Here is a 72,089-nt window from a genome sequence, read left to right as displayed (position 1 = left end):
CTCCTCTCAGACTGGGGGTGCCCTCATGGTAGGTGGTATCTTCTATTTTATCTTTTGCTCTCAATCAAAAGACGTTTATTTCTTTACACATCCTGTGAGCTCTATGAAAGCAGGGACCTCTACTTATATGTAAAAGTATCTGGGGACACTTATATAAAAAAAGGTCAAAATTTATGGAGTACTTACAGAATGCCAGGCATAGTGCTAAATGCTTTACATGTTATTAACGCCTTCCATCCTACAACAGGCCTGTAAGGTAAGTATCACCATCATGCCCATTTCACAGACAGGAAAACTGAGGGCCTGGGAGGTTCATTAACTTGTCCGAAGTCACACAAATAGTAAGTGGCAGAGTCAAGATCCAGACATAGGCAGTCTGACTGCAAAGTCCATGCTCTACCCCTGAACCCTTGTGAATAGACTTGCTTTACTGTTCACTGAGCCCAGCTTCCCTGTGTGATCTGGAGGGGCAGCACTGGATTAGCAACAACTCCCTGGTGCTTCCAAGGAAAGGAAAGTGCAAGTGGGGGGAAAGTGCAATGAGAGAAGCCACAGATTGGTACCTGATGTCTTCATAGGGAAAGATGGAGGCTGGGAGGAGTACACAGGTCCCAGTCAAGGTTGGGAAAGAGTAGAGGAAGTAGAGCCACGGAGGTTGACGGGTGGGAGGGTTGCTGGGGACAGTATGAGCACCAGGCTGGGGAGGCAGCTAGCACCTAGAACCAGGCCTCCCCCATCCCTTTCCCTTCTCTGTCCCTGTCTGGTCACTGTCAGCACTTGAATCCAGCCCTTCACTTCCAGCCCCCCGGCTCCTGCCCTCCGCCACCCTTCAGTACCCTTGCTTGGATCTCTGCAGCCTTTCTCGCCTGCTCCTCATCCCAGGCACTCCTTCCCCCACCTTCCTCTACCGGCCACCAGTTAGCGTTCTACAACTTAGATTTGACTGCTTCATTCCTATGCTCCAAAACCTTTCATGGCTCCCGTGACCCAGGGATTACAGCCAAGACCCCCAGCCTGCTCTCAAGCCCCAACAGGTTTGGATCCCAGCCTGACTTTCTGTCCTTGCCTCTCTCACCTTTGTCTGTTCCAGATTGGTCAGTTCTCGGTACCCTTTCTTACCTGTACCTGTGACACTCAGAGTGCCCTCTAGGAAGGTCGTCTCATCCTTTTTTCTGTAGGCTCAGCTCAAGTCTTTACCTCTCAGGAACACTCCCTGACCACTCCTCCCAGACAGTATATGTCTTAGCTCGAGCTGCCATAATAAAATACCATAGACTGGGTGGCTTAAACAACAGAAATTTATTTGTCACAGTTCTGGGAAGTCCAAGGTCAAGGCACTGTCTGATTTGGTTTCGCGGTGAGGTCCTGATTCCTGGCTTGCAGATGGCTGCCTTCTCCCTGTGTCACACAGCAGAGAGAGAGGGAGGGAGAACCCTCGTCTTTCTCTTCCCACAAGGGCACTAATTCCATCCTGGGGCCCCACCCTCATGGTCTTATGACACCTAATCACCTCCCAAAGGCCCCGCTTCCGAGTCAGATCACATTGGGGGTTAGGGCCTCCACGTATGAATTTTGAGGGGTCGCAAACAGTCAGCCCATAACAGCAAGTCTGTTACGATTCTCACGTTCAGATTCTCATGCTGTCTAACTGTTTCAGGTTATTTTCTCGATTCGACTGTAAGCTCCTTGGAAACTGGTGCATTGACAGCCCCACAGAGGGGGTGTCATCAGTGAGATCTCCGCAGGGACAGGAGGGGACCCAGGTACGGCTAGAATCTGTGGAAGGATAGAGCCGGAGTCCTGGCACACAGGGGCCGTCCTCCCTGCTTTTCAGGACCCTGTGGGAGAAAGAATTCTTTGTCCTCCCATCCTCCCTTCAGTCGACTGACTTAGAGCCTAGTAACGAGCAGTAATGGTCATAAATACAATAACTCACATTTACTGAGGACTTATCCTATGTCACCTCTATTCTAGGCACTTGACCTGTGGCAGCACATGTCTACCTCAGAACAGTCCTATGTAGAGGGTACTATTTTTACCTCCACTTGTGGATGTGGAAACCAGAGCAGTTCAGTGACATTCCCACGGTCACAGGCCTCATAAGTGGCGGAGTCACGACTCAGTCTCGTATGTGCAGGGCTTGTACTGTGCGATCCTGTTGGGAAGTAATCCTTTACTCCTCAGAGCATGACGCCGCCGCTAAAGGGACCTCATTTGCTGCACATGCCAACACTAAGCAGAGGTCCCCCCAACCCCCACAAACAGAAGCCTAGATCCAGTCCCCGCTGGCTGCTGCGCACGGCTTATATGTTCTTGGGCAAGTTAGTTCATCTGTAAAATGGGAGGACGAACATTTGTCGAGTTCTTATTGTGTGCCACCTTTAATTTAAACCTCACCACAGACTTTTGAGATTGGCATTATTTCCTCCAGTGAACAGCTGAGGAAGTGGAGGCACAGAAGGGTGAAGCAAATTCCCCGAATGCCACACTGAAACAAGCTGAACTTGAACTGTCTCGTTCCGGAGTTAATACTTTTTTCCGTTTCTCCTCCTTCCTCAAAGTGTGATGCAGAAAGCCTCCGTTCCGAGGATGTTAATAAGTGTTACGTGGGAAGAAAAGATTCTGTGATCATCTCTGTTTAGGGAAGGCCGTTTTTCAAAAAGTTAAATAGGTTCTTTGCCGCAGGACTTCTCAGAGCCTTTATTATGCTGGTGTGCATAGGGTAGTTCCAAGAGAAGAACAGGGTTAATATGAACTTCTTTGCTGTGGAAAAGTTTGTGGATGAGAATCTGAAAGGAGTGTTCCTTGGAACTCACTTGGGGAAAAGCTGTACTTCCCTGATAACCACAATTGTGACCACAGCAGAATAACAGTAACACGGTGAAAGGGATCATTGCTATCATGGTAGCTTTGTCTCAATTACAAGGATAATTTTCTGTCTGTGAGTTTGGGGAGCTTTTTTAGAAAATCGCCCTTCCCATTCTCCCCTGATTTAAGAATCCCAATCCCTTGCTTGAGTGCAGGGCAGTGCCAGCCTGTGGGGGCTCACTGTTCCTTGGGACTGGAGCTCCTCTTTTCTCACCTCCAAGCCTTTGCCTCAGCCATGCCCCTCAGTGGCCCTCCCCTTCCTCCCCTTCCCTGCCTTGTTCCTGAAGAAAATGAGAGAGGCTTGGAAAGGGGAAGTGTTGTATCCAGGGCGTGTGGTGAGACGGGGACCCTGTATCTCTTCCGAAGCTCACCTCCCCAGGACATACTTCTTCTGAGAAGCTGTCCCCAGAAGGACTCATCCTGGGGCCAAATACGGGCTAGTCGGGGACTCTGTCAGCCCTACAGTACCTCGTTTATATTATCCTGTGCAAACCCAAGGAAGGGCTGTCCTTCGTGTACCGTATTTATGTTTTTAAAAGTTTTATTGAGGTATAGTTTATATAACATAAAATTCATCCATTATCATATTCGATTTTAAATTGTTTATTATAATTTTTTTTTTTTTACATAAAGAGTACACATCATTACAGAGTGGTATGTTTTTACAAAGTAAAAACACCTGTCATCGGTACCCAGCTCAGCAACAGAACCTCCCTGGCATATGCTCCCAGTCACACCCAAGTTTAAAAACTCTCCTGACTTCTAACCCCACAGGGATTAAAACTAACTTGCCAACCTTTCCCTTTCCCTTTGTTCTTTCTTTTCCCCTCCCTCCCTCCCTCCCTTCCTCCCTCTTCCTCCTCTCTCTCCCTCTACTCCTTCCGCTATCCCCTTACTTCCTCCTTCCTTTCCCACTGATTCTACTTCCAAGTAGTTTATTTGAGGTTTATAGTAAGAGGCACAGCAAGAGCAAGTGTAAAAGCCTTCAGCACAGCTTCCTAGGAGGCAGTGCAAGGTGGGGGTCAGGAGCTGAAAGATGTGAATCCCTGACTGCCCACTGCCAGCTGTGAGACCTGGGCCTTGTGACTGAACTGCTCTGTGCCTCAGTTTCCTGATCTATGAAATGGGAATAATAACATGACTGACTGCAAAGGGTGTTGGGAAGACTAAATAAGGTATTTTTACCTTCTGCCTGCATTGCTCCCTGTGCACCTATGCTCGGAAGCATTGGTCGAGGTCTGCCAAATAACTCCATTTCTTAGAAGATGAGACTTGTGGATGGAGATGAGATGAGAATCACTGCCATTTATTGAGTACCTACTACGCGTTAGAGCTTGACCTCTCATCCACATGGCAATCCTGTGAGGAGAGATTATTATTTCCATTTTAAAGATGAAGAAATAAGCCCAGAAAGGCAAATCCTGAAGACATAGGTTGGTAGGTATTAGAGCTGGAGCTTGAACCCATGAAGTTTGGCTGGAGGGCCCACACTCGTAACCACGGGGCCAAGCTTATATTAATGTCTCCCGGGCCACGGCCTTTCAATGCCCCCTAAGGTCTGGCTGTCACTGTAAGCCGAGTACTGTCCCCTGCCATGGACGTCCTCAGCCATGGTCCTGTCCTCCCAAGAATGGGTCAATCACAGGGCTGCCCCCCTTGATGAGCTGGGGACATCGTCCCGGGGAAGGAGTGGGACCTGGGGAGGGGGTGCGTTGTGCAGGGCAGAGCATCCAGGGGACTGCCTGGCGGTAGAGTGTTTAGACTGCCCTGGGTGTGGGCGATGCCTTGAAGCACGATCTTCAGCCTGGGAAGACCCAGAGCCCTGGGCAGGGGGTGGCTCTGTGGGGTGGCCATAGCCTTCCACTGCAAGGCATTTAAGAACAGCAGCCTGTACCCTACAGGATTTCCTCACGGTCCTGTCCTGCCAGCAGGCTTCCTGGATTGGAGGCTGCAGAGCAGGACCAGGCAGGTGAGTCAGGGAATGCTGGTGACCCCTTCAGCTGGGGCAGGACTGAGCTGGTATGACTTGTCCCCCACCCTTGCTGAGTGCTCAGTAAATGGTGGGTTATAGACCGGGAATTCCTGCTGTGTCCTCTCCAACAGAGGGAGGGCTCACCAGCAGCGGCTCTGACCTTCCCATTAGACTGGCACTCTAGGCTAGTCTGGGGCCCTGAGGCCTCCATCTTTCCCATCTTCCAGAGTCGTCTCTTGGTGTGGCCTCAGATGGAGGGCAATTCTTGCATCCTCACCTGGGGCTTCACCTAGCCCCTCACTTCTAAGTGGGTTTGGCGGAAGTGCTGACATCACCTGCCCTCTCGCTGGCCCTCTACTGTCCCTGCCCTGACCTCTGGGTTCCCTGGGGACCTCTGTATCCATCTTACCCCAAACTCGGGAGATTCTGACAAATTTCCTTTCATTGCTTCCAGCCATGTTATTTAAAGTAATTAACCTTAATTTATAAATTTTTATATCAAACTGCCTTTTAACTTTTAGAACTGGCAGGAGCAGCCTTATCCCTGAGCTCCTAATAGTTCTCCATTTAATCAAAATTCATCCATCAGGTTCCAGTGTTAAATCATCTTTTAATTGGGAGTTACATTCTGGTTAATAGTTTTATAATTCGCCTCCTCTAATAGTTTTTACCACAGGGATCTCTACTCCATTTTTCCTCACTCTATTATTGTGGTTCTGCGGGGACGGCTTAGCTGGGCCCCGCCTCTCTGGCCTCTGCTGGTCGCCTCTTTTGTTCTTGGTGGTCTCATTAATTCCCTAGAAGAGTTCTCTTTCCTCCTCATTACTAGGGCAGAACTACGCTCTTCGTGAGGTGCAGCCCTCTCATTTTCACAGCCTTCAGAGCTTCTCTCCAAAGAGAAAGCCAGAGAAACAGGAAGGGAGACGGAGACAGAGCGACGGAAAGAAACACAGTGAGAGAATATAGAGAGGAAGGAGGGCTCTGGAGGCCGTCAGGTCAGGCCCACAGCAGAGGGGCATTTAACTGGGAGAGAGACGCAGAGGAGTTTGGAGATGGATGTGGCTCCACCACCCCTTAGCCTAGCCCCTCCTGCCTAGGAATTGATGATGTAGGAAGGGAAGTGGTCCCATCTGAGTCCCCAGCATGGGGGACTCAGCCCAGCATGGGGCTGGGGACTTCCTAAAGGTTGGCAGAAAAGTCCAGGGCCACTCCCCATCCACTCTGAGCTGCTCTGCACTCCATCAAAATATACACAGAGGAGCCACAGGGACTCCTGACAGGCAAGAGGGAGAGGGCGCGGAGACCACAGGATCAGGATGGAGAGAGAGACCCAAGAGAGACAGGGAGAAGGGGAAGAGTCAAGAGCAAGACAAGAAAAGAGAAAGAAGAGAAAAAGGGGAGAGAAAGGGAAAAAAGGGAAGGAAGACAGAGAAGGGGAGAAGATGGATTGGGGTCCTCTTGTCAGGGAGCCCTGGTCTGTGAGCAGACAAGCCTTGTGGGCACAGACACCTACACGTGTGCACACGTGTGCTCCCACAAACCTGGACACAGAACAGATTTGAACCCAGACCTAGCAGCAGCTAGTACAGGGGTGATGCTGGGCTGGGGGCCAGGCCTGGAGTCTGTGGGTAGGGGTCTTTGAGAAGGCCTCCAGGGGAGGTGGGCTGCAAGGGGTGATGGAGGGCCCATGGAGGGATGGAAGCTGGATACCCAGGGCCTGGCCTGAGGCTGCAGATGGGGGCTTCCCTGGGAAATAGGGACTTGGGGTCTGGCTGAACCCTGAAGTCATGTCCAACTGAGTCTCCCTCATCAACCCCCTCCAGTCTCTGACTTTCCGTTTGAATGGGTCTCAGCCCTACCTGCGCGTGAAGCCATCTGGGGAGTGTTTACAATCCCAGTGCCCTGGCCCCAGGTCACACACTCTAGTGGGTTTAAAAATATCCACAAATTCCTTGATACTTCTCCCTTCTGAATATGGAATCAAATTCCCTTCCCCTAGAATGTGGCTTCTTCTAACAAACAAACAAAAGCAGAAATGACAGTGTGTGATTTAGAAGGTGAGGGCAGAAAAGGCACTGGGCTTCTTTGCACTCTTTTGGATCACTCAGGAAGAGCCAACTGCCATGTCACAAGGACACTTAAGCAGCCCTATGGAGAGGCCCATGTGGCAAGGAACTGAAGCCTGCTGCTGACAGCCAGCGAGGACCTGAGACGTCCTGCCAACAGCCAGGTGAGTGAATCATCTTGGAAGCGGATCCTACAGCCCCAATCAAGCCTTCCGATGACTGCAGCTGCGGCGGCCTGCTGAGCTATAGCATCGTTAGACATCCTGAGACAGGACTGCCTGGCTCACTGCTCCTGGATTCCTGACCCTCGGAAACCATGTAAGAAGTGTCTTTCGGTGCTGCATGTTTCAGGGGTAATTTGTTACGCAGCAATGGTAACACATTCATTTCATCAGCATCCTCGGGGATGGGGCGGGACACAGGTGTGTTTAAAAGCTCCCTGGGTAACACCAGGGAGCATCCAGGGTTGAGAACTACTGCCCTAGGCCTGTGTGTGCTCGTGAGAGTACGTGTGCCTGTGTACCTGGCTGTGTGCACATGCCATGTGCAGGGGGGTGAAGGAGGCGCTGTGTCACGTGCGTTTGCCAGGACGCATAAGTATCAGCACCCCCTGGCGTATGTCCCTCTCAGGGTGAGTCAGTGCGTTTGCCCCAGGTCCCTGTGTCAGGGCCTGGTTCAGGAAGGGCTGGGGCATGGAAAGAGCCTTGGAACTTTCTTGTGGGTAGACCACTTCCCCTCAGGGAGCCCTCTCTCAGCCTCGGTTTCCCACTTGTGAAATGGGGACATGCAGATCATCTTTCTGCCCAGTCCTTTGTGGAGGCATTAATTGAGCTGGCTGCAGGCCTCCTGGCCTGGGTTTGGCAATATTCTGGTAGCACCAGGACCTTGTTGTGATGGCTCTTCGGTGTAATGACATCTGACCTTCAGTCGTGCAGATGTGAAAGCCATCGAACGTGTGGCCCCTCTATAAGACCTGACCTGAAGGAGGGTCTGCCCCAGGGGACATCCCCAGGGTGGGGGGAAGGGAACAGTAGTAGTCATGGCTGGGTTAGGGTTTGGGATTTGAGGCCATTAGTCTTGCCCTCCTAAATGCCCGTGGCTCAGATTGGCAGGACAAGGAGTTGGTCTTCATGTGCCAGAGAGTGAAGATGTCACTTCTGAAGTGGGAAGCAGAATAGTTTCCTTTTAACTGAGGTAGGCTGATGGTTCTAGCTGAGTCTAGACCCTTCCCATCTGCATGTCTTTGGCTGGGCACTTATCCTTGCCAGGCCTCAGTTTCTTATCTATGAAGTGGAGGAGCCAACGATCTTTTACCTTGTACATGTGACATACTGTGTCTTCCCCCCGGAGCGCCTGGCAGGCCGCTGGGGTAGCCTGGGAGGTTGGGAAAGGGGGAAATCTGGGCTGGGGAAGCCCCCTGGGCCTCCAGTAACCTGCAGACAGAACTGATTCCCAGGCCTGGCTCTTACTTGCTGTGTGACCTTAGGCAAGCCTCTGCCCCTCTCTGGGCTTTGATCATCATCTGTCGGTAATAATGCCTGCCTCCTGGGGGGTATGGAGAAGATGGAATAAGATGCTGCACGGGGCCTGCCCTGCACAGTGCCTGGCATCCAATAAAGGGCAAACTCGCTTGTTACAAGACCCAGCCAAGTCTTTTCCAGGGTAATTGGAACACACTCAACTGGTTTCTTTTCTGTGGAAAATGGCTTCGCATTTCCATGGGGAGGAAGGAGAACAGGGGGAGGAAGAAGAGGAAAGCAGCACTTGTTGTGAGCCCATCACGTGCCCTAGGAGCACTGTGCTCAGTCTGCCAGCCCACGAAGGCATCTACACCTCACGACAATAAGGATGATTGATCCCATTTCACAAACAAAGAAACTGAGGCTCAGGAAGGTTAAGGAACTCTATTGCTCAGTGTCACACAGCAAGTGGTACAGCACCAGGGCTGGATCCCAGGTCCAGTGACTGCAAAGCCTGGGCTTTCCTGTTGGTGCTTGAGGGCTGGGAGGGGTCCAGTCCGTGGGCCCCACCTGTTCCCAGTGGGGCCATTGACCTCATTTCTTTTTTTTTTTTTTTTAAGTTTTTTTTTATTGGGGAAGGAGAACAGGACTTTATTGGGGAACAGTGTGTACTTCCAGGACATTTTTCAAGTCAAGTTGTTGTCCTTTCAGTCTTAGTTGTGGAAGGTACAGTTCAACTCCAGGTCCAGTTGTCGTTGCTAGTTGCAGGGGGAGCTGCCCACCATCCCTTGTGGGAGCCGAGGAATCGAACCGGCAACCTTGTGGTTGAGAGGACGCGCTCCAACCAACTGAGCCATCCAGGAGGCAGCTCAGCTCAAGGTGCCGTGTTCAATCTTAGTTGCAGGGGGCGCTGCCCACCATCCCTTCCGGGACTCGAGGAATTGAACCGGCAACCTTGTGGTTGAGAGCCCACTGGCCCATGTAGGAATCAAACCGGCAACCTTTGGAGTTAGGAGCATGGAGCTCTGAGCCACCCGGCCGGCTCTGACCTCATTTTTTGCTCCCTCCAGCAACTGTCACCAGGTTAGGGGTGGGTGGGTAGGTAGAAATAATGGTGGAAGGGTCAGTGAGAGATGCCCAGGACTGCCCTGAAGCTTGAAGGATTTAGGTTAGATTTGTAGAGGGGTGCAGCTCCTGCACGCCCAGGGTGGCAGATGCAGGGGGCCTGTGGGGACTTCTTTCCTGGGAGGTCAGGGGCTTCAAGGAGTGCAGGCTCCCCTCTCACACAGTCAGTCTGAGCTTGAGAAGGGCGAGAGTTGGTCCTTTGAGGAGGCAGGGAGATTGTTGGGTTAACCTGTGCAGGGACCCACCAGCATAGGTTATTTGGATGGATGGTCCAACTCTGATTTCCTGGTGCATCTAGTAGGTCAAGTTCACAGGCTGCGGATATCAGAGCTTATATTCCAACCTCCAGCACTTGTGAGCAGAGTGATGCTTAGGACAAGCCACCTAACTCCCTGAACCTCAGTTTCTTTATCTGTAAAATGGAGAGAACACTTGTGTCAGAGGTGGTACGAGCATTAAATGAGATAAACCGTTTATAGCATTTAAGCAAGTGCGTGGCACATTGAAATCACCCAGTATATGGTGACGACTGTTAGGAATTGTCCGAGAAGGCAGGAGGAGTTGGTGATTTCCTGTGTCTGGGGTCCTGCCTGGGTAGTGCTGAATGGTCTGCCTTTCCCTTTCTGTGAGATCTTGGAAAAAATCCACCAAACTTCTCTGAGTCTCAGCTTCTTGAAGTCTCTGCTCTTCTGTGGGGACAGAGACCTCAATAGCTAGAAATGTGTAGCAGATGCTCTGAGCGTAAGTAGACAGCCCACCTTTCACCCTCACGGGGCCCCAAAATAATCTTTTTTCTCACTCCTCCATAATAAATTAAAAAAACATTTGTTGAACCCCTCTTTTTGCCAGGCTCTGTGCCCATGACCCAAAAGTTACCAGGAGCACGTGTTGGGTGCCGGCTCTGTGTTCGAAACACCACACGGCCAACTGTAACCTGCATAACTCCTGAGAGAGGGTGACAATCACTCCTGCTGTGCAGGTGAGGGTGATGCAGCTTTGAGACCTTAGGTAACTTGTCGAAGGTCACACAGGAAGACAGTCATCTGGCTGCAGTTCGAATCTACTACTTTCTTCTTCCAAAGCCCCATCTCTCATTCCCTCCATCCTGTCATTTCCTGTTGAATCCACAGGGTGCTCCTGGGAGTTTAGGATTACCGTTTCTACAGATGAGCAACAGAGAATTCTAGAGGTTAAATACTTTGTCCAATGTTCTCCCAATGCCAAATCTGCCTCCCAACTCAGGTTCCTCTGACCCCGGACCCCTGCCCCAGTGACCTCTCATCCCAGTGGGACACAGAGTCCTTTTGGTCCTAGTCTCTATTTCTATGTTTTCTTTGTGACCCTCTGTGAACCTCTGATCTCCAGTGACTCTGCCAGTTGGGGAGCTTTGTAAGGTTGTCCTGGGAAGAGTCCTTGCTTGGGCCACAATCCTGGGGACTGAGCTGTGTGCAATGACACCTGAGGACTGTCAGAGAAGGAGTCACAGCCCCCACAGTACATAATCCAACCCTGGTCTTTTCCTTTGACACGGAAACTTTCAATGAACCCACTTCACAGGTGACATCAGTGACGCTCAAAGAGCCTGATTTGGACCCTGTCGTCAGGGAGTCGTAGCAGCCAAGACTCTGCTGCTGTGGCCTGATGGGCCTGGCTGGCTCTGGCCTCTGACAGGATGACAGGCAAGTGCAGGGACAGAGAAAGGAGGGGGGAGGAAGCAAAGCTCAATGCAGAGCTGGCCCCTTGCAGGTGAGGAGCCCCTGTGTGTTCACGGGGGTCTGAAGAAGGGGATGGAAAAATCCCCGATGCTTCCAGTGCCCTCAGCTGTGGGAGCCAGGCTGGCGTTCATGCAGCAGTGCCAGCAGGTGGATGTCCAGCTCTGGGCTTTGGTCGGCCTCTCATCTGCCTCCTGCCCCACGTTGCTACCTTCCCGGTGGGACTGTCACTGAGCCCAGGGGTGATGCGACAGCTGAGGACAAAATGGGTACCTGGCAGCAGAGAGGGGAGCATGGGAGAGAGGTTGTTCCCTGGAAGTCTCAGGGCTTTTAGCACTGCCGGTTGGGGTGGGAAGCCGTTAGAACCCCTCTGGCCTAGAGAATGAAACGTTTATTTTCCCCAGTGGGTGAAGTGGGTGGTGGAGGGAAGGAGTAGAGAAGAGGCAGAAGGATTGGAGAAACAGAGACAGGGGACACAGAAGCAGGGACAGAAGGAAAGAGACCAGGGAGACCCAGTGGCAGCCTGATCTGAAGCCGCAGATCCGGACCTGGCAGGAGAGGCAAAACTGGTATCTTCGGAGGGTGGCAAGGTCCCAGGGTCTCGCATCTGTGGGAAAGAATTTGGACTCTGCTGCATGGGGAGAAGACCCGACTTCCTCTCAAGTCCCTTCTGGGGATGGAGGAGACGAGGCAGGACTTCTGTGTGCCAGAGTCTCTCCTCTTCTTCCATCCCAGATTCAGGGTCTCTTACTCCTCACCCAGCCCCTCCCACCCTCTGGCTCAGGAGCTGGGAGAAGCTGCTGGTTCCTAGATTCCCAGGACCGTGGGCTGCCGGGCTTTAGCCTTTGAAGGGGAAGCCTCACAGATGGGGAAACTGAGGCCCTGGGAGGGACTTGGCTCATCTCCTTCAGGCACAGTTCAGAGTGGCAGCATAGCCCAGAGCCCACTGCCCAAGTCCTGGCTGGGTTTTGGTTTCCTGATTATCCTGGGGGTAGGGGGGACATATCCAGGTCCTCTTTTCGCCCCCAGCATCCCACAGGTGACTTTCTAGGGGTAGTGAGTCTGAGAGGCAGTGGGGGAGAAAGGGGGAACAGCAGGGAGCATTTATCAGGGCCCCCTGGGGGTGGGCATTATATATACCTGCCCTTTGACTCGTCATCATCTGTAGGGCAGAAATGATTGCTCCTATTTTACACATGAGGAAATCCAGACTCAGAAAGGTTTATTAAATTGCCTAAGGTCACTCAGCTGGTAAGTGGTTAAAAACTAGGATTTGAATCCAGGTCTGACCCCCAAAGTCTGGGCTCTTTTCATGGTGCTGTGTGCATAGGATTAGGAGTGGAAATGGAGGGATAGCAGTCATCCTCACACTGGGTCTGGAGACAGTGGCACAAGCCAGAAGTGGGGGAATTGCCCGGTGCAGCGGCGCGGGAATGCACCCCATGTCCTCAGGTCCAGAAAACGTTGGTTAGAACTCTGGCTTTGCCATGCTCCACCTGTGTGAGCATGGGCCAATTCCTTAGCCTGTCTGGGTTACATATGAATGGAGTGGCTGTGAGGGGTCTCCTGGATGTTTGGTGAGTGAATGAATGAAAAACCAAGCGAAGGGGTCAGGAGGAAGCCCACTTATCCTAACTTGGGTCTAAGGCTACAGTGCCACCTCCGACCTGGGACAGAGTCCCTGTAGGGACCCAGCCCCTGAATCTCTGTCCTTCTCAGCTCACCTGAACGAGGTCCCCCAGCCTTCCCCATGCGCCACGGGGAGGCCAAGGGATCCAGCTGATAGGCGGTGGATGGGGGTGTCCCTACTGGTGGCCCCGACTCCGGTGACTGCCTATTGCCTGATGGCACCTTCTCTTCTATGAAGTCCCCCTGAGATCTCTCTTTCTGGGCTAGGTTAGTTGCTGTGAATAAAACCAATTGTTGGCCCTAATGCCCATCCTGCTAATCACCCACCAGTGACAGAAGGACGGAGGCTCAGGTAGGGGTGGAGGGTCCTGAAAAACCAAGCCAAGCTGCCTCATGGAGATGAGAAGGGGCCTGAGAGACTCAAGTCCACTTCTTGTGCCCTCTTGGGAGTCTTGGAAACTTCTGTTCCAGCTTCAGAATTCCTGGAAGCTTCCTGCGTCTGCATCTCATAAGGTCCAACTGAGGCCTTTTGCTTCCATGACCCTTGGGACCGCTTTCCTATTCAGCTTCCCTGGGGGCACGGCCAGCAAGAGCGTGGAGGTGACTGCATGGTGCGAGGTAGGGGCCGAGGGCTCATCTGTGAGGTCATGGGTGGGAGTGAGGCTTCCAGCTGGAGAGCCAGGTTATCCCCACTCCTCTCATGCCAACCCGTCCCAGTCCTGTTTTCTCTGTAGCTCCTTAAGGCCAGGTGGGGCTCTCCAAACACCTCAGGCCTTCCTAGGTGGACCTAGAGGCAGGTGCTGGGTCCATGCAGGGGTGCTCCGATAGCCATGGGCCTCCCTCTCTCTCGCCTCCCTCCTTCCCTCCCAGCTGGTCCCCGCCCCTCCCCCCAGTGTTAGGGGCCAGCTGGGCAGGGAGGGAGCTAGGGTGGGGCCAGCAGAAGGTGCATAAATCATTATTGGCGAAGACCTCAGCCCTGAGCTGCGGGTGGAGGCTGCTGCTCACGGTTCAGGCCAGGGCATAAATCATAATTCCCTTACAATAGATCCTTTTGCAGCCGCCATCAGGAAAACTGTGTTGGTTTTATCGATTTTTTGACACGGGGGCCTAGGCAGCGGGCGGCTCCTGAATCATTATGAAATGAAACTGATTAGGAATTCATGGAATACTAAATAAACTTTACGAGCCCGTTGTAAGTTTTTTGATGCATGGGGAGCGGAAAATGAAAACTAATGATATAAAAATTACACAGCGTGCTGAGTATTATTATACCGCTATTGATTTGTTTCAAACTGTACATCAAAATCGAAGAGGGCTGGGGAGGCTCCTGCAGTGATGCCGGGGATATTTGGGCTCACCAGGCTGGAAGACTTTTCCACCCGCCCCCCCTTCTATTTTTATTTATTTTTCTTTCTCTTTCCTCTAGCCTCCCTGCTCTGTAATCTAACTCCTTTCTCCTAGCCATCCACCCATAGGGCAGCCTCCTTCTCAGCATGGAACTTGGACCCTGACTCAACTTTAGTTCCTGGCCTCTACTGGCCTTTCTCTCCAGAGCTGTACTTTCAGCCTAGTGAGTTTCTTTTTTCCCTTTTGCCTTCCCCATGTTTCTCTGGGGAAGGACAGTATGCTTCAGGGAAAATCGTTGGAGATCTGTTTCCTGTTAGCACCTTGCTGTGTGTCCTTGGGCATATCCCTGTGCCTCTCTGGATGTCAAAAAGATTGGGCGCATTAGATCAGGGTTTCTCTAAGCCTGGTCTGTTGAGAACCCACATGTCGTCTTCAGAGCTTGTCTCCAGGGCCCCTTCTTAGGTGAGCCTGGCTTCCGACCTCAGGAGGGCGCTCCGAGAATCTGCATTTTACTAAGTATCCCATGTGACTCCCACACATGTTCCGTGTAAGCCCCTGCACCCTGCACAGAAAGATCTGAAGGGACAACGTCTGAGCCACTTATCCCACTGGGTTGTCGGAAGTGGCTGTAAAGCTGTGCATGTTGCCCTTTGTGGTAGTTAACTTTGGATAGTGTACGATGTGGTAACAATCCCCACATCGGAGAGGCTTACAGCAACGAGAGCTAATTGTTTTGCTCATGGTACATATCTGCTGTGGGTTGTTTGTGGTTCAGCGCTATGTGTCTTCGTTCTGGGATTCAGCCTGAGACAAAGCAACCCAAGCGAAAACATGTTATTCTGGGGGCAGAGGGAAAAGAGCAAGAAAGATGGTGGGAACGTGTGATGATGCTCCTCAAGTTTTTGCTGGGATGTGGCATATGTCACTCCTGCTCCCATTCTGTTCCCTAAAAGTAGTGAGTCATATCATCAACGTCAATGGAGTGGAAAAGACCCTCCTGTCATAGGAGGGTGGGCACCAGGGGGAGGGATGGGTAGGGAGAGAATGCAGCCGATATTGTAACACACTGGACCATACTCTCCCGGACTTGGTCTTGGGACAGGGCAGCCCCAGGATTTGGAGTCCAAGATGGTGTTTGGATGGACCAGGGGGTTTGGCCCAGCACCCCCTGGAATGGTGCTGCTACTTTACACAGGTGTGCCCACTGTACAAAATCGTGTCTCCATGACAGTTGTCCACGGACTTCGTCTGCCCACTCTGAGAACCTGGCCTTCCTCTCAAGGGCCCTCAGTGGGCATGGCTTCAGCCCTTTTATCTCTAAGTATCTTTATTTCCCTTATTTCTGCCTCCCTGCTGGGGAGGCCTGTAAACACCTGCCCTGGCTCCTCAATGGAACTGGTGTAGCAATTAGAATCCTTTTATAATACTGTTCTTTATCCTCTAAATTTGGAGGGTAAATTTAGATTTTGTGGATTGGATTTTCTTAAAGTAGAACACATGCAGTAGCTTTCTTTTTATCAAGTGTTTCACTTTTTCACAAGAGAAAACTCATGAGAGTTATCTCTTTTGCTAGTATTGTTCTGATTATGTTCAACTTCACATTAGCCTGAGTCTCAGAGAATTTGAACTCTTTCCCTGGACACAGCATGTCATTCCCAAAACCATCCAGGGTGGCGTTCTCAGGAAGCCCATTTATATTTGATGTCCAAGGATTACTTGATGGGACCCACCACATTAATTAATGTGGGTCTGGGAGACGTCAGGGTTGTCAGTGGCGCAAGCCTGACCCTTGAGGACCTCAGTATTTCTCTGAGGACATCAAAACACACACACACACACACACACACACACACACTGGATACAAACCTTTTCAGAACTAGACAAAATAGATCACACAGTGGTCCAAAAAGGACACAGGAATAAGAATCTTAAGGTTTGAGTTCAAATCTTAGTTCTGCCCCTAACTGGCTTTGTGGCTTTGGATATTACTTTTTTAAAAAAAAATCTTGGACTTAGTTTCCTCCACTGTCAAACATGGGTTTGGCCTCAGTTCCGTCAAGGGGATTATAGCGGGCAGTGGTTGACACACTGGCACAATTCCCACAAGATGTCGATGCCGGTATCAGTCCCAACTCTTTTCAGTTTGGGGAAGGAGGCCGATAGAAACCTAAACTCAATCTGGCTCAAATAAAAAGGCAATTATTGACTATTGGCGAGGCCAAGGGAATCTTAAAGTGGGTCTGGAAGTTTAGGTAACATCAAAGATCTGTCTTCATGTCTCAGCTCTTCTTGTCTTCCTCTAAGCTGGCCTCTTCCTCAGGCATGCTCTCTCCTCAAGGGGACGAGATGGCTGCCATTAACACTTGGCCCATACCCTAATGGTTCGACAAAGGGAGCATCTCCTTCCCACTAGTACCCTGTTTCTCCGAAAAGAAGACCTAGCCGGACAATCAGCTCTAATGCATCTTTTGGAGCAAAGATTAATATAAGACCCAGTCTTATATAAGACTGGGGGTTAAAGTAAAATAAGACTGGGCCTTATATCAATTTTTGCTCCAAAAGACACATTAGAGCTGATTGTCCGGCTAGGTCTTATTTTCGGAGAAACACAGTAACAGTAAAATGCCCAGCACTGAATTTCATTGGCCTAGCTTAGGTCACATGCCCACCTATGAACCAATCATAGCCGGGGTGGAGGGAAGGTTTCAGGCTCATAGCCGTCTCCGGAGCTAGGGAGAGGGCTCTGACCCTGATGAACCACACGGACTCACAGTGGGAGAGAGATGCAGGCTCCAAAGGAAATTTGAGGTACAATTTCAAAAGAGGTAGATTCTAGGCGGAGAAAAGCCACAGATGTCCACTGAAGCCCCTGAGGTCAGGGGCAGGAGCAGTGGGCAGGGTGAAAGCAGAGTAGGTGAGGCTCTTCTGGCCCTAAATCATGTCTTGAACTTTGGAGAGAGCTGGGATAAAGCCCAAGGCTGGGGGTCAGGTGTCCTTCACATGGCAGGGGAACTTGGGGACAGCGGTGTAGCCCTGAGGCTGTCATGGGCAAAGAGACAGAGTTTCCCATCTTCACCGTTAGCATCTTCATTTCTGGGTAACCAGGGTTGCTGATTTGTGAGCAATGCTGGTCTCTAAAGTTACACACCTGGGTTCACATCTAGTTTCACCTTTTCCCAGCTGTGTGACCCGGAGCCAATCCCCGACGCTCTGAGTTGAGTTTCTGAGGATTGAGTGAGCAAAAGTAAGCACTGGCCGCATCCTGGCTTCCGGAAGCTGCTCAGGTAAGACTTATTTGCCCTCTGGCCCAAGGACCTGGCCTTGCCGGCAGCGTTCCTCCTGGGCTATGAATGGATATGTCTGCTGTGTCCTCCCCTCTGGTCTTTCACTGAGGGCAGGACCACACGACAGACATGGTTGTTCCCAGTCTTAGCACTGTGTGTAGTGCATTGGCTGCAGTCCACGAATGGCTGTGGAATGGAGTAACAGAGAGCAGCTGAGTGGAAGATCCTCCACATGTGGGGCCCGAATGCAGCCAGGCCCCTTGCGGCCTCTGCTCTACCCCGTGCTACTCTGTGGCACACATCACATACATATCTAATTCCCAAAGTCTAGGTGAGCAGAGAGGGTTTCACTCAAGTGTTCATGGGAAGATAAGGGAGCAGATGACATCACACACCATACTCCAAACTAATCATACCACCCACTGGGCTTTTCTCCTCTTCTTTCCCTCTTCTCCAATCCCAGTTTCTTAAAAGAAAAAAAAAATCTGACCCTCACTTTGCATCCATACATCAAAATAAAAGTCTGGTAGGACACAGAGCACCTGACCCCATTTCACTTGCTTCCTCCTTTTCTTCACACTATGGCCCGCCACCAGGCCTCTGTGCCCCTGAATGCCCAATGACCCCCTGAAGCATGGGAGCATGTTGATTCCCTGAGGCTCAGAGAGGGGGCGTGACTTGCCCCTGTCACCCAGCCCCTCTACAGGGCTCCTCCACTACATCCCCCCTGCGTTGGAGGGGTCTAGGTTTGGCCCCTGCCCCGTGTCCATTTGTCCCTGTGGGTGGGAGATGCAGGGTGGGGAAGGATTGCTGCTGGCTGGCTGGCTCCCCTCATGGAGTTTGGGGTGCGACACACATTGAATTTAGATGTGGCTCTGAGCAGGCCATTCATTCATTCCTGACCATATCGACTGCAGAATTGAGTGCTACAAGTAAGAAGGAGTTTAGCTATTATTCTCCTACTGATTTGATTTAATGTTTGGTTTATCCCTGTCCCTCTCCCACTCCTCTCCTCATCACTTTGACATTTGCATAGTGTTTCCCTGCAGTTTTGTCAAACACACTTCTTCTGGTACCTCCCTGCTTTGGCTTGACCAGTTTTGTTCGGGGGAGTTTGGAGCCCGTTGCAGCATCTTCTTTCCTCCCTGCTCTGAACTTCTTCTTCCCACCTGGTGGGGGACGGACACACAAATAACCCATTTCCCTGATTCTTCTCCCTTTGTGTGCCTATAAGAGTCCCACTGCCTAAGACCCTTCAAGTATTTCTAAGTGCCCCGGGTGGCTGGAGGTCTCAGCTCATGAATGCGCCTGTCCTGCCCCCCCAACTGGGTAACCTCTGCCCTTCCACCAGGCACCTCTCCCAATGCCTCACAACTCGTAGGGCGATAGAGCGGCCCAGCAGTGAGGTGGCATGTTCTGTCGTCTCTGTCCCTTGGTGCTGCTTTTTTTTAAGAGTGGGGAGTCCCACAGCCGGACTGCTCGGGGTTCAGGGTTTACAGAATACCTGGTTGTCTTAATTTGATGTCACTCAGAAGCAGATCCTCAGACAAGGATTCAAGGGGAGTGGTTTATTTGGGAGGTGAAAGGGATATCTGGGAATGGGTGGGATGTGGGATAGGGATGGATACCCCAGGGGTAGTTCAGCTTACTCCTGCCCCAGTTCCCCACGTTATCCAACATGCCTGGATCCCTGGGGTGAGCACCCTAGGGATGAGAGAGGATCAAGCTGGAGCCCTCCTCCGCACTAGAAGCCTGTCGAGCCACCTGGGGAAGGGCCCAGTCGGGACAGGGAGATCGTCAGCAGAAATCTGCAGGTTCCTGAATCCCAACTCCTGTGCCTGGACCCCTCTCTCCAGGTGGCTCTAGAGTGGAGCTAAATCTAGTAGCATGAGGTGACAGCGAGGCAGCTAGGAGCTTAAGAAGAGATGGAGACATAGGCAAATGCATCAACAATGGAATGATTAAAAGTGATCAAGCAGAGGCTGAATGATCACCTGCCCAAGGATGCCCTTGGTAGAACGCAGGGAGCTAGCATATATTAAACACCTATTGTGAACCAGGCATATATTAAACACCTATTATGTACCAGACCTGGATATATGGGACTAGAATGCAAGCTCCTGAAGGGTAGGGGCCCATGTTTTATTTCCCTTTGTATTCTCAGTGTCTAGCATTGTGCTTGGCTCCTGTTCATAAACACCTAGAATGACAGGAAAAATAGCTACTATTTACAGTGACCCACTAGGAACTAAGGGCCTTACATTTATTGTAATGAATCCTTGACAATGGTAGGTATGATCCTCATTTTACAGAGGAAACTGAGGCACAGTGGGGTTAAACCACTTGCCCAGGGTCACACATCTATGTGGTGAAGTCGGAATCTGAACTCAGGTCCCTGATGTCCCCCCTCCTTTGTGGCATGCGCCTGCCTTGACAGGGAAGTAAGACTACAGATGTCATTGGAAGGCCCTCCAACTTCTGAGGTTCTGTCTTGTCAGCCGCCATCCTCGTCTACCCCCCACCAACTGCAAAGAAAAGGAAAAGTCCTTTCCTCCTCCTCAGGTGGCTCGTGGCGGATTACTTAGCGCTTGACATGGTGTGTCTCTGTGTCACTGTTCCCAGGCGGAATTAAATCAGGACAGGAAAATATTAATTTGGAGTTGGGGATGGAGGCCGCTCCTTTCCAATTACTCTCCACCCCGTCAGGCTTATCCTGGCGCAAACAAGGAAGGAGGCTGGATTAATTGCTTTGGACTCTGCCCCACTCCAGTCCCAATTACTGGGCCGGCTTGGCTCCCAGCATTATGAAGCGCACTGCTGTGCAGGAAATTGTGTGAAATTTTAACGGATTTTCAGACGCAATAATGGAGCACAGGATTTGGGGCCAGCATTTGCTGGGCGGCGGGGCCCTCTGTGCCTCAGCTGAGGTTAAGCTGTTTGGGATTTCTTTTGTGTATTAAAGGATCATCTGGTTAACCCCAAAGCCTGGGGCCACCCAAATGGTTCCAACCCTGACCCTCCAGAGGTAGGGTGGGCTCCTGGAGGACAAGAAAACCTACTGCCTTAATAATAATAACAACATCATTTTCTGAGCTTCCACATGTGCCGGGTTCTTACCCACAACATCTGTAGGCCTCATCCTTTGAAGTTATTTCCCCCCCCCCCCCATCTTATAAAGGAGGAAAAGAGGACGCAGAGAAGTAATTTGTGCAAGGTTAGCTGGTTACTTAGGGATGAAGCCAAGATTTGAACCCAGGTCTGGCTCCAAAGCTACCCTATTTTCTGGCGTCACTCTGCCTCCTCCCTCGCCTTTTACCCCTTCTTAAGGAGGTGTCTTTCCCGCTATCCTTAAGAGAACAGAGTTCTTGCTTGTTCTGTCTGCATCTATACTGTCAGAGTGCCTGGCACACGACAGGTGTCCACGAGAGGTTTGTTGAACTGCATTGAACTTGGCCTGGCACCTGGACTCCAGGATTTATTAATGGCATGAGGGGGGTGGGCTGGTACAACCCAGAGACGGGTCTCTGGATCAATGAGAACGAGCCCCATTTGAGCCCATCTGGAACACAGGAGGCAGTGGGGAGAGGGATGTGTCCCCAGCCCTAATGTGTAACAAGTGCTGTCTATGTGCTTTCCATGTAGAGTTTCTGTTCATCCTCACCATGACCTTAAGAGATAGGTGGCATCACCCACCTCTGAGAGCTGTGAAAATGAGGCTCAGAGAGGTGAGTGGACTTGTCTGGGTCACACAGCTAGGAAAGGATGGCCCGATCTGCCTGTCTGGAGCCCCAGGACTTTGGTTTGCCTTAGTTAGTTAGAGCTGGGGTTTTGGTTTCCACACCTCCTAAAGTCATGGCACCTGTGGTTTAAACAGTAAGCAAAATTCTACTCAGACCCTGTTTCCCCGAAAATAAGACCTAACTGGAAAATAAGCCCTAGCATGATTTTTCAGGATGCTCGTAATATAAAATAAGCCCTAATGCGTCTTTTGGAGCAAAAATTAATAGAAGACCTGGTTTTATCTTCAGGGACATACAGTTGGCCTGAGTTTAGATTACGAGCATCCTGAAAAAATCATGCCAGGGCTTATTTTCCGGTTAGGTCTTATTTTCGGAGAAACACGGTATGTGTAGTATGTCAAGCTAGTCAAAGTGGAAATGGTCTGGTGGAAGAAGAACATGGAGACCCTGTATGGTTGCAGAGGAATCGGGGACCAGGGTAGAGTTGGCAGGAGGGATGACTGACTTGGAGATGAGGCCGGTAGTGTGGCACTTGGGGAGGGGAGCACTCTCTAGCTCACACATCTCAGACTGGTGGGGCCACCACACAGAGAATCAGACTTGAGTGGGGCGGGTGGCAAAGAGAAAGATCCTGCAGAAGATGAGGGTGGTGGAGGGTCGAGGTGCGGCAGACGGTGAGGATCATTAACTGTCCAATTCTCACCTGCCCCTTTTAACAAAAGGGGGTTAATTATGTGCAGGGGACGCTCCCTTAATGGCCATCATTTAGTTTAATTTAAGAAACAAGCCTCTCCGCACACCCCCCTCAGCCAGCAGCTCCGCCATTGGCAGCTGCATTGATTAATAGCCTCCTCCTGGATACAGGAGAGCAAGGCTTTCTCAAACTGGAGCTGCCTCAGAATCTCCTGGGAGGCTCATTAGAACATGGTTTGCTCCGCCCCACCCCTAGGTGGTGTCTGGGAATTTGCATTTCTAACAATTTTCCAGGTAATGCTGATGTTATTGGTCTGAGGAACCCACTTTGGAACAGCAGTGGAGACAGGTTTCTGTAGTGCCGTCCCAGCACTTGAGAACTCGGCCCCTCACGCCCATGGGTCTTCTAATCTAACGGCAGTGGACATAGTCAACTGCCATTTGACACCCCCCAAGTGCCCCTCTTTCTCCAATGATGTGTAAGACAAGTGCGGCATCTCTGTGGCCCCTGCCCTGGGCTGTTCTGTTCAGAGAGGAAAGGTGGGATTGACCACTCCGCCTCCATGCAGCCCCTCCTATGCTGGAGTCTGGGGACACCCACTTACCTCATCCTCAGGACCAAGCCCAGAGGGGCCTGAGCGAAGCTGGACACTGTTCTGCAGGCCCTCTGTCCCCCCCACCAGGTGAGAAAGGTCAGGCAGCGGGCATCTCTGGAAGCCTGGCAGAGGCAGGAGGGGGCCTTGGATTACAGGCCTAATTGTGGGCTCCAGACGGTCCCCCGCCCACCCGTGGATCCTGCTCTGCAGGCTTTGCCAGGACTACCATCCAGAGAGGCTGTTTGCACCTATGTCAAGGCAAGCTCGGGAAACCTAATTAGCTAGTTTGGTGTTTTATAATTAGGTCCTATAAAAGAATTCATAGGTAGTGATAATAAGCCCATTTAGAAATCTATTAAGCTTTGGGGCAGTTGAAGGGAAACCCTGTAACTATGTGCACATGTACTTTCTCTGTCCCCTCTGTCTCTTCCTTTCACTTTTTCTCTAGTTCTCCTGCCCTCTTTCCCCATTTGCATCCGCAGTTACTCTGACTCCTCTATCACGCTGAGTGCTAAACCCTTTGGATTCCCTCTCTGTGTCAGGTAGTGGTGCACCCTGATTCAGGTCACCCTCCCCACAACCCTAGGACGGGGGTACTATCGCTGTCCCCATGTTACAGGCCAGGAGACTGGAGGACAAAGAGGTGGCATATCCCCTCTGCAGATACATGCCCTGAAGTAGCTGAGCCAGAAGTTGAGTCTGGACATTCTGGCTCCGAATCCCTCACTGAGCCTCACTTTCCTCAGCCTGCCTCACCTGTCCACACACAGGCTCAGGCCTCCTTGCTGCAGTGCTTCCACCAAGCTGGCCGAACTGAAGTCGTACAAATCACATTCCTGTTTTCTCAGAGAACTGGTGCCAGGGCCTCAGAGCTAACTTCAGATGGGTCTGCAATGGACAATGGCTTCTAATACGTTTTGCTTCTCTTCCCCCTGGATTTCTGCCAAGGCAGTGTGGTAGAAAGAGCAGTTGAATGCTTCTCTCCCTTCTTTCCTTCTCTTCCCTCCCTCCGTCCCTCCCTCCCTCCTTCCTTTCCTCCCTCTCTCTCTCCCTCCCTCCCTCCCTCACTCCCTCCCTCACTCCCTCCCTTCCTCTCTCCCTCCATTTCTTTCTTCCTTCCCTCCTTCCTCCCTTCCTCCCTCCCTCCTTCCTCACTCCCTCCTTTCCTTCATTTTTCCTTTCCTCTCTCTCGCTCTTCCACCCTTCCTGCCTCCCTGCCTTCCTGCCTTCCTTCCCTGTACTGGGGCTGAGGAGCCAGAGATGAAGTCTGCCACTTTCTAGCTGAGGAGCCCAAGGGGTGCCTTAATGCCTCCATATCTGCATTAGACACCCCAGCTCTCCCTTATCACCCTGTGTGCTTCCTTAACATAACACTTAACATGACATGACATTTTCTAAAGATTTGTTCACTTACTCATTTACTTGTTTGTTATGTATCTCTCCCCATTAGAATGCAAGCACTATGGGGGCCAACGATAGGTCTGTATGTATCTGATTACCCAGGGCCTGCGTTGGTTCCTAGCATAGAGCAGAAATGAGTGAATGTGTTGAACCTGACCTCCATTTTCCTTATCTCTAAAATGGGGATAAAAATGTCTCCTCTACAGGGTAATAAAGTGCCTGGTATACAGCCGGTGATCCACAAATGGCAGCACCCTCACGCCACCCTTCAGGTAAGCACTGCAGTGCCCAGAAAAGTTCTACTTTAAAAACCCGTTGATGATTCCTCTTTTTTACAGTGCAAAGAATTTTTCTGTAAGGCAAATGAGCCCTTCTCGATTTATCTACTTTGGAAATTAGGTGTTTTTATTTGTACTGGGCTTTCTTAAAGTGGGCCAACTGAGTGTGTATAACTATAGAAATGTATAAATGTATGTATTAGTTCCTTGCTACAAATAGTTCATGATTATGCAGATTCTGAGAGGGGAGGTTCGAATTATGCTTCCTTGAAGCATAACCACAACTGCACAGATAGAAAAGTCAGATTCGAGTCTGCTGTTCCTTAGCATGGCTGGCAGAGTGCTTGTGCTGGTGACAGAGCTGGGTTTGCACTTACTAGTTGCATGACCAGTGGACAAGTTACTGAATCTTCCCAAGACTGAGTTTTCTCTTCTGTAAAATGAGGGGGTATCTTATAGCATGACAACCCTATTAAATGAGGCCATGAAATCAATCATTCATTCAATGAAAGCTTATTGAATCCCTCCGATGTACCAAACACTATTCTGAGCTCTGGTGACGCAGCAGTGAGTAAGACGTTTGGTGCCCCATGAGGCTTACATTCTAGTAGGAGATAATGCATACGAAGCTCTCAGAATAGTGCTCGGTGAATGCTGGCCAGGAGGGTGGCTGTGTGCACACAGTGGCTCTATGGTGACATGGCTTATGGGTATCGGTCTGTACCTCCACAGCCTCTTCTCTGGGAGAAGATGTACATGTGACTGGACACATCTCCACGACATTGATCTCTGGCAGGAGTTGGACCTGCTCCTCTCTTTCACGATACTGGGATTCTTTGTATGTTTGTTTTGGGAATGGGTGGTCATGGGGGAACATGTGGCATTCAGTAGACAGGTCTCAGTCTCATCTTTCCTCGTCCCTCTTCATGCACAACCTATTCCTTGCTCTTGTATGCACACTTTGCCTCCCACACTCTGCTCTGGCTCACCCTATTCCCTACACCTGGACTGCTTTCTTCCTGTCCCTGCAAACTCCACCCACCCTTCAAGGTCCTCCTTCACAAAGCTGTCCCTCGGCTGGGAGACATCCCTTCCTGAGTCTCCATCTTCTTCCTTTCTCACATCTGTGTCCCTTTCCTCCCCAAGCTCCCTTGGCCTGTTTCTGCTCCCCAGCTGGGCCATGAACGCCTTCAGGACTAGACCCTATTCTGTTCATTGCTGTGCCCTCGGCACCACATTGCTTTCCTTGAACTAGATTCTCAACAAACATTTCTTAGGCAATTAAACAAATGTATGGCTCAGTGGGTTTATTTGGAATCATCCAACTTTATTTTTTTCTGGGGGTGCAGAGATCCAAGGCAGGGACCTTGTGTGGAGAAGTAACGGCCTATTTTGCCTGTGTGCAGATGCTCCCACGTGTACGCGGCAACCCGCCTTTCGTGCACTCTTGCACACATCCACGAGGCCTGGGCAGTTGTCTTGGGTGTGTATGTGGGGGGATATGGTGGCAGCCCAGTGCCCAGTGATGGATGAGGGGGGTGGAGGTGACTTTCCCAGGGGAAGATTAGCGCCTGGCAGCTATGATTTGTCTCATGCCCTCCTGTCCTTTTGCTGGGCCCCACTGCAGAGTCATTCATTACAGAGGCTGCTGTCACAGAGCTGGGGGCAGGGGCTGAGCAATGTGTGTGGGGGGGTGGTGGGCTGCACCCCTCCCCCAGAGAGACTCTCATGCCCTAGACCAGAGGCCACTCTATGGCCATGCAGCAGCCCTCTGGAGTTGTGAAGAGGACCAAGTTGCAGTTTACCTTCTAGGACATACCCTTGTACCCAGGGACAACACTGTGATAGGGTGGGGAGGGACACTCATTCATTCATTCATTCATTCGTTCACTTGGCAATTTCACTAAGTGCCCACCAGACCTGTCCTCTCCTTTCAAAGAACTCACCATTGCTGGGGAGGTGGGCATATAAACAGGCAGTGCAAGGTGGGTCACAGGCTGGTGAGACAGGTGCCGTCCAGCCTGGGGGACATGAGGGCAAGTGAGAAGCCATAGGGGATGGTGGAAAGAGCACTAAACTTGGAGGCTAAAAACTTAGGCTTGAGTCTTGGCTTTATTACCCACTAGTGTTATGACGTTGGACAAGTCACTTCAAACCTGCTTAAGCCTTAATGCCCATATCTATAAAATGGGGCTGATGATATGTCTTTCATCCATAAGGCTGTTTTAGAAGTGAAAAGGCTGTCAAAGTGCTTTTTAAATTGGATGGTGCTGTATAGGTGTGTGGGATTATTGCTTCCTTCGTCCTACTGCAGCGGTGGAGATGGGGGCAGGCAGCCAGATGAGACTCCAAGAAAAAAAATAATACAACCCCCCATCCTTGTATTTATACAGCCCTCTACAGTTTACAACACAGTTTTACACTCTTTATATTTCTTGATCCTTACAACAACCTTGCAAGCCAAGACAAGGCAGGCATTGTTAACTCCCATTTTGCCTGGCAGGAAGAAGTTCAAAGAGGATAAATGGCTTGCCCAAGGTCACTCAGTTAGTAGGTGTATGAGCTGGGACTGGAATCTGGTTCTTTTTGATACTCAGGCCAGTGTGCTCTTATCTCCTGGATCTGGAGATATTGCCCCCATCCACTGAGACATTCATCCCATGAATGGGTGCAGCACCTTCCCCATTCCACATACATTCATTCTGCCATCTCATCACTTTTGGATACAATGGTGTCGGGGTGGGGGGATGGGAGAGGAGTCTGTAGGTTTGAGAGTGCTAGAAGGAGAGAAGAGAGCAAGCTGAGGTTTTTCAAGAGTCCTCACCCAAATCTGGCATGCCAACTGCTAAATTAGTATGGTAAAGAGAGGAGAAAACTGAGGAGAGAGGGAGGAAGGAGAAGAAAAGGCAAAAAAGAAAGAAAGGGGGAGAGAAATGGAAGTGGGGCTGGAGAGCATGAAGAGGGAATATAGGGAAGGGGACAATACAAGAGAATGGGGAATGAGGCCCGGAGGAATCTGGTAGAGGTGAGGCAGGAAGAGAAAGCCGGGAAGGAGTGAGGCCTAAGAGGCTGGGGAGGACGTTGGGGGAGGGCTAGCTCTGCTCTGGCAAGGGGTGGGAGATTGAAGGCTGAATCACAGCAGGCTGCGGAGGAGAGGAATAAGTCATAAACGCTGCGGGAGCAAAGGTCAAATATAGACTGATGGCTCCATTGTTCCCCAGCCCGTGAGGAGGACCCTGTTGGGGGTTGCTGAGATGCTTAACCCTTCCCTGCCCAGCTTTTGATGGTGAGGCTGGCAAGGGGATGCAGAATGAGGAAAGCAACTCTATCTCAGGGGGGAATATTGGCACGGGGGTGGGGAATAGGGTTGGACAGGGATCCCACAGGGTTGGGACTGGGTTTTGGGAGAAGAGACTTAAGGGTCCTCTCCTCTTCAGTTCACAGGATGTAAACAAACTAAAGACCTACCACCTCTCTTTTTCTACTGAAGGTAGTCGTCTTTTGCATACCTATCAGGGGAGATTTCCCAAGGGAGAAAGAAGTTCCTGGGAAATGGTTCTTGAGTGACCCCTATCAGCAACAACAATAATAAATAGTGAGTAACCCTAGAAAAATGTGCTGAATAATGAAAACACACTGAGTATCAATTAATATTAACCATGAACCCATTAATATATATTATTACATGTTCAGTGTTTATGGTTTTCAAATAACTTCAATGAGCATAGTATCATTTAAATCTAACAATCCTGTGCTATTGGCATTGTCAACACAGTTTACCACTGAAGGAAACGGATGCTCAGGCTTGTCCAGTTTGTGCCGGTTAGCGGCTTTCCGAATCCTAATCTACAGATATTTCCGCTACAACTTTCCTTGGGCAGTATCATACTATCTATAGAGGGAAAAACTAAGGATTTATTCCCCCTCAGGAAATATTTGGTTATGAAATAACTCTTGTCAGTTGAGAAAGTCAAGTCTAGTTAGAGAGCGTAATGTCTGTGGGACAGGACTTCAGCACCACGGACAGTTCCAGGCTCTTGGGCTCTCGCCAATCAGCTCGGCTTTCTCCCAAGGAGGGACCCATCACCGGACCCCTTGGGCCTTCCCCAGGGGAAAGCTGGGGCCCGGATGTCGACTCCTCAAGCGCTGTAACGACTCCCCAGCCCCGCACCCCCCACCCCCAATGATGTATAGACTGACAAAGGACTTAATGCTGTGAATACATAAAAGCGGCCGAGGCCTGGGCGGTGGAGGGTGACAGCTGCCCTTTAATGCTTGGCTTTTTAAAGATCATGGTAGAGTTCAGAAAGTATAGTCATGAGGTTTAATGATTTAATGGGGACGACTGGGGAGCAAAAATAGTTACTGCACCCTGGGGAAAAGTGACTCCTCATACATATTACTTTAGCCTAATGGCCTATAACGCCCTCCCCCGGTGCCTGCGGGGGGAGTCACGCTACATAGCCGCTGTAATACCGAATGGCCTGATTAAATGCATATTAAACAATACTAAATTGGGGAAAAAAGGCGGAGGCGGTGCTAAATGTATTTATTCAATTCTGTGTGGGGGGAGAAGGGGATCCTTTAGCGTTGGGTGGAAAAGGTCCTCTTCCCTAACCTGCTCCCCAAAAGATGTAGTGTCCTAAAGGGATCTGGGGGGAGGTGGGAAACCCAGTTCTCTGAGAGGAGTTTATGGAAGAAGACACTTTCAAAAATGGGACGAGATGCTAGCCATGAAGGGTCTGGAATGCTAGGAGTAAGAAGAGTGAGCCAAACACACTGTCCTGTGTGAGAGACCGCCTGTGGTTCCCAGCTTGGAGACTTGTCCACAGAAACAGGGTTTGATTCTAATCTGTCATTTTTGAGAGGCTGCTTCTCTGTAAGTCCTGGGGCTACTCTGGGACTCTCGGGTCCACTGGGATGGTCTCTTTACCTGTAAACTACTTGCCCACAACCCTCCAACTGTGGCACTGGTCACCAGTTTCTAATATCTCTGATTAGGCTAGAATGAGAGGACAGCCTCAGTTCTTCAATGCACCTGGGCTCTATAGATCATGAATGCACATTAGAATCACCCGGGGAGGCTTTGAGACCACCACTGTCTTGGGGTTACATCGCAAGAGGTTCTGACTCAATTGGGCCTGGGAATGTGGCCCAAATGTTGGTGTTTTTAGAAAAGTTGCCCAGGTGATTCCAATGTGCACCCAAAAGTTGAAAATCACTTCAGTCGAGTGTCAGAGCTGGGAGATACTTTGGAAAGCACCTCGTGTAAGCACATTTCACAGATGAGGAGTTGAGGCTCAGAGAGGCCATGACTTCTCCAAGATCCATAGGGATGGACCAAGCTCTTGGCTTTCAACCCAATACTCTTCCCATTGCACCCCTTCTTTTTTCATGGTAGCATGAACAGGGCCAGTGCCAGAACCAGTGACTATGAAGGGTCAGCATCCTGGCTGTCATGCGGGGCGGCCTGTGGGGTCTCAGCTCCCGCTCCCTACATAAGAACACAGGATGTGGCTAGGCCAAAAAAGAACATCCATGGAGCCATAGGTAGGGGAGTCATACCACTATAGTCTCACTGGAGGCTGGAGTCACCTGACGTGCGACCTGCTGTCTGCTTTTCTGCCAACCGACCGACTTGCTAACTACAATCTGCTGTGCGAACTGCAATCCGCTCTTGCTGGCTCAGCCACCATCTTCTTGCTAGCCCCCATTTTCTGCTAGCGTAGCCACAGCAGTTATATTAGTGGCCAATGGCTCACTTGGTTACAGCTGACGGCCAACTAGCCACAGCTGATGGCCATCCAATCACAGTTGATGGCCATTTACTACCTGAGCCAGCACCTTTCCACGTGAGTCCGAGAGCCTGGAAACTGCACTCTGGGACTCTGTCCCCACACTGGCTCTCTGTAGCTCTCTGCCCCAGACGTGCAAAAGCCAAACACAGACCAGGCAAACCTAAAATACGTAGTAGCTTCTCCTCTGGACTTGGGGAAGAGGGATTCTTTGGTCACTCAGCCCTGTCTGAGATGCTAACACATATGGGTTTTCTGATCCCAAGAACCTGCCAGACTACCTCGCTGGCTATGAGTCTCCTAGGCTGACTTATTGTCATCAAGAGCATGGACTCTGGAGCCAAGCTGCTCGGATTTAAATCCTGACCCCGCCACTTATTACTGGTATAACTTTGGGCAAGTTAACCTCTATGTGCTTCAGTTTTCTCATCTACAAAATGGAGATAATTACAGTACTGACCTTATAAGGTTGATGTAAGGATTAAATGAGTTAATATATGTAAAAGTACTTTAGAACAGTGTCTGGAGTATAGTGATTACTAGGCAAGTGATAGCTGTTGTTGATTTAACATTTTAAATGTGGCCCATGATAGACTGCAATGCATTAAATTATTTGTGTATTTATATCTGCTATTCAAATTCCTGAAGGATGGATTCTATAGCCTGTACCTCAGGGATTTTGTCTCCTCAGGTTCCCAATGGTCTCAGGTCCTAGTCAGGATCTGGGTAAGTTCAGTTACTGCCTTTGCCAAAGAGAAAAAGAAAAAAGCCTTCTGAAACTTGGATGAGAATGGGATAAGGAAGACAGGAACACAGTTATGTAGAAACCCAGTTCCAGGCAGGATGCCAGGATGTAGGCTCTGCTTGTCCTCCTGGGATATTTGAAATACTTGAGAGTACCTAAGTAGGTGGTGATGAATGCTGGACTCAAAAAAGCCCACTGGTAAGTGAGTATTGAATAGAAAAGAGCCCTGCTTCTGGCTTCCTGGTGGGAAGAGTGGGGGTGCATGAGTGGACATTCATCTTTTTTACTTGCCTGCAGCCTAACTTTGTTGAGGCCCAATCTTATTTCCAACAAGTCTGCTGGTTTGCTGAGCCACTGACTTGGATTCAGTGGTACAGGCACAGAAACCATCCAAGGCATGGGCTGCAATCCACAGTGCTGTTCCCCTGCTCCCAGCAATCACCTGCCCTTGTGTCTTGGAGAAAATGAGGTAGGAGTATGGACTGCAGGGAAGGCACCATCGTCTCAGGATAGCTCCTGTACTTTTGGATGCCTGACATACAGGACTTTCCAAGAGTGCCCTTCCTGATTGAGTGGCTAATGATGAACCTTTCCAAGCCTTCTGTCCTGGACAACATCCACTGTCCTTTATTCACGTTGCCTAGATACCTCCAGCCTTGGTCTATCCTGCTTCCTTGATCTGCACTGCCCTTCTCCAAGTTTTGTATACAAATTCTGCTCACCCTTCAAAGCCCAGATTAAGTGCCATCACTTCTAGCAATTGTCCTTTAATGGAATGGGCTCTCTCTTGAGCACACTATAGCTTTTATCTTTTCCTCCCTCATTGTCTTTATTATAAACGGCACTGGACCACAGTTACCTGGGCTCCTCCTGGCTCAACCACTGGACTCTAAGTTTTTGGAGGCTATGGTACCTTGCCTAACCCATCTATGTGTGCCCCACTCTCTAAAAACCGAATACAGGGTTTCTCCCAGAATTAGCATGTATTATTGAACAGATGGATGGAGGATTGAGTGGATGAGTGAACGTTGTTATCTATCCAACCTTACATTAAGTCAGAATGCATGGGTTAGCTTTCCCTAGGCCTGGTCAGAACGGCTGGAAGGGGTGAAAAGCATCCCACTGGGGGCATAAGTGGCAAAAAGGCCTCAGCTCCCCCTCTAGACCATCCCCTTGGAGGGAACGGAGAGGGAAAGGAAAACTGTGATGGATTCCTCCTTCCTATTCCACAAGATACTCCTCCACACACTCACACATGGTTACACACAGAGACCTCACTACCAGCCCTCCTGCCTTCCTCCTCCCTCAACTGCATTTTAAATAAATGCCCATTAAAAAAAATCCTCCTCTTCCCATCACTACACAGGCCAGACCCTCCCACCCCCAGGTCCCTGATGCTCTTAGATTTTCCTGCTGCCACGTTCCACCCTGAGCCATGTCTTCTAGTATTTTGCTTTCAAATTGTGTCTCCTGCCATTTGTGCCACATTTAAAATGCTAACAGTACAGAATGTCATTTACAGAACCGGGGCGTTTGCTCCGGAAAATTAATTTGACTTATTCCTTCTGCCTGTTCCTATCTCCAGGCCAATATTATGCTACTCATTCTACAAGAGTAATACTTAATGAATAGGACTATTAATAATGTCAAGGTCCGCGGGGGCCTGGCGGCTAACGGATAGGCGTAGACGGAAGGAACCCATCACCTGACTCCTGGTTTAATGTCCCATGAAAATATCAGGCACTGCAGTGTAATTATGGAGCAGGGAGAGGCGAGTGGATGACGACCCAGAGTTTCTTAAATATTTTTCAAATTAGTTGATGCTTTTCCTTTTGGGGAGGAGAATGCTTATCCCCTCCTCCCCCCGTCACCTCTATTTTTAGTTCTGGTCTGGAAGAGGAGGTAGACCTATTTTTGTTAAACATACACATGCTCACACACACACAGAGAAAACAATGTATAATACAGAGATGCTAATAGCTGCTCTCACTCCAACATGTTGAGACACTGTTGGGTATGAGGAGGAGGAAGAGAAGGAGGAGGGCTTAGGTTTTCATTTAGGAAAAAAAAAAAAGTGAAATCAGAAAAGGTGATTTGCAAAGAGTGCCCCCGTGACCCTCCTTTTCTCCATTTACCTTCCCCTTTCCCTATGCATGCAGAATCACAGAGCTAATAGGGGCTTCTAGAGAGAATGTGAGTCCCTGGGTTACCTGCAGGCCCAGCCCCCACTCCACTACCCATAGCCCTGAATACTCAAGGAGAGGGAAGAATGTCCCTTGGTATACAGCTTCTTCTTTGCTTGAAGCCTGATTTCTTTCAAGCCCCGAGATTATGGCCCTGAGTTGGTCCATTTGGCTGCTTTTACAGGAATGGATCAGCAGGGTTTGGAAGGAGTGTGGAGGAGGGGAAGGACAGGAAGAGGCAGGACTGGGAGTGAGGGAGTTGGTGCTGGACTCCTGGGTGTCAGTCTCATCTCATGTGTGGAAAGGGGATAAGGATATCTGCCATGCAGGATGGTGGTGGGGCCATGAGATAATGGGTACGCAGGGCCTAGGGCCATGGCTGGCACATGGAGGTGGCTGATAATGTTAGTCTCTTTTGTTCAATTCACAGATTGTAGTCACACTCAACCATAGCAGGAAATAAGCACTTCTTGGTGCAGGGCTGAACAAAGGATACACACCTCTTGCCCCGGGGGAGCCTGATGTGTGGGAGCTTCCTTTCCCTTGAGCGGCCCCCGGACTTCTATGAAGAAGTCATAATCCCTATTCTTGGGGTTTCCAGTCTTATGATAGAGACCCAACCTTTGATCTGAGAGAGGCTTCTGGTTTAGTGGTGGAACTCCTGTCCCTGAGGGGTTCCCAGCCTTATGGAAGAATCATAGTGCCAGTTGTGGGGAACCCCCAGTCTTATGAGAGAGTGCCAGCCCGTGGTGTCGGAGGCATTCCAGTCCAGTGGGAGAAACCCAATATCTGTTTAGGGTGGAGGGCTTCTAATCTGATTGGGGAAACTGAGTCTGTATTCTTGAAGAGATCCCAGCCTGACAGAGGAGACACAGCTTCTGTTCTTAGGGAGCCTCCCAATTTGATGGTGGAGACAAAGTTTTGCTCGAGAGGAACTCTAAATCTGGTGAGAGATATATAGCCCCTGGCATAGTAAAATCTAACAGGAGAGACAAAGTATGTCTTGGAGAGATTTCAGTCTGATGAGAGTAATAGCCTAAAGAAGGTTTTTTGAGATACCAGAGGCTGTTCTCAGGGGTCACCCAGGCTGCTGGGGGAGACAGACCTCAGGGAGTGCCAGTATGATCCGGCAAAAGCCTTTTCTGTAGTGACAGATCCCTCAGTCTTATTGAGGGGACATAGTACCCACTCTGGGGCAGCTTTGACCCTGACGAGGATGGCAGGGTGAGTAAAGGCAGGCAAACTGTAGAAACCCCAAAGAAAGGGAGGCACACACCGTTCAGCTTAGCTGGAAAGAAACCAACCCAAGCCCATTAAAGTGGCAGATACCCGGGAAGGCTGGGTGTGCCAAGCTGGACCGGAAAGGCCAGGCTGGAAGCTCAGCGCCTGGAAATCTCCCTTTTCAGCACCATGGCCAGCGGCACACACTCGGGGCGCACTACAACTCCGCCCTGGCGCGGGCACAGCATCCAGCTACCCAAGCCTTCTGTATGTGTGTGTGTCCACAAGGACCCCGGGCTTCAGGGACAGGTGGCCAGGGTGTGTGGGAGGCGTAGGGCGCCTCCCTTGCGTGTCTCTCCGTGAGTATCTGTCTCCCCCATGCGTCCGCAGCTCCTCACAGAGGCACTGGGAGTGAGTGTCAGCGTCTCTCTCCTGTGTTGCTGCTGGGCCCGTGCCTGACCCTGCGAAGAGGGGAGATACCACTCCGGGATTAGGAAGCGGGTGAAGACTTTCTTCTGGGGTCAGTGGGAGCGTGACAGGTCTCCCTGAGGGCGTGTGTGTATATAGGGGTGTTACTACGAAGGGGTTTCTTACTATTCTTGTCTTCTTGGGACACTGCAGGGCTGATGAGGAAAGGAACAGCCTCCTTCTGAGCTCTGGCTGCCCCCATCACCTCCTGGACAGGGTCAGACCTGGGTCTGTATCTGATTGCAAAAACTCCCCTGCCCCGATCCAGAACTGCCTGCCTGAGTGTCTTATGAGAGTTCTGAGTAGGAACACACCACTTCTGCGAGGAGCCCTCCGGGGCTCATCTCATGCCTACACTCGGCCAGGAAATCAGGGCACTACACATAGCCCTTTCTCCTTCCTCTCCACCATCTGGTTTGGGGCCCTTGCCACCTCCTACAAAAGACACGTTCATGGGCCCTGCTCCTTACTGCACCTGAACCTTAGCAGATCCAGGTGGTCCAACCAGACCCGCATCATTTCATTCCTCATATCCTAGCCTCTCAGAAGAAAGATGAAGGGGTTGGAGGACCTGGAACAGAGACATATGCCACTTTCAGCCTTGCCTCCATCTACATAAAAGGCAAATATGGAATCAGCAAAAGGGAAAAAAGGCCAAATAAAAAGTAATAAAGTCATCCCATTAATAATTATTCTGATGGACTCATCAGAATTCATGGCTGGGTCAAGGAAAGGGTGGAAGAAGGGTGTCAGTGAGGACAAACAGAGTGCCTTCTTGTCCCTCACCCTCAGGTGAGAGTAAAAGAGCCTCCTGCCAAGTTCTCGTTTTCTCACTTGCTCCTTTTTTTTTTTTTTTTTTTATGGGGCATCCTGAGTGTAAAAAATATGACTTGCCTTTATGGTGCTCCAACAGGAATGAAGCTATAAAATTATGAACAGTTTTTATGACGGCTATTCGGGGGATGCTTTTATATTGATGGTATACAGCCTGAATCTGTCTTTTTTGCATCCCACCCCCTTCCCTGGGTGGGGAGGGGAAGTCTGTGTAACTATTTTTCATGCATTTAATATATTAATTATCCGGTAAATGCTCCCCAGGCTGTGCTCGGGACATTGGAGAGTGACAGGTTCTCAGCGAGCCTCCAAAGGCAGCGCATCAGCCTGCAGTGTATTATGTCGGCGAGGTCAGGGTGGGGTTAATGTAACTTTTTATTTGCTGATTTTTCATAGGCGGGAGCAAAGCTGGGATGGAGGGAGGGAGGGCGAGGGAGGGAGAGAGGGAGGAGGTGAGGGAGGAGAAGGTGCCACAAGAGCAGAGATAATGGTGAGGCAGATCTCTCCACCCCCAATTCACCTCTGTCAATGCCAGGAGGTTTGATTAGGTAGGAAAGGAGCAGTGGCCTCTCCTGGCTGGCTCCATCGACAAATGACACACACCCCTAGTGACACTTCTGAGCTCTCCCTTGCTGCATCGTGCACACTTGAATGCAGGCACAGTTTTGCCATTTGACTCCTTCTCACACTCTGAAACCAAAAGCCAGGATCCTGGGCCTGGAAACAACCTGTAAGGTTACATGGGGAGTGCCTGGCTGGCTTCCCTTTGCATCTCTCAGATGGGTTCTTGCACACTGCCATGTGGGCTTGTGCACACATGCGGGATGGCTTTGTCACTCAGTTCTGCGTTGTTCCTCCTGCTCTCATGCATCAAATTCTCACATAGATCCCTTATCCATTCACAAAGCACAGCTTCTGGCGATTAAATAAGGAGATCAAGGAATGGGTCCCACTGGCCACAGTTTCTCTGTCATGACACTAGCTGCCCTCATGTCTAGAGCTGAGACCTTGTCTACTCTGCAAGAAAGAAAAACTGTCAGACAACCAGACAGCCCATTGCTGCCTGGGTGAGAGGTGTCCAGGGTGCCCAAACCAACGTGCTCCCTGGGTCTGTGTTTGTGCCAGGTCTTAGGAGGGTGAAGTTTGCAACCTTGACTAAACTGGGAGCTCTCTGTCCCTGGCCTCCCGCCTCTGCCTCACCATCTGTTGGCCCCAAGAGGGCAGCACAGCTGGGTACTCTCTGTTTTTACTAGTCTGTGATCCCCGAACACCTGATGCCTGGGCTCCCCAACCCTCTGGAGCCTTTATTTTTTTTTTGTAAATATATATTATACTGTAAAAATGTTTACTCATTCAGAGAAGTATAGACATTATTTTTAAAATTTTATTATTGTTGTGGACACTTTTGTGTGTTGAGGCAGAGCCAGGGCTGCTCCTGTTGAACCAGGAGCGCAGATGCTGGGGTTCAGGTCCTCAGCTCTGCCTAGATGTGCTCTGTGATGCCCCGTTTTCATCCACTAGGGAAGACAAAGCGAGGGTGAATACTTCTGAGGCCCTGCAAACCCACCCACGCATCCTTGCCCATGGGTAGCACTGAGGCCAGTGTGTGTGTGTGTGTGTTCCCTCCAAGGGGAAAAGTTTAGAGTTCGAGTCCTGGAAACAGATAGGCTCTGGTTCAGGTCCTTGTTTTACCACTTCCTGCTCTGTCACCTTAGGAGAGTTTCCTCACTGCTTGCAGACTCAGTTTTCCCATCTATAAATTGTGGGTAATTATACTGAGAGTGAAACTTTATGGTTGTAGAGGGATGTTGTAAAGAATAAAGAAGTTAATACATGTAAGGTGCTTAGCTCAGTGCTTGGCACAGATGTGATTGCTATTGTTGTTGTTATTGTTATTTATTATTATTTAGATTCTAGCCGCTCCTACCCACTCCTACCCTGGGATGTTTTGTACATCCCAGCCTCTATGAAGTCACTACCCCTTCACAGGTTTACACATTCCGTATTCCAAGTGGCTATTTCCTCTTATGCACTTAGGCTGAATGGTGACAGACTGAACAGGTTGCAGTGATATCCAATTATGGTCCAAACACCCAACCAGGTTTAGTATACCCACTTGCCTTTGTCATCTCTCCTAAGCCAGCACAGGTAGTAATATTCAGGAGCCAACATTATTGGGTACCTCCTGAGGGCCAGGGTGTCGCATGCATTGCCTCCTTTATTTTTCTCCGTGACCTCATGAGGGATAGAATATTATCAAACCATCTCACTGTGAGGAGCCTACATTTCAGGGAGATTCAGTCAATGACACAGCAGCCGGAGGTCACCCAGGTGTAAGAACCAGGATTGGGATTCAAGGCCACCCTACCCATTCCCTCAGGCTGCCTCTTGCTGTTTTAAAAATGATACATCAAACGAAAGCAGTGATAGCAATCTTGCAAATACATAAGTGCCTCCTATCTGTCAGGCACTGGTGAGGGGCTCCCAAGATGAGAAGTCGCTGCTGCCCTGGAGGAGTCTGGAGGCCACTTGGGGGAGATAAGACATTTAGTAACAGTAGTAGTCGTGGTACTACGAGTATTACTGTGCTGCTGATAAAACGGTCAATAGCAACCACGATAGTTAATGCTCACTCTGGGTCAGGCACTGTTCCAAGAACGTTACGCCATGCAAACTCATTTTATCCTCATAACCTCATAAGATAGGCCCTGTTATTACCCATTGGGCTGTAGATGAGGAAACCGAGGGGCAGAGAAATTAAGGGGCAGAGAACTTGCACAACTAGCAAGTGGGAGATTCTGGATTGGCATCAAGACAGGCTGACTCCAGAGGTGAAGCTGGTCACCCGCTGTGTGCCCGGTTCTTGCATTTTCACAGCTCCCTCCCCAGTTTGGGATCCTCATTCAGGTGTACATACATTTTTGACCCTTTTACAAGGTCGATCTTTGCACAAGTATTTAAGGAAAGTATTTTAAGTGCCATGTTTCTGATCATAATGTTGCTGAGAATAGTAGTTAACATTTGAGGGCCAAGTATATGCCAGGCACTCTTCTAAATGCTTTATCTACATCACTTCATGTTGTTTTCTCAAGAACTTAGTGAGGTGAGTACTGTGATTATCCCGATTTTACAGAGGAGAGGAAACTTAGGTTTTGAGGAGGTGAATCAACTTGCCCAAAGTCACACAATAAGTGATGGAGCCAGGATTTAAGCCCACGCAGTCCATTTCCAGACCTTGAGCTGTTGACCCACAGCTCTTACTACTGAGAGAGAAGCTTAGGAATCAAAGAGAGAAGCCCCCCGTTGCCTCCCTCCAACCCAATCACATTCTACCAACTTCCTTCCCCAGCCCCTCAAAGAACTGAAGTAGAATTTTCCAGAGCTATGAGGTAGAATTTTTTCCCCCCATGAATGTGATCATTCTGTAGCTTGCTATTCTTTTATTTCTCATTTGATGTCGGTATACATAGATCTATTTCATTCTTTTAACTTCTACCTAATATTCCACAGAATGGATTCACCATAATTCTCCCCTTGATGGACATGTGGGTTGTTTCCACTTTGGGGTATTGAATGCAATGAGCAATGCTTCCTTGAACACTCTAATAAGGCCTTTTATGCAACATGTGCTCAATATCTAGAAGTGGAATTGCTGAGTGGAACAGAATGTGCATTTAACATTTTTATAGCTGTTGCCAAACTGTCCTCCTAAAAGGCTGTATGCCGTCCTCCAAAGCGTATGAGAGGACCCCCATTACCTTATATTCTTGCCATTAAGGGCTATTCATTCCCCCCATTTTTGCTAAGCCAGTGTATGAAAAAGAATCTCTTGGTTGTTTTAATTTCCCTGATTACTACTGAGATTGGGGAACCTTTATATTTATGTGCTATTTTTGCACTCTTCTTTGCCCTTTTCACATCTCATCTATGTATATGTTTTATCTGTTTTTTGATTGGATTGAGGGTCTACGGTTTTTATATTAATTTTCTGAGTATAAAAGTAATACATGCTAAATGAAGAACATTAGAAAACACAGACAATAATAAAGAAAATAGATATCACACATAATCCCTCTACCCTGAGCTAATACTTGGCACCCAGTGTATTGGTATAGTTTTGCCACTTTTTTTTTCTATGCAAATGTACGTGCTTCCTACCTCCACTCTTAGCACAGCATTGTATATTCAGTCTTGTACCTTTCTTCTCACTTGACATTATAAAGGGCACATTTTCCTGTGCTATTAAATATTTTAAACACAATTTTTATGTTTGCTCAGTATTGATCAAACTGATATGTCAAAATTTATTTAACCATTATTCTAATTGCTGGATATATAGTTTGCTTCCACTTTTCATTATTATAAATAATGCTACAGTGAACATCTTTGTACATAAATCTCTGTCCACATCTCTGATTATTTCCTTAGGATAGATTCCTTGAAGTGGAATTACTGGGTCAAAGGGTATAAATTTTTAAAGATTTTTGATCCATATTACCAAATTGCTTTCTGGAAGGGTTATATCGATTTACATCCCCACTACCCACATAGGAGACATACAGTTAAGTGCACACTTTATAATTAAAGAAAAACTTTTCAATTAGGAGGCAAATGTATCTCATTATTGTCTTAATTTTTCCTGTCTTTTGAGTGAGGTTGAACATCTTTTGTACACCTCTCGGCCATTTGTATTCTATGAATTATCCATCCATGTTCTTTGTTCACTTTCTCTTGGACTAATTATCCCCATTTTTTGGACAAAGACACTGAGACTCAGCGTAGCTAAGTAACCTACGCACCATTACACAGTTGGCAGTAGGCAGAGCCATAATCCAAACCACTCTTACTCCTAACCCCGCGCTCTTGTACCATACTGCTTCTCTTTTGCTCTGGATCTAGAGTCAGCCAGCTGCTGCGGCAGTCTGACAACTGTTTTGTAAATAGAATTACTGAAGCCCAGCCACGCCCATTTATTTACTATCATCTACGGCTGCTTTTAACCTACAATGGCAGATACCAATGTGGCCCACAAAGCCTAGTGTGTTTACTATCTGGTTTTACAGAAATGTTTTACAGAAAACCTTAGATCACCCCTGATCTAGGGCAACATTTTTATGTATAAGTTTAAATTTCCTGGTAGCCACATTCAAAAAAGTAAAATTAAAACGTTGGCTTTTTTATTTACTACTTTATTCACTCATTAAACACTTACCGAATACCTATTGTTCTCCAGCCTCTGAGGTGGGAGTTCTTATTTCATAATGGATTTTCTCAAAAGATACACTTGTAACAAAGTTATCGAAAATAAAATGGAAAAGCAATGAACAGGTCAATGTGTTTAGGCATAGAGATGACTCACATGAAATTAGGCTCTGAGCTTCTTGGCAACCAGGGCAAAAAGGGAAATACGTTGGATTACAAGCCCTTGGGGGAATGAATTATGTTTCCAGGTTGAGAGTTTAGGCTTTGCTGGACCTGAGGATGAGGCCTGAGCCCAGGCAGACCCCTCAGAGCCAAGAGGGCATGGCTGAGAGGTGGGTCTAGACAGCTGGCATCTAGATGGCTTCACAGAGAATCCCACGCCCAGATGAGAGGTGCAGAATCATTACTGTGTCTTCCATCATGGCCCGGAAGAGCCAAGAACTGACCACGGTAGTTGGGGAAGAGAGAGTGTCCTCTTAGGGGGTGCCTGGCTGAACAGATAACATAGTGGATCACATGGTATCCCTATCCTCAGCCTCAGCACTACATAAACCCCCCTGTAAGTTAGAAGTAAGCCTAGGGAAAGGGCAGGAACTCGAGAAAATCCAGAAATGACTGAGACTACTTTTTTTTCCACTCTCAGTGGAATGAGGACTCGGAATGGAAATTAAGTTGCATTAACGAAAAATAAAGTGTTATCTTACCCTTTGAGTCTTCGGACTGAGACCTTTACTACCATGCCATTATCTGGGCACTTGCTCTGGGCTGGAGAAATGCATTCCCAAGGCTGCACTGTCCTCTGAGTATACAAAAGGAAGCCTGGAATTTCAAATCACCCACTGAGAGCAGGGAGGTCCTCAGGCTTCGGAACGCAGGAGAGGGGATGATACCCTAAGCCAAAAGCTGAGGAGACTGATAAATGTTCTTTGCACCTGGACGGTCTCCCCACCTGTGTGTGCAGGTGGACTGATAGCCCCCGCCTTGCAGGCAAACCCAGGTTTTCCCCCTCAGGATGGATCTCTTTGTACTCCTCATGCTCACAGACAGGAACTTGATTTAGACCCACAATCCCACACCACTGACTATGACAGAAGGATCTTGGCCTGAAAAACTTTCAGAGCAGATATGACTAGTTGCCCATGTCCGCATCCTTACTGCCCCAGCGGACTGTCTCCTTCGAGCAGCACTGCTCCCTGGGGGACCTTCAAGATGACTGAGCCATGAAATGGCCCCCCAGGGTTTAGAAAAGTGGGGAGGGGGTCTGCTGAATGAAGTTACTTACCAGTGACCCTTTACATTGGAGCCTGTGCCTGTCAAGGACAGTGAATGTGGCTTTGCCATAGTGATGCCGTCAGGACTGTGTCTGTGGGGGAAGGAGGGACAGCACTAGTGGGTCGGCAGGGCAGTGGACCAGAGCTGGAAGGTGGGGTTCAAGTTTCAACTCTGTTCTTACCAGCTTGGGCTGGGCAACCCCCTGCCCCCTTTTGAACTCTGATGCCCTCATCTGTTATAAATGCCTACGTTGCACGGTTGTGGGGAAGGCACTTAGGAAGCTCCCCATGGTTTTCTCTAAGGACTCCTCATCCTATTTCACTGGAAGAGGCAGCAGCCTCTTCTAGTCTTAGCTGCAACCCCATGTCACCTATGCAAGTCCCATTATCCATGAAAATGGTGGGATTCAATGCAATTAGGATCAGAAGGGACTTGAGGGCAGCTACTCGTGGTTATGCAGCAGCTGGAAAGCAAGTGGCCTGTCTACCGTTAGGAAGGCCGTGTGTCTCCCAGCCTCATCCGTTCCGAGGCCGACACGGGGCCTCCTAGTTGAACCTAAACCTTCTATAAAGACAGATATCCCATATTTCAGGCAAATACTTATGCTCCTCCCCTGAGGGGTGGGGAGATTGGTGTTCGTTGTGGGGCTGTTCAGAACAAATTACCTCTGAGCCTGGAATTCTTTTTGTTTTAGTTGGAATTTTCACAGCAAGAAAGCCACTGGGGTGATAACCTTTCGAGTAGATTATCTCATTCAATCCTCAGGACACTGGTAAGGCAAACTAGGCAGGCATTATTTCACCTTTTAAATATCTATTCTGACCACATTTCTCTGTCACCTCTGCCACCTTCCTAGTCCAAGCCACTGTTCATTTTTTTTAAAGCTTTTTGAGGTATAACATATTTAGTACAGTGAGCAAACCCTAAACGTACACTTCGATGTATTTTTACACTAGTGTAACCACCCCCCAAATCGAGGTATGGAATATTCCCAGTTTTACAGTGGGCTCCCCTCTCCTCCCTCCCAAGGATAACAATTATTGCGGCCACTGTCTCCATATAGATTTCATTTGCCTGTTTTTGAACTTCATATAAACAGAAACATACAGTATGTCCTCACTTCTGTTGTAAGATTCATCCATGTGTGTGTCAGTAAATGGTTCTTTTTTATTGCTGTATAATGTTCCATGGTGTGGGTATACCACAATTTATTTGCCCATTCTGCAGTTGTTAGACATTTGGGTTGTTTCTACCTTTCAGCAATTAGAAATAAAGCTCACATCTTTTGCTGGGCCTGATTGTGGGTCATAGGGCACACCCATATATAACTTTAATAAATATTACCGACTAGTTTCTCCAAAGTGGTTGTACTAATTTACATTCCCACCAGCCGTATCTGAGAGTTCCAGTTGCTTCACGTTCCCACCAACACATGGTATCATCAGTCCTTTAACGTTTTAGCTATTCTGTTAGGTATGTGTAGTAGAATCTCACGGTGCTTGTACTTTGTGTTTCTCTAATGACTAATGATGTTGAGCAACTTTTCATTTGTCAGTTGCAGGCCACTGTTAACACTTTCACAGACCATTGGGAAAGGTTCCTAACTGACCTTCCTGTTTACACTCTGGGCCTCTCCAATCCTGTCTGCTCAGTATATCTGCAGCTAGTGGTGTTCCTAACAGTAAGTTACATCCTGTTACTGTCCTGCTTAAAACCCATCTGTGGCTTTCTCTTGCCCTTTGGATCAAGGGCCAATCCTTGACCTGTCCCCACCTGCCCAGGACGCTTGCCCACCTCTCTGGCTTCATCTTAGACCATTCCCCCCTTGCCCTCCAGCCACTCTGGCCTTCTTTGGGCATTTGGGTTGTTTCCAGTTTTGGGCTGTTACAAATAAGCTCAGGTCTTTCTCTTTCCCAGCATTCATCACATTCTGTGATTATATACTGATGGGTCTATTTGATTGATGTCTGTATGTGCTACCAGACCATAAGCTTCATAGCAGCAAGGCTTATACTTGTTTTGCTCATTATTGTGTCTCCAGTGCTTAATGGAATACCCAACATATATATAGTTAAGTCCTCAACAAATATTTGTTGAATGAAGAAACATGCCCTCAATTTACAAACAAAGAAGCTGAGGCTCTGAAAGGAAACGTGGAGACTTGGGGCTAAAAATCAGGCTTCCTGACTACTCAGTGCCCTTCCACGGCCGTTACTGCATTGTCTTTGCTGAGACAAAGTACTTTTCCATCACTTTCGCAGAATTCTAGTGTAATAATTACTATGTTATGATTATTGTTGTTATTATCAGCTCCTCACTAGAATGTCAGCTCCTGGAGGGCAGCGATGGTGTCTGTTTTGTTCACTCTTGGATCCCCAGCACTCAGTACAGTGGCTGGAATACCAGAGACCATTAACGTTGATTGGGTCGACAGTTAACTATTGCTTGAACTGAAGCACTGTTAGTATAGACCTGTATAAAGAAAAATGTCCGCCCTTGCTAAAAGCAGATGCTATGGGACTGTCCACGTGTTTTCATTTTGCTAGGATTTTATGGGACTGATTATTGCTAAAATTAGGAAGCCGGTGACTGGTACCTGGAAATCTGTCACAGGCTAAACCGTGTTCACTCAAACCTCACTAATCTACAACGTCCTCTGGTTGCACGTAGGCAAGTCAACTTTCATTTGCCCTCTTGGGAAAAAAGTTAGCTTGAACCATGAAAGATGGAAACAAGAGGACACTCCAAAGGCCACAGGAATCCACCAAAGAGAATTAGGACTTTGCTCATTGTTGGCAAGTAAATTGATGCTGCTCATTGCAAATGGATCTTATTTGCTCACCATCAAGTCTTATCTGCTCATCCGAGCAGGTCTTGCTGCTGCGCTGCTTGGCAGCAGATGGGTTCCAGGAATGGCAGCTCCGTGGAAGTAATAAAGTGGCGTTTCTTTTCCAATTGTCTCTCATTGAGGCCTCTCAGTAATTCGGATTGATTGTCCTGTAGCCCAACACTGGGACTGACTAAGTGAGGTTTGTCTGGGATTTTTATCGCTGTCTCAGGAACTGAACGGTACATACAGCAAGGTTGGTCCCGAGCTGCCTGGGGACGCTGTCCTTTCCAGTCAGAGGCCAAGGTCTGCGTGTGGGTGAGGTGAGGAGACACATTCAGGTCTGGGAGCAGGATTCTGGACTCCTGATCCATCCCTAGGAACAAGCCTGTGACGGTCTCTATCTCCCTGCCTCTGCCGTGACCATGGCGCTTCAGAATTCCCAGTGGCTTCAGGCTTTGTGTGCAATGAGAATGGCTCATCCATCCTCTAAGACTCATCCACCTGGCAGTCCCAAGGTGGTTCCAGGGGTGCAGCTCCTACACGCTTCCTGTGGCCTGGCCTAAGCTCTGGGTGCTTATCTCTACCCTAGGTGTAGATGGTGGGTGAGGGGGTAAGGAGAAAGAATAGCTCCTTAGTCCTGAGCTATTTATCAGTTTGTTTTTAGGAGCAGGGAGAGGCAGAGGTGCTGAGGGTAAAGCTGGGGTCTGGCAGGGTACTGCACACTCCCTCACACCAATAGCTAAGCCACCAGCCAGAGTCTCTGCTCAGCTCAGAACCCTCTGGCAAGTCCTGTGTTTAAAGGGCCAGGCCCCTGCCCTTGGGAACGAGGTCAGCCTTGTGCCCCTCCTTCCCTTTCCTTTCGATTTCTGTGAATTTTTCGTTTTCCTCCTGGCCCTGTCTCCTCTCTCCCCCCCTCTTCCCCATCCCCATCCCCTCAGACCCATCTACCCCTCAACCCCATCCGACTGCCAATTGAAAAGGCCTGAAAATAATGTGAAATAATATAGTTTATCACCCAGAGGCTGCTGACAGGCAGTGCGGCCACCTCTGAAAACAGGCGGGGAGGCAGGGAGGGCGAGGAAATTACAGGCTGCACAAAGGAGAAAAAGTTAAAGTGAGAGCTCCATAAAAGAAAGTGGAACTATTATGCTGCAAAATGCCAACTCATTACAAAGCGGCCAAATAAGAGAGAAATACGGTGCTGCCTGTAATAGCAGTTTACAAGGGAACATTGTACAGCAACAGAAGAGATGCTGCTATAATTTGCTCTAACAACTCCAATTATCCCTTTTATTGATTTGGCAACACATTTAATAGGAGTAGCCACACCTCTTCTGTTACAAATCATTAAAGGTGTTGAACGGTGTAATTTTAAAATTGTCCTCCTACAGTTGTCAGTATGACAGCATAATTCCCCCTGATTTCGGCTATGTAAACACCGAGGCACGGTCATTTCCCCCTTACAAGGCCAGAGATGTTGTCAGCCTGGGGTTTTTGTGCAGAAACATCCATTTAATACATATCTTTTTTCCCCAGCCGCCTCTCCTAATTGCAGTGAGGTTTAGTTTGGTGTTTTGGTTTTTTTTTTTTTTTTCCTTCCCCTTTCTCATTCTTTCTCTCTCTTCTTCCAACTAGACGGTGTGTGTGATGGGGATAGTGGAGGGAGGGAAATAAACAGGCCGTGTGGCCTTCTCTTTCTTCCCAGGCAGCCTTAATTGCTACTTAAGTCTGGGCCCTGCACTTAACATCCCGGGGGCGGGCCCTGTGCGCCGTGCACAGCTTCGGGAGGCCCAGGTCCCACTCCCCGCCGCCAAGTCCACGTGCGCGCCCCCGGCAGACTCCTGCCGAGCCCAGGGGCCCGCCCGGCGCAGAGAGGACCCGCGAGGTCGAGGGGCGTGGAGCCGGGGTCAGACTCGGGGTCGGAGAGGGCCAGGCCCCGCGGGGGGGATACGGGAAAACCGAGCGTCGGAAGGGCTGGGCGACCCGGCTGACGATGCCCAAGGCTGGGCGGTGTCGAGTGGTAGAGGCTGGAGCGGAGGGGCGCAGGTGTCAAGGTTAAGTCCCTGCGCCTCTTGGCGTCTTCCTCGCGTGGAGCCTTGTGGGTCCCGATGGAGACTTTCGTGGGGTCATTTGTCCCGTGTCGGCCTCCCTCGCCCCTCCCTTGACCGCCTACGAGCTCCTTAAGGGTTTTGCCGTTTGCCACATCCCAGGGAGGAGGCCCTCAGCAGGTCTTTGATGAATGGACGAAAACATGGTGTAAGGAAGGAGTCTGAGGAAAAGGAGGTTATCAAGGGCTCAGGTGGTGGGAGGGGGGCAGGTGACTCGTTGGGTGTCTGACCCTTGCTGTCAGGTGGGCGTGTAGGGCTTGGTTGGGGCTGTGTCTGCTGTCTTGGGCAGGCTCATGTCCTCCCTTCTCTTCCCCAAGGCAGTACCCAAACCCTCTCCAGTCCCCTGTGTGTGGGCCATGTTCTCTTGTGTTCACATCCCTCAGGGGCCTCGCTCCTACTAGTAAGCAGTGGCCAGGTGCTGTGGGAGGAAAGGCTGTGCTTTGAGGAGTCAGGACCCTTTTCCAAATCCACCTCTGCAAAATCTCGGGCAGGTTTCCCCACCTGGAATCTGTTCCTCTGTCTAGTGGAGCTGGGCCTAGAAGCTCTCTGAGGGGTGCTACTTTAGGTGACTCCCAGTGGGCCAGGCTCCTGAGCACGTGATGAGAATGAAGCAGGCGTCCTGGGCAACACCTGCTGTTCTGTGGCCTTGAGCTCCTATGGAGAACACTCTACCCCTGGAATTGGACCTCAGCTACAGTAGGAGGGATTTAAGTCAGATCCAAAGAATGTTAGCTCTCAGGACTGCATGGTTTCATATTAGGTGACAGGAAATTTTCTTAAGGTCAGGAGAGAGCCTTACTCTATACTGGGCCACCTGAAGGGCTCTTGGTTTGGGGCAGGGGGATGCCGACCCAGGCATAGTCAGCACCAAGAATCTGCCGGAGCTGGGTTCTTGGCCTTGGCTCCCAGGACAGTTGGGGGATGGGAAACAGCCCCAGCAGCTGTCATCTCCATCATCTGCAGACGTTGTTTGCCTTTATCAGGTCCTGGCTTTTCCCCACCTGAGCCTGCTGTGCCCCTGAAGGAGAAAGCTTGGTCTTCCCCAAGCCCCCCTCCCACATCCTCGCAGGAGAAAGCTTGGGGTCTGCTAGGAGGGCTTCCTGGGAAGGGGTCTTCTTCTGTACTCCTGCACAGCAAAGGGGTTGGCATATGTGTGCATGCAAGCACATCTGTGGATTCCCTTCTCTTGCTCTCTCTCCAAGCACTCCTGTGTGTCTCTGCTTCTGCCGCCTTCTTTCTCGGCACCTTTGGGTTTCTTTGTGCCTTTTTCTCTGGCTCTCTTTTTTGTGCTTCTTGGGGCTTCTTTTCATCTTTATGTTTGTTGCTCACTGTATTATAATTGCCATTTCCATGCTTGCTCTCTCTCCCCAGACCATGAGCTCTGTGAGGGCAAAGGCTGTCTCTTATCTCCCTGTGCTTGCACATAGTAGGTGCTTAATCCATTTCTGTGGAATAAATGAGTGGATATCTGACTCGGCCCCAGAGTCTCTTTGTGTTTGTACATTTCTGGGTCCCTGTGACTCTCTCAGAAGCTAGTTTTGTGGCTCTGTGGATAGCAATACCTGACTTATTCTCAGGTGTGTGTGCATTTCTTAGGGTATTTTTCCTTGTCTATGTCTGTCTTCAGGTCTGGTGGTGTGCCTGAATGTCTCTCTACGTGTAACCCCACATCTCTTCCCGGGCTTGCTGGCTCTGATGTGGAGTGTAAAGGGTGCTGTGTGCAAAACAGGTGTCTTCCCTGGGCATTCAGGTTGAGGGAACGGGACTCCCAAGTCTGGCCCTCTCTCCCTGTGGGTGAGCTCTCAGACTCGTCCTCACAGGAGGCTGTGAGCACCTGAAACTGATCACCTCGTCCTCAGCCTTGGATGGGGGTCCTTTCCATCTCTTCCTCTCACGGTGACCCCAATCACAGCACCTGCCCTTCTCTAATTGGCCGATGTCAGTAGGAAGGGGGGAAGGGAAGGCTGATGTCCAAGAAGGAAATCCCATTAGGGGAGCTGGAGCCAAGTTATTAGTGGTTAAGATGTAATTGGAGTTAGTGAATAATTTCATTCGATTCATCATGTATTTATGGCACACCAGCTGTGTGACCTTGGGTGAAGTGCTTCACCTCTCTGATGAAATAAGACCTCAATGTTTGCCAAGGACCTCTGGATTTCTGGCATTCTGAGTCCCTGCAGTTGGAAGGAACCTCTCTCCACTGAACATTGATCACTCGCTTCTGCCTCTCTCCTGGGAGGCACTCACACCTTGCCGCTGAATTATTTGTGCAGTTGCCCAAGTTCCCATCCTAAACTCAGCACTCCTTGAGGTCATGGTCTTACTTATCCCTCACATTTAAGTGTCTGGCACACAGTGGGTGGTTTATCAGTTTTCTGAGTTGGTGACTGAATGATTGAATGCTAGGCACTGTGATTCATAACAAAGAAATACAATTCCACAACCCTGCACACAATTTTTGGGGGTGGGGGTGGGGAGGATGACCCTGCCCCATGCTAGCTTTTTGAACTTCAGTGACTTCCTCAGCCTCTTTGTGCCTCTATTTCCTAATGAATAATATGCAAGAAATAACAGCCACCACACACGGTGTTTTGAAAATTAAATGCAATCCTATGTAGAGTTAAATCTCTAATGCAGAGCTTGACACTTAGTAGTAGATCCTTACTTAGTATATATTTCTGCTCTGTTCCTAAGACGAGAAAGCACTAAACCCTACCGATATCAGAAGGGGAGAAATCAGCGTTGGCTCACGTTTTGGATTGAGGCTGGGGGAGTGAGGAAATCTCTATTGGTGGGTTAGACATAGCTTTCTCATGCCTTGTGGGTTTTTGGGTTCTTTTTATTCCCTGCTACCCCAACACACACAAAGATAGATAGCAGGGACTCAGAAAAAGTGTTTGCTGAATTAGTGAATAAAATGAAATCTATTTCTTTGTGGCTAAAGACAGCAGATCCCGAATCCAGTTCCTCAACTGAATCACCTTGGTTCTTTAAGAAATCCACTTTCCCACCCCCCAAATCCACCCTCCTCACCCCTGCCACACACACATATTGATTTAGAATCTCTATGTTCGGGCTTAGAATCTGATTTTTTTTTAAAGCTACTCAAGTGATTCTGACATGTGGACAATTTGGGAGGCTCTGGCTTAGGACATGACCAAAATTATATATATTTAATGTACATTTGAAAAATAACTTATCTGGTTTTCAGCTATAAACACAACATTATTATTTGAATGTCATTCAAATAATAACCTACGTTTATACCCTATGTTCTACTCCCTACGTTTATACTCTATGTTCTAAAAAATAAAATAAAATCCTACGTTTATACCCTATGTTCTATTCCCATGTCTCCTCAGCTACACTGGGGCTCATTTTCAGGGTAACAGTGGAGCCAGGGTGAGGAAGGACAAATATTTAAGTGGAGCTTGTGCTGGGACTTGAGGGAGAGCTTAGCTTAGGTCACAAACATGAAGGGACCAAAAGGGAAAGCAAGGAGCCTAGAGGTTATCTGCAAAGCTATAGACCCTGGAGCAAGTTACTCTACCTCCTGGAGTCTCCCCTCTGCAGCCTTGGGAGGGGACGCAGGAGCTGGAGAAAGCTGCTTTAGCCCCCACATCATGGCTCAGCCAAGCCTCAATCTCCCAAGGATTAAAGGGCAGAGGTATGATGAGTAACTGGAAAAAAAAAAGTAATAATAATAAATGAAAGCTGCTCTGTGGAGCTTTGAGATGAGCTTGTCTTTTCAGCATCCTTGGTTTACTGCGTCTGCTATGCTTGTTATCACAAGGCACTGCTGCTTCCACTTAGATGTGACCTGCACATGTTGGGTCCCTACTATATTAGGTGCTAACCCAATCCTGTAAAGTAGAGTTCATTATTATTTCCATTTTACAGACAGGGACCAAGGATCAGAGAGGCTTACCTACTCACGTTTATACAGCCAACAGAAGGTAGAGCTGGGAGGTGCACTCAGATCCCTGACCCCAGGTTCAGTGCTTTCCCCCCATGCCTTCCTGGGAAAGGCCTTCAGCCAGTGGGTTGGGGGATTCACTGGTAATGTACCTGAGCTCCAGCAAGGATGCACCTCACTGCTTTGGTTTCCTCCATTCACCGAGTGGCTCCAGCTGGTGGGGCCTGGAGAAAGAAGACCAGCTTTCTGGATCACACCCCCATCCTTTTCCTGAATGGCCTCTCTTCAAATGTGTGTCTGGTGCCCGAAGAGGTTCCCTCTCCCCTCACCCTCTGCCCCCAGTTTTAGTTGACTTCATTCACTCATCTCTTCATCCACCCAACCTCTCAGCAAGTGTTCACCCAGTTTGGCCAGGCGCTGTGTTGGGCTCGGGCGCCCAGGACTGACGGAGACCTGGCCCTGGCGCTTTAGGAGCTCTCAAACATGAGAAAGGCAGAAAATTCAGTGCCAGTACACTGGGATAAGCGCTCCACAGGAAAGACAAGGGCAGAGAAGGAGGAACCAGCTTCCAACTTGACCCTGTGAAAACTGGGCTTTTCATGTTCCTTGTGACAAAGATCCACCTGGAATAGCTAAAAGTGGCCACACTGTGGAGGTATGGTGAGAACTTGGAGTGCCAGCTGTTTGGATTGCCTGGAGGGTACCCAGCTGGTCAGTCACATGGGACACTGGCCTCTTGGGGGGGAGGGGTTCCACCTCCTCTAACCTAGCCCGAGGGCCCCTCACAAGGCTTCTTTTTTCTGCCTTACTTTCAGGTCCCGTGTCCTTTCAGAAGGGCTTCTCTTCCTTCTAGGCTGTGCTCTTTCCTAGACTCTGTTCTCCCACTGTGTGTGCATGCTCGTGTGCACGTCGGTGTGAAAGGGCAGGAGAGAGGGAGAAGGAGCATGTGCTTACCTCCCATCTCAGCTTCTCTCCATCACTACTCTTAAGTAGGAGGTAGAGCACTGGAGCCCCCATTCTAGGCAGAGAGCCCCACCTTTGCCCTGTGCAGGGAGCACAGTGGCGCAGTAGTCCCTACCCACAGAGCTTGCAGCCTCGTGGGCAAGAGAAGGCGTGCTCATTTTGCATGATCTGAGAGTTCGCTCACTAGAGACCAGAAGAAGGAGCCAGGGGGAGGAGAGGCAGGAAGTGGAGGAGGAATAAGGAGAGACCTTGACTGTGGGAAGACCAAGGGAAGAAGTATGGGATGAAGGGCCAACAGCTGCCACTGCCCAGGCAGACAGAGCCCAGGGACCCTTGGTAGATGCAAGCCTCCCCCCTGCCCCCACCCATGGCTGAGCCCCCAACCCTGGAGGTGGGCTGGACCAAACCAGTACTAGGCTGTGTCCCCAGTGAGGGCAGCACGGGTTGGGGGCAGGGTGGGGAGTTCTGAAGTCTCAAGCCCAAGGGGTTAAGCTGGTACCCGAAAAGTTTGTGGCGTCAGCCTTTTCCTATCTGCCTCTCCCTCATCCAGCCCCCACGCCAGATTCCCCCAGTCCTCCTCTTTCTGTCCTACTCCTCCTCCCTTTTCCATTTGGAAGAAGGAGGCTTGCTGTCTTTGTATTTTAACTGTAGCAAAAAGATTAAATTGTTTACGAGCCGGGAGCCTCGGCTGGCTGGATGAGCCGGAAGAGACAAAGATAGACATTCTAATTCTCCCCTGTTCTCCAGGCCTCCGTCCCCCTGGCTGCTGCTAATTCTTTTATCTGCCCCCAACACTCCAGGCATTATGTGCATTCATAAAAAAGGGTGGGGGGGAGTGCAGAGAGCCCTCGCCGAAGCCAGCAAAATTACTGTTCTCTGCGCGGTTTCTCCGATAGCAATCTCTTGAATGCTGATTACTTTTTTTCCCCTCTCCCGTGCCCCCTCCCCCTTCCCCAGCACCCAACATAAGTTGGTCTTTAACCCTTTATCTTTAGCAAGCAGAAAGACACGGAAAACATCTCACTCAGTGGGTGGAAAAAAAAAAAAAAAGCAAGGAGGGGAGGAGGGAGAGGAAAAAAAAAAAAAAAACCCAGCACAGAGAAGAATTACTGTTATCTCCCCACCAGAAGAGGAACAGCAGAGATAAGGGAGGCCTGAAGAATTAAAAGAATCGCAGCGTTGGGGGCTCTAAATTCACAACGAAGCTGGTTGTATTTGTCTGTCACGGGGGTTCATAATTTTCCGAGGTTGTTTTGATAGACTTATTGTGCGGACTGCATAGAAAACTCATCAGCATTTGTTGCCTCTGAGCATTATTGTCAGAGGTAACTGCGTGTCTATAGACTGGGGTAGATAATGGCTGAAGTAGAACGCAGATAAAGCCAGGGCTCTTCTCATTCAGGGCTATCTCTGCCTCCGCAGACCAGCTGGGATTGAGTGACTGGGGCGGCAGCTCGGGGCGTACATTATGCCAGCAAAAGCGAAAGGCGGCGTCACGACTGTGGGCAGCCCAGTGGACCCCCGGCCCCCGCGGAGTGGCCAAGGAGGGCTCTGGAATCAGGGCCCCAGTTTGTCAGCAGGGCTGTAAGCCGGGGGTACCCCCGGGCTTGCTGAGCTGCAGGGGTTTGTGGTGTGTGGGGTGAAGGCAGGTCTTTGGTTCAATTGCCGCATTGCACGGATGAGGTCCAGAGAAAGGCGGGGTGGGCCGGAGGCCGCTGGGGAGGGAGGGCAGGGCAGTAGGTTCTTCCGATTCGGGGGTCTTCACCTCTGTTCGTGCTTCCCATGTGGAGTCATGAGGGAGCCGAGCCTCCCATTACCCAGCCCGGTGTCCACGCGGAGATGTGGAGCGTTCACGTCCTCTTAACACCTAGACCCGTAGGTCCCTCCCTCCCGCCCTCCCCTTCTCGAGCACGTCCTCGTGGAGTGCCCGTGAGGAGCCAGGAGCTCCTTTTGTGTGTAAACCCGCTGACCATCTCCTCCCTCCTTCCCTCTGCCATGGAACCACCTTCCTTCTACTTACCTGCCTCAGACCCCCCAGCCCACCTACCCCCGAAAAGCAAGCAAAGGGCAGTGGGCACTTTGGGGCAGAGAGACTTACAATGTCCTCAAGCCCTAAATTCTGGCTGGACCGAGCCATACAGTAATGGCGGAGGCCGGGGCCAGCAGGCCTGGGCTCTGGGCAGCTTGGCATGAGGATCCTTCTCTGGCTCTTCTCCCATCTGTGAAATGGGATAATCACGTCTACTTTGTAGGGTGGTTGTAAGACTGATGAAATCATTTATTTAAGGTTTGTTAGCACAATGCCTGGACATACTAAGTGCTCAGTAAACCTGTTACTCTCCTTATAATTACGATTCCTCTGGGGACTCTAAGAGTCTTCTGTACAGCTCAGTGCTTCCTTCTTCTTCTGGCCCAGGGTGGGGGCTCTGAGGAGAGGTGTCTAAGCTATAAGTGAAAGCTTTATCCTTGTCTCCTGCTCCCATAAACGTGAGGCCGTGGTGTTTCCTGAGTCCATCCCTCTCAGTTAGCTGATGAGAAATTGAGGTCCAGAGAAGGAAGGCACTGGCCCAGGGCACACACAGCAGGTCCTAAACAGAGCTGGGCAAAGCACCAGGTCTCTCAGTTCTTGGGGACTCTTGCCTTCTGTATGGCCAGGCAAGAGTCTGTCTGGCCTTACGCTTGCAGCCATGAGGGACAGAGGGGACCCATGGCCATGCCACAGGCCTCAGGGGCCCTGAGCCCACATCTGAGACTGTTCCAGTTGGCAGCTTGCGCAGCATGACCTGGACCAGGCTCAGGAATGTGAATGCTTTTAGCAGTTAATTGATCTACATTTGGTTTGGCTTAGGCCAGAATGGTGAGGCATCATCAGCACAGGGATTTAGTGATTTGGGTGGGTGGGTGTAGGGGGAGAGATGAATGAGGGCCGGAAGAGGGGCCCCAGACAGACAAGGAGGCATACAGAGGGGCAGACTGGGGGTCACTTGCCACAGAGTCTGCAGTGGACATTGGGGAGCCACCAGACACAGCCTTTCCTGGTATACGATCGAGCCCAGCACTGCCCCACTCACCCTTCCTGGGCACTTGGCCAGAGTCCAAAACTGGGCAGGAGGTAGGGTAAGGGACCCAGTATCTGTCAAGTACTTCCTACATATCATAAGTTTCATACTCATTTTCTATTCACAACCACCTAAGAGGAAGGCGTACCATCCTCAGTTTACAGGAGAGAAAATTGAGACCTAGAGAGATGAAGTAACAGGCTCAAGGTTACACAGCTAGTAAATCAATCTGGGATTTGAATCCAGGACTCCGACTCAAAAGTCCAGGATTTATCCACTCTGCATCTGCCGCATATCTTCCTCCTAGGACCAACTGGTTCCCAATTCCTCCCTCCCTTCTTTTCTTCCTTCTGTTATTCCTTCCTTCCTTCCTCCCTCCCATGTTCCCTCCCTCCCTCCCTCCTTCCGTCCCTTCATCCTTCACTTCCTCCCTCCCTTCTTTTTTCCCTTTCACCTTATATTATCAGGCTCCTGCCATACCCTAGCCACAGTGTTGGGTAGTCACACACCCCTCTGGCTCTCTAGGACTGGTGGGGAAGACTGACACTTAATATACATTCCTACAAACAAGCAGTATAATAGGTATGAGTGAGAGAACTACAGGAGTACAGGGGAGGGAGAAACTAACACTGTCCAGGATGGGGAAAGAGGATCAAGGGGACCATTGCATCAAACATGGAAGATCAGGAGGTGGACAGGGTGGGGTAGGGCATTCTAAGCAGAGGGAACAGCCAGTGCAAAGTCCTGTATACAAGAAGGAGCACAGGATGAATGTTGAGACAGGAGCTGGGTGTGCGTATGGGGTGGGAGCAGGTTGGGAAGGGCCATAAACATCAGGGGAAGGAGACTGGGCTTCATGCAGTGAATCACTGGGAGCCTTCAAATAGCTTGAAACCCTCAACTCCTGGAAAGTCAGGCTCTGCCTCGTCAACCCCACCCTCTTCAGCTGTCGCCAGCTCAGTGAGGGGCTGATGACTAATGGCAGAGTTTGGTAGGAGTGGCAGAATGTGGAGTGGAAAGGACATAGACTCAGGAATGGCTGAATCTTGTGGACTGAGAATCAAATCACCACTTCAAGCTGTGTGGCCTTGCGGGTCCGGCATGTCATCTCTCTGGCCTCAGTTTTCTAATCTTTAAAGTGGAGACAACATCTGTCTTACAGAATTACTGCAAGAATTAACTGAGGGTGGTGGAAAACGCCTGGAGTGTTGCAGCCTTGAGACAAATGCCAGTCTCCCTTCCTCTCGTCCCATCCTGTGCACTTGCCAGCATTCTGGTTGGGGCCAGTGTACCCTGGTACCTCTGTCCTAGCCCTTCTCAGGCAGAGGTCACCTTCAGGGACTCATCCTCCTGAGGCTCCAGGTAGCTTCATGGGTTCAGTTAGATTGGCTGGATTTAGCCCATCCTGGTGGCCAGTGGGCTCTGAATAAGAAAGATGGCAAGGGGCAGCCTCAACCTATTGGGAGAATTCTGGCTGACAATCAGGAGACTTGACTGAGCCCTGGCTAGTTAGTTGTGTGTCTGTGTCAAGTCACTGGCCCTCTCTGGGCCTCAGATTATTAACCTATAATTGGAGCTGATCCATCTCTAAAGACTGTTCTGGCTCTAATGGTCAGGGATCCTAGGAGGGAAGGGCCAACGGTCCACAGCAAAGGTCTGTAACCCCCTTCCTTGGTGGCAGTAAAGGGGGCAGCAGAGAAGCCTGAGGTGCTCTCCGCACAGCCCTGCCCCCCTGGATCTGAGACCCGCTCCTCCATGGGATTTACAATGGGCTGAATTCATTTGCATGACAAAATTGGCTCGGGTATCCAAGTGTTGCGGGAAGACAAGTGTAACATTACACAGAACAAGCAGCCTGGAGGAAGGTTACCGCAGACAATGAGGGAACAAGCCACCCGCCCACCCGCTGCCTCTGCCAACCTTTCAACCACAGGGTGGGGGGCTGCCCAGGGGCGGTGTCAGGGGTGGGGAGGGAGAAATTCTCAGACCTTGGTGACAGTGGCCTGCCCAAGGATCTGGGGTGAGGAGACTCCTGCTTCCAGTATCTTCCCACTGTTACGGTGAGGAGGTTACCTTTGCTTTTTCTAAATGCCTCCATCCTTTCAATAGTTGCAAGGTTATTGCTCCCCTCTTAGGGCTTGATAATAGCACTTTCTGAACTGCAACCCATGCACTTGTCCACTCATCCTCCTATCCACTCACTCATTCTTCCATTCACTGACTCATCCATACATCCACGATTCATCCATCCATCCATCCATCCACCCACTTATCCATCCATCCATCCATCCATCCATCCATCCATCCATCCATCCACTCATCCATCCGTCCATCCACCCACTCATCATTGTTCCGCAAGCCCACCCAACCCTACCCACTCACCCATTTACCAATCCATTTGCCCACCCATATGCACCCATCCATCCATCCATCCTTTCATACACCCATCCATCTACCCAAATAGTTATCCACCCATCCATCCATCCACTTATTAATCCACATATCCACCCTTCCATCTCTTTAACAAAAACAGATATTAGATAATTTTTATGTGCCAGGTACAGTTCTGGATCCTTCTCTGTGTCTCAGCTTCCTCCTCCATAAAATAGGGATAATCATAGTGTCTGCCCCACAGAGTCGCTACTGGCCCAGAGGAAGTGCTGTATACGTGTTTTCTAGTGTTAATTTATTAGGCGCTGGGGACCTACAGGCAAACAAATCACAGTTGCTGCCCCAGAGGAAATCAGAGACTTCTGGGGAGAAACGATAGAAGAAAATTGGTGTTACAGTCCCATGTGGGATGTGCTATGCCATAGGGAAGTATAAGGGACTGGGGTGGAGGTGGGGGGCTCAGAGCTGAGGAATCCTATCTCATATGAGACTCTGCTTGAGAGGTAGGTAGAGACAGGAAGTATTGTTATTAGTCTCCCTGTGTTACAGATGAGGAAACTGAGGCCTAGGAAAATTAAAGGACTGCCCGTGACCCCACCACTGCGCAGAGTTGCCAGGACTGACCGCTGTGTCTTCTGATTTGGGAACGTCCCCATGGTCTGAGCCATGTTCTCTCTGTCCCCTTCAGGCAGCGAGAGGAGGCTGCTCAAAAGCTATTACCTTACTCCTGGATTGCATGCACGGCACCATGCTGCCCAGATCCCTGGGAAGACAATGGCTGAGCTCTGGGGGCCATACCCAGAGCCTGGAGCCCTTTCTGAGTCCCTCGCTTAAGATAAAGTGGGACCATGTTCAGATAAGATGGGTCAGCTCATGGGACCGGGATTGGGGGGAGGAATCCATTTAGCCTTTGAATCGAGGCCTGAGCAATGAGTTCCTGGCAATGCTTTGGGAGATGCCAAGGACATTTGGCCTCAGCCTAGAATGTGGACTCTGCTTAATTCACCCCAGGGCTGGCTGGAGCACAGGGCGGAGATGAGGATCACCTGACAGGAGCCCCACGGGAGCACATTTGATCATTCATCATTATAACGATCAGTTCCTAACTAGCAGAACGGCTCCTGGTGACGCGGTCATTTCCTTGTTACTAAATGTTCTAAAATATTAGAGGAAGAAGACTCTAGTAGAACGAGGGTGGTCTTTGGAGCGTTTCAAGCCTGCATTCGAATGCAGATGTCGCCTAATATTGCCTGTATGAACTTAGGCCAGTCACTGAACTTCTCTGAGGCTAGTCTGAGGTGGGAATCATTAAAACTAATAAAGTGGGAATACTAAACCTCCATCACAATATGTTGTGGGTATTAAGTCGTAATCACCAAGACTTCAAACCTGCTCAGTAAGTCTTCCTCACAGTAAACTCATGAGGTGGTCTTTCAGGTTTTTTTTCTTTTTAAATAAACTTTCATTTTTGAATAATTTTAGATTTACAGAAAAATTGCAAAGATAGTACAGACGGTTCCTATAAATCCCTTACCCAGTTTCCCCTAATGTTAACATCTTATGTAACCATGGTACGTTTGTCAAAACCAACGTTGGCACATTAGGTCTTTTAATTTTTAATGCTCTCCACTTTACAAATGAGGTTCGGAGGCACAGAGAAGCTGAGTATCTAGCCCTATATCACACTGCATTATGATGCATCAAATGAAATATAATACATGAAAAGGCCTATTAGGATGGCTGGCATCAATTCCTTTCCCATCTCAGAAAAGCTGGGTTGGGCCTGGGCTTCACTCTCTTACTAAGAGGCCCTGGCAGGCTGGGTCCCAGCCTCTACATCTGGGTCCGATCCCCTACAGGGTCATGGCAAGGAGTCACCAGAGGGAAACCTTTGGAGAGCAGTTTATAAAGTGCAGAGATTGACGGAGCAGTAATAGATCCCTGCAATTCTGTCCCGGCTGGCTCTCCTAGTCGTATTTATCAGTAGGCGCACAATAGGTGCTCAATAAGGATAGCTGAATAAACAAATGAAAAAGTGAATGAATGAAGTAGAGGGCATTCTGCTTTGTGTAGGAGATGAAATTCAGGTACTTTTAAGAGCTTTTCCAAACCTAGAACTTTGTAATTCAAAAATGCCCAGTCTCTTCCCTCACCAGGCCTCCTTTTCCCTTGAGCAACTGGAATCACCAATCTGTGTTCCGCATACAGTAGGTACCCCGGATGGTGCCCATGCTGATATCTCTACCCACATTTTTCCTTGGTCTCAATTTCATCTCCACTTATTTAAATTTTATTTTACCCTGTTGTGTGTTTTGTGCAATTTGTCTCAAATCCTTGAGGGATGGAGGGATATGTGTGTGTGTGTGTGTATCGGTACATAAAGAACCCCAGGAGTCAATCATTGATGGTAATATAGTGGCATATGCTGAAGGAGAGGTGGGCAGGTAGTCACCCACCTCGAGGGTCTCAGGGGCCTTCCCCTTAGCGGCTCCCTTCTAAAGCAGTCCTTTGTCCATTTAGTCACTTAGCCTAAAAATGTGTTGAGCACCTAGTGTGTGCCAGCCCTGTCCTGGGGCTGCTCTGATGAAATGCCTAGCCTCTGTTCTCAGGAGCTCAGCACTTGGTGGAGGGGGTCAGCAGAGGACACAGCCAGGGACAACAGGGGTGGAGAGAGTCTCCAGCGGCCCAGCCTGGGGAGTTCCAGAGGAGGACCCTCCTTGCACGCACCCCCACAATCATACACTTGGGGCTCAGGTCGGAAGCTCCTCTCCACTTCTCTCCTTTGAAGTCCTTCACATCCTCTAAGGCTAAACCCTATCATCACCTCCTGACCTTCCCTCATCTTCTCCGTGTCCCCTCGGCAGTCCCAGCCATCCTCTGCTGCACTGCATAGCACAGCGTTGGGTCTGCCTAAGCCAGGCACTCCCAGGCCTCCCTGTGCGGGAGTCTGGCTCCCCCATGAAACCCTGAGGGCCCCTGAAACAGGAACTCAGCTCCCCTTTTGGCTCCTCCGCAGCACCAAGCATAGTCCGCAGCACGTGAGAAGCCACAAACAATGTCCTGTTCCTTCCAGGACTTGGTGCTCCAATACACACCAGGTCTTGGGCTCGGTCCCTGGTGGCAGGTGGCCAACACTGATCTCAGGTTACTCAGTTACAGAAATGAGTAAAGGAGGACACACTCTGGGCTGGCAGGGCGAGGAGGATAGACCAGAGCTGAGAGGGTCACTCTGGGGATGCTACTACTCTCCCCTCTTCTACAGAGCCCCTGTAATGGGCTGCATTGTGTTCCCCAAAAAAGATGTGTCCAAAACCTCAACCTCGGTACCTGTGAATGTGACCTTATTTGGAAATACAATCTTTGTAGATGTAATTAGTTTAAGGATCTTGAGATGATCCTGGATTTAGAGTCAGCCCTAAATCCAATGACTTGTGTCATTATAAGAGAAAGAAGAAAGAGGTTTGAGACACCAGGAGTCACAGAGAAGGACATGGAGAGACAGAGGCAGAGACTGGAGAGATGCAGCTACAGGCCAAGGGCTGCCGGCAGCCGTCAGGAGGGAGGAGAGAGGCACGGAGGCTCCTTCAGAGCCTCCAGAGGGAAACAACCCTGCCAACACCTTGATTTCAGACTTGTGGACCCTAGAGCTGTGAGAGAATGCATTTCTGTTGTTTCAAATCACAACATCACCACATTTGCGGTAATTTGACGTGGCAGTCCTAGGAGACGAATATAACCCTTTCTCAATATCTTGGTTCGCCTGCCTCCAGCATGATTTTTTTGGCAGTATCTTAGAACGAGCAGGCATTGCCCATCCTTGCCCCTCAACCCAGGAACTGTGCAGAGAAATCTCAAAAGCAGTGTGGCCACCCAGATGCTGGTGACTCCCAGCATGCCCTTCTCTGGGCCTCAGTTTCCCCATCTGTATGGGGGAGTTGAACAAGATGATGGTAGGTTATGGGGGGGTGGTTTTGTGCTCTGCCTCCTCTCCATCACACAGACTGTGACCAGGGGTTCTAAGAGACACGTCCGCTCCAACCCCATCACGATGCCATCTCTGCAGCTACTTCCTTAAGCAAGTGGAGGACAAGAACACTGGGAGGAGCTGCCTTGGTGACACAAAATTAACGCAAGGTGCTTGGCTCTGCTGAGGCCCCACCCTTCCCCATTTTCCCCACCCCCTATGCCCCACCTCCTCTTCCCCCCTCCCATTATTCCTTCCTTTCCCCTTTTCTTCCATGTGGGTGGGTGAGTGGTTGTCCTGGGTCAGATTGTGTCCCCAGAGGCTTGTCCCTCCATGGTCTTCCTTGGGAGCCCTGGACATCTCTGCTCCTGCCTGTGGGACATCTTTTATTCCAGCAGTGAATCTCAGTCTTCGGCTGCTATACCCACGCCAGGGCTCCACCCCAGAAATTCTAGATTAATTGCCAGGGTCCACCCTGGGCATGGGAATCCCAGATTCTATGTGCGTCCCATGATGAGGACCCCCCAGAGCTGGTTGTCTCCACATTTCTCTGTGTGCGGGTGGTCTCTCTCGCTTGCTTCAATGCTCACTGCTCTCTCTGCCAAGTGTGGGGTCCTCTGATGGCAGGGCCCTATTGAACATTGAACAGGGCCCAGCCCCCAATAGGCTCTCAGAACCCACCGTATCACTGGAGGAGGGAAGAAACGAGTGAGCCTGGGACTCAGGGGCAAGCCTGAGGGAAAGTGGTGGGAGAGGAGTGCAGGGATCTACCAGGGGCTTGGGGTGCAGCTGAGACCTGGTAATAAGAACAGCAGACTTAAGCACATTTCTTGAGTGCTCATTGCATGCAGGCATTTGGCTATGGGCTTTTCCAAGTTCTCCGAAGTACTTCTTATAACAGCCAGCCCTGTGAATGAGGGCACAGGACCCCCATTTTACATGTGGGGAAGCCAAGCAGTTGCAGAGGCTGCCAGGGTGAAGGAGTCTGCAGAAGCGGAGAACTCCCACCATGTGCTGTCTAGGTTGGTGGGTGGGGCAGGGAAGGGCGGTCTGGGTGAGCAGGAGAGATGGCTGACAAGGAACTGAAACTCAGTCAAACTGTGTGGGGAACAGGAAGGAAGGAGGAAAGGATGAAAGAAAGATGGTTGGGGGCACTTATAGCTGATTCCGGCATCTCTTTGTTTTAAGATTTTTATTAAAATATACCTAACATACAACAGTTTCAGGGGTACACCATAGTTATTCAACATTTATATACCTAAAGAAGTGATCACCATAAGTCCAGCAACCATCTGACACCATCCTATGTTATCACAATATTACTGACTATATTCCCCATACTGTACATTACATCCTTATGACTTATTTGTTTTATACCTGGATATTTGGACCTGTTATTCCCCTTCACCTTCCCCCCTTTTTAAATTTTCAATTACAGTTGACATGCAGTATTATTTTATGTGAATTTCAGCTGTACAGCATAGTGGTTAGACATTTATATAATTTAAGAAATGATCCCCCTGACTAGTCTAATACTCACCTGGCACTATACATAGTAATTACCATTTTATTGACTATATTCCCTGTGCTTTACTTTACATCCCCATGTCTATTTTGTAACTATCAGTTTGTACCTCTTAATCCCTTCGCCTTTTCACCCTGCACCCAACCCCCTCCCATCTATCACCCCAACAAATCTAGTACCCATGTGGCACCATACATACTTATTACAATATTATTGACTATATTCCTTATGCTATATCCTTCATCCCCATGACTACTGTGTAACAAAAAATTTGTACTTTTTAATCCCTTCCCCTTTTTCACTCACCCCAACCTCCCTCCCATCTGGCAACAATCAATATGTTCTCTGTATTTATGAGTTTGTTTCTGTTTCGTTTGTTTAAAGAGGGTGCCAAAAAATGTATAAACATTTAAGAAATGAAATATCTGTACTAATATATACCAAAAGAGGAATACAAGTCATGTTTGACTTCTGCAATTGTAAGAGGTGCTCAAAGTGGTTACTATCAGCGTCCAGACACTTCTGATTACAGCAAACTAATGCTTGAGCAACGTTGACCAAAGTGCTTCATCTCTTAAAATGTGTATACATTTTTTTGGCACCCCTGGTATTTTGTTCTTTAGATTCCAATGTAAGCGAAATCACATTCCCTCTGTCTTTCACTATCTGACACTCCACTCAGCACAATACCCCCCAGGTCCATCCATGCTGCCACAGATGGCAAGAACCCGTTCCCTTCCCTGGCTGAGCAATATTCCATTGTATATATGTGCCACCTCCTCTTTATCCATTCTTCCATTGACAGACACCCAGGCTGCCTCCACATCTTGGCCATTGTAAACAACGCTGCAATGAACGTACAGATGCACACATCCCCTCGAAGTAGCTTTTTGGGTTTCTTCAAATAAATACCTTGAAGTGGGATTACTGAAGAAGGGGGTCCTTCTTTGTCTCTTGTTATATAGCCTTTGTTTTAAAGTCAATTTTGTCTGGTATAAGTATTGCTACTCCAACTTTTTTTTTTTCATTTCCATTTTCGTGTAATATTTTTTTCCATCCCTTTAGTTTCCATCTGTGTGTGTCTTTCAGTCTGAAGTTAGTCTCTTGTAGGCAGTATATGTAAGGGTCTTGTTTTCTTATCCATTCAGTGCTCCTGTCTTTTGAGTGGAGCATTTAATCTATTTACATTGAAAGTAATTGTTGATAGATATGTAGCTATTGTCATTTTATTTTTCATAATTTTGCTTTTTTTTCCATCTTAAAGAAGTCCCTCTAATATTCCTTATAATATTGGTTTGGTGGTGATGAACTCCTTTAGCTTTTTCCTGCCTGGAAAACTCTTTATCTGTTCTTCAATTTTAAATGATAGCTTTGCTGGGTAGAGTAATCTTGGTTGTAGGTCCTTACTTTTCATCATGTTGAATATTTTGTGTCAATCCCTTCTGGCCTGCCAAGTTTCTGTTGAGAAATCAGCTGACAGTCTTATGGAAGCTCCCTTATAAGTTACTAGTTGCCTTTCTCTCGCAGCTTTTAGGATTCTCTCTGTCTTTAACCTTTGCCATTCTAATTATAATGTATCTTGTCGTGGGCGTGTTTGGGTTCATCTTGTTTGGGACCCTCTGAGCTTCCTGGACTTATATTCCTTTGCCAGGTTAGGAAAGTTTTCAATCATTGTGTTTTTCAAATATGTTCTCAATCCTTCTCTTTCTCTCTTCTCCTTCTGGTACCCTATGATGTGAATGTTGTTATGCTAGATGTTGTCCCAGAGGTCTCTTAAACTATCCTCATTTTTTTGGATTCTTTTTTCTTTTTGCTGTTCTGATTGAGTGTTCTCTGCTACCTTGTCTTCCAATCACTGATTTGATCCTCTGCTTCTAGTCTGCTGGTGATTCCTTCTAGTGCATTCTTCATTTCAATTATTGTATTCTTCACTTCTGACATAGAAAGTCCTTTTTATGCTTGCTATCTCTTTGTTGAAGTTCTCACTAAGTTCCTTGAGCATCCTTATAAGCATTGTTTTGAACTCTGTCTCTTACTTGCCGCCATTTTTTTTAGTTCTCTTTCTGGAGTTTTCTCCTGTTCTTTCATTTGGGATGTATTTCTTTGTTTCCTCATTTTGGCTGCCTCTCTATGTGTTTCTATGTATTAGGTAGATCTGCTACATCCCCCAGTCTTGGCCAGGTGCCCTTATGTAGTAGGTGCCCTGTGGGGCCCAGTGGCACAGTCTCCCTGGTCACTTGCACTGGGTGCTCCAGTTGTGTCCCTTGTGTGGGTTTTGTGTGCCCTCCTGTTATAGTTGAGCCTTGGTTGCTATTGGCATGTCAGTGGGTGGGATTGATCCTCAGGCTGATTGGCTGTGAGATTTGGCCACATTCACAGCTTACAGGCTGCTGTGTGTGTGGGGTTACCTCACAGAGTGGTATTCACCCCAGCAGGCTCTGGTTCCTATTGAGACTGTCCTTTGTGTGTGCCACTTGTGGGGCTAATTGGGTGGTGTTCTCCTGTGGTCTAAAGGCAACCTCCAAGTATCTTTGTTGTGGGGCCTCTTGCAAGGGGCTCTGGTGCAGGCCCAGGTCACCCACTGCCTGTGACTGGCTGAGGACTACCTGGTAAGAGCTACAAAGTGATCCATGGTTGTTGGCTGCCTGTGCTAACCCTGAAGGTGTGTGGGAGAGGCCATGCTGTGAACCAAGAATATCAGCCACCAATACCAGGCCTGGGGTAGCTCTGCAAAAAGCCAGGATACTCCAAGGCCTGCTGCTGCTTGCCAGATCCTTTAAGGTTCAGCCACTGATAAAGCCTTGTGCGGTACACAAGTTGGGTGACTCAGGGTCTCAGGGAGTCACTAGAGTGGGAAAAGTTGTGGTCACCAAGTTAATGTAAATTCTGGTTTGGTGCTAGTGCTGAGCCTGAAGCTACTCAGCAAAAATCTCAGAGCACACCAAGGCCAGTTGCCACCCAGCTGGGGTGTCTCACTGTAATAGTTTTCCAAGAAAGCGTGAGATACGAGTGGGGCTGGCTGCTCTTGGAGAAAGTGACTCCAGTGTTGGGGGAGTTGGGTGGGGTGCGGTCCCAGTGAGTCAGCAGAACGGAGATGTGGAGCTCACCAGACTAATCAGATTCAGATTTGGCCTGTGGAGGTGGGCTCAACACAGGAAAGATGGTGCCCACCTGCCAGCTGCACAGGAGGAAGACCTCCTCACAGGGAAATGGCGACTATCCTCCAGCCCTCAACCTGAAGCAACACAACTCAGTCTGACCCCCACATGCCTCCTACACCCCCCAAGTTACAGTCTCTCTGCTAGAGCCTAAGGTAAGTGCCTGGGAGTGAGAGAGTCTGTATGTGAGCCCTTTAAGAGGATGCCTGGGTTTTCCACCGCCTTCCATCCCACCGGATGGTTGGAATCCCCATTGTTTTTTACTGCCAGGTGTTGAGGGGGCTCCTCTTCCCAGCACCAGTACTCTGGGCTGGGGAGGCCGGTGTGGGGCTGGGGTCCCTCCCTTCTCTGGGGGGAACCTCTGTGGCTGAGCTATACCTCACGCTTTTCAACTGCCACATGGAGGTTTGGGGTTAGCCAGTTCCCCATCTCTGCCCCTCCTACCAGTCTCGACGTGGCTTCTTTTTTTATATCCTTAGTTATAAAACTTCTGTTCTGCCAGACTTCAGATGGTTCTCCAGGTTAATTTTTCTATAATTTAGTTGTAATTTTAATTTGTTCACGGTAGGAAGCAGGCACAGTGTTTATCTACTCTGCCATCTTGGATCTCCCTTCAGGCATCTCTTTCAACCAGTGCTCGACTTAGGCTCCCTAGTCCCTGCCCTCCGCCCAGCCAGCTGTGGATGCCCCAATTCTCTGCAGCCTCCAATCCAGGAGACCCACTCTAGGGGACAGGAGATTGAGGTGGTGATGTCAGGCACAGGACAGGACAGGGGTGACTTCAGTAAGGAGCTTCCTCTCTCTGAATCTCACATCTCTCTTTTGCTAGGTGAGGGGATCTGGCCTTCAGGCTGAGCGGGTCTGTGATCCATGACCTCTCTAATAATGACAGTGGCACCACTTCCTGGCCCAGCAGTTCAAGCAGAGTCGAGCTGCCTGGGTTCCAATCCCTGTGCTACCACTTTCTATCTCTGTGTCCTGAAGGAGTTTCTTAATGTTTGCATATCTCAATTTTCCCATCTGTGAAATGGGGATGATAAGTTTATCTCCCTCATAGACTTTGTGGGGACTAGCTGGGCTCATGCATCAGTAGAGAGCTGGGAACCCAGTATGTTTTCTATTCTGGCAGTGTTTGCTATTATCAAGCAGCATGGTTTTGTTGTTATTGTTGTTGCTACAACAACAGCAGCACCATACCAAACACTGTGCTAAATGCTGTGTTAATCTATGTAATCCTCACAGATACCCAGAAATGAGGAGACTGAGGTTCTAAGAGATCACATGACAGCTTAGATCAGGCAGCTGGTCGGTGGCAGACCCCAGAGGCACCCTCCAGGCTGTCCAACTCCAAAACCTAACCAACCAGAACCTAGCACAATGTTCCAGAGACAGAGCCTGCCCAAGATTCAAAGGGAAGAAGAAGGAAGCATTTATTAAGCACCTATTATATTCTTATGATCAAATCTAATCTTTACAACTGGCATAGGTAGTTGATCTAATTATTCCTAATGTAGAGATGAGGAAATTGAGGCTAAAAGAGGATTAGCAACTGACCTATTGCCATGTGGTAGAGGTGGGCTTGCCATACTGGTGTGATTATACCTGACAGCAGAGCCAGACCCTTCCCAGACTGGAATTACTCTGTGTGTGCTGGGGGTCGGGGAGAGGTGGAGATCTGGCTGCACACACCGGCCAGGCTGTATATGACTGAGGGAATGTCTGTGTGACTGTGTGTGAGTGTGTGAGTGTGCATATGAGTATAGGAGCAAATGTTTGCCTCCTTCTTCCCACTGAACCTAGAGTAGGCTTTGTTCAGATATGAGCAGGTTGAGGGGAGCAGCCAGGCAGGCTGTGTGTGTGTGTGTGTGTGTGTGTGTGTGTGTGTGTGTGTGTGTGTGTGTTTGGCCAGGGATGGGGGGGGCCTTTGTCTCCTGGGCTCTGTACGCCATGAAGATGGTCTGTGGGGGTTGGGGTAGGGGGTCACCTTGGAAGGCCTGAGAGCTAAAAGTGGGGAGAAGGGCAGAGTAGCCTATTAACACTGCCCTTCTGGGGTGGGGGGGAAGACCAGAGGGCTGTGCTAAGGGCCCTCTAACTGGCTTGTTGCCATGGGGATGCAGGCTGTGAATACAGGCCTGGAGGTCCAGCTTGAGCCTTCCAACCCCTCCCCTTCCTGGCAGGTGGAGACCCCCGGCTGGGGTGTGTTTGTCTGGGAAGGGGAATGAAGGGCCATCCCATCTACCCTCTCTGTTATTTAAAGCAAAGGCCTCCTTTTCCTCCACTGCCCTTAGGCAGGCTTTCCTGGGTCAAGAGAGAAAAATAACTGTTTCCATCTTCCCAGGGAACAGTGGGTCTCAGGATTAGGAGCTCCTCACATGCCTGCTGGCAGGTGGCCTGGGCAGGAAGAAAAATGCATGTGATCACACAGCCACACCTGCATTCCAGACAACACAGCCAAGTTCACCGGAAGACCAGACCCTTGCGGACCCTGGGGACACTGAGGATGTGGGACTCATCCCTGAGTAGTGGCCAGTTTATCTGAGAATCATCAACTCTCCTAGACAGGTCTACCTGGAGTCAGAACCCCTGAGGGATTTTGTTAACGTTTTATTATGAAAAAATTTCAAACATTAAAAACTAGAGAGAACAGTCTATGAATCCCAAGTGCCCATCACTCAGTTACAATTATCAGCTTTGCTGATCTTGTTTCATTTGCCCCACCCCTTCCTTTTTTGCTGAGGTAGGTAAAAGCAAATCCCAGACAGCAGGCCATCCCATCTAGAAATACTTCAGTATGTATCTCTCACTGGTAACTGACCATGCCAGGAACACATCTAACAAAATGAACAGTAATCCCAGTGATGAATATCATCCGATTCTCTGTCTCACTTCAAATCTGCCATGAAATACATAGACCCATGCTCCCAAGGTAAATGGAGGCTGTGTGGCAAGGGAGGCTCTATGCTATAGCTTTGGAGCCACAAGAAAGTGATGGGTGAATGCCTGTGGCTTTGGGGGAGTTATTTTGCTTTATGGGGCCTCTGTTTTCTTCTATGCCAAAGGTACTTACTTCTTCCAAGGCTGTTGGGAGGATTGAATGAAACTATATATGTACAGTACCAGGTTCATGGTGAGGACTTGGTAAATGATGGCAGTGATCATGATGCTTTCAGAGGAAACTGAAGTCGAGAGAATGACTTGCCCACGGTCATCTAGCTCAGAGTAGAGAGGTTGTGATGGAAGCACAGGTCTTCTAAATGCACTGGGATATCCATTCGTCACAGCTCCCCTCAGCCCCTCTAATCCTGCCCCTGCTCTCCACCACCCCCCACTACAAATGCAAATGACGCAGAGGATGACTTCAGGTCCCTTTTTCTTGACAACCAGTGGGTCAGTTATATTGCTGTGGGCTGAGCAGGTGATGGGACACCAGTAGGCCTGGCTCCAAGAGACCTAGAACAAAATTCTTCCCCTTCCTGGGCCTCAATTTCCCCATCTGTAAACAGGAGGGCATTGACCTCTACATGGTCTCAAAGACCTCTTCCAGTTCTCTTTGCTTCTGCCAGAGTTAATAACCCTGGGAATGTAGGAGAGTTTGAGGCTGATGGGGGCATTCACAGCCGTCCAAAATCCGAAGCTACAGAACAGTGCGGGGGTGAGAGAATGTCCTGTACTGGAGAGCAGGGATGGGGTGGCCCAGGTCAGTAGAATTGAAGCTCCCCCTTCTTCCTGGATAGTAGGCCCCTGAAACTGGGGCTGTGACTTGCGCATAAGTGCCATGTACATGAGATACAAAATCCCATTGATATGATGGATAGAACAATTATTGTGTTTCCCCAAAAATAAGACCAGGTCTTATATTAATTTTTGCACCAAAAGACACATTAGGGTTTATGTTCATGGGAAGTCATCATGAAAAATCATGCCAGGGCTTATTTTCCAGTTAGGTCTTATTTTTGGGGAAATACGGTAGATAGAAGATCAACAAGGAAATAGAAGACTTGGAAAACACTGTAAACCAGCTAGGCCTAACAGACACTATTTTTAATAGTCATCTAACAGAATATTTCACAGAATATACATTCTCAAGGGCTCATGGAACATTCTCCAGGAAAGACCGTATCTTAGGCCAAGATACGGCCTAAACAAGTCTCAATTAGTTTAAAAAGATTGAAAACATGCAAAGTATATTCTCTGACAACAGTGGAATCAAATTAAAAATCAAGAACAGAAGAAATTTGGAAAATTCTCAAATATGTGGAAATTAAATAACACACTCCTAAATAACCAATGGGTCAAAGAAGAACTAACAAGGGAAATTAGAAACTACTCTGAGACAAATGAAAACAAAAATGCAATACGTTAAAATTTATGAGATGCAGCAAAAGCAGTGTTCAAAGGGAAATTTATAGCTGTAAACACCTACATTAAAATAGGAGAAAGAGCTCAAATCAATAACCTAACCTTCCACCTTACAAGAAAAAGAAGAGCAAATGAAATCCAAAGCCAACAGAGGGAAGGAAACAATAAAGAGTAGAATGGAAACTAATGAAATAGGGAATAAAAAAAAAATAGAGAAAAATCACCAAAACCAAAAGTCAGTTCTCTGAAAAGATCAACAAAATTGACAAAACTTTAGCCAGAATGACCATGAAAAAAAAAAGAAGACTCAAATTATTGAAATCAGGAGTTGAAGTGGAGACATTACCACTGACCTTACAGAAATAAAAAGGATTATGAAATTTCATTGATATAGAGATTCCAAAGAAGCTCCACAACATTTCTAGAGATGTGAAGAGAACAACCAGAACTGGTTACCAGGACTTGCCTTCAGGGAGCAGGATGGGGAAGAGGGGTATTTGCTTTTCATTATAAGCCCTCGCATGCTGTTTTTGTAAATGTTATTATTGTAAAATGCAATACATGTACAGAAAAATTAATAAAAAGAGAAGTACTCAGCTCAGCAATTATTACCAATGGAACACCCATGGAACCACCAGCCAGGCAAGAATTAGAACAGCTGCCCAAATGCCCGCCTCGTACCCTCAGCAGATCCCTCTTCCCCAAAGATAACCACCATCCTGACATTTATGGAACGTGCTTCCTTGCTTTTCTTGATAGTTTTGCCATCTCTAAACACTATAATTTGGTTTAGTTCATGCTTTGGACTTTATACAAATCAAACCATGCAGCAGGTTTTCTCGGGTTTTTCTCAGGCTTCTTGCATTTAACATTATGTGTGTGTGAGATTCACCCATGTTGTTACAGCCAGTAGTTTGTTCATTTTCTTTGCTGTGTTGTATTCTATTTTATGAATAAACCACAGTTTATGTGTCCATTCCACTATTGACAGAATGGACTTTTTAAAATAAAAGCCATGTACATGAAGATAACTTGATTAAACTATTTTCAATAAAATACAAACCAAAGATGGAACTCAGTGAGTGTTCATTTAATTTTCATTGCTAAGACCCTCACTTGCTTTTTCTGTTCCAGTCACTCATGAAGCCAGTCTGGGTCCCGGAGAAAATAGGCCACGTAGGCAGGAGCCCAAGGGACCAGATCTGAGAGATGCCACACACCCCTGGGGTCTTCTTATCAGCTCTCTTCCCCAAATTTTCAGATTAAAATGGGGGAAGTCACACTGATGGAGCAAAGACCACACTGTCCCTTCCACCCAAAGTCTGCGTCTTCCCACATACCTCCAAGTGCACGTACAGGCAGCCGGGTGAGAGCATGCACCACACGTGGGCACACATGCGTGTCCTGGAGCTGGCAGCGCCTGCAGGCACCTGACCAGCAGGCAAGGTCTGTGCACGAAGAAGTTGGTGGAAGAAGAGGAGGGGGGAAAAATCCCCTCATTTCTGAAGAAATGTCCCAGATTAGATTTGTAAATCAAAAACCAATATATAACATGCAAGAATTGATCTGTTTTATATTCCTCAGTTACATTTTTGTGAAGCACATTTAGAAGATTTAGAACGTATTTGCGCCTGCTGGTTGGGCCATTATATGCTTGAGTTCATACATCTATTTGTGAGGCTATAAAACAGGCATCGACTACCATGTAAATTGTGTTCTCCACAATAAATTATATGCATACTTGCAAAAATACATAACTGCCGTGGCTGGGCCAACGCGGCCAGAATACTAATGAGGGCGAAAGTTGCTTTGTCCCTCTTCTCTGGCCTAATTTAGCCTCTACATCAAAAATTATGTAGGAAAAATCACTTTATCCTCTCACTGAGAAATAAAATAGCACTCACGGGCACCCTCATCTCTTCCCA

Source organism: Rhinolophus ferrumequinum, chromosome 21 (assembly GCF_004115265.2).
Source record: "Rhinolophus ferrumequinum isolate MPI-CBG mRhiFer1 chromosome 21, mRhiFer1_v1.p, whole genome shotgun sequence".
NCBI lineage: Eukaryota > Metazoa > Chordata > Mammalia > Chiroptera > Rhinolophidae > Rhinolophus > Rhinolophus ferrumequinum.
This window is presented reverse-complemented; position numbering follows the sequence as displayed.